Here is a 70295-nt window from a genome sequence, read left to right as displayed (position 1 = left end):
CAGCACTGCCGCCTGCAGAAGTGTCTGGCCCTCGGGATGTCCCGGGATGGTGAGGGCCCCCCCGCACTGTGCATCAACCACAACACAGGACACACAACCCAACACACAACACAGCCAGCCTGGGAACAACAATTTAGATCAATATCATTGTTTATTTTTCGATTCAGTTCAATAATTCTCTGAGAGGAATAGTCAACCATTTTAGATAAGAACGATAACAATAAATGTGTCGAGGTTTATTAGTGATTCACCTGTATTAAGTCGATGAGAGTAACGACGACTCTAAACAATAAAAGAAAGAAAGAATAAAGCCTAAGAATAACAATAGTTGAGCGCTGCTTGCATCCCTCAACTAACTAAACAAAAACTCCTACTGCATTAAAACTGCAGTGAAACACCACCACAAAGAATCAAACTAACCCTCTCTCTCTCTCTCTCTCTCTCTCCCCCCCCCCCCCCCCCGCAGCGGTGAAGTTCGGCCGCATGTCCAAGAAGCAGCGCGACAGTCTGTACGCCGAGGTGCAGAAGCACCAGGCGCGGCTGCAGGAGCAGCGGCAGCAGCAGACGGGCGAGGCGGAGGCCCTGGCCCGGGTCTACTCCTCCAGCCTCACCAACGGCCTCCCGACCCTCAACCACGAGATCGGCGGCACCTACGCCAACGGCCACGTCATCGAGCTGCCCAAGGGCGGCGGCGGCGGCGGCGGCGGCCACGGCAACGGGGTCAACGGCGGGGTCAACGGCCTCGGGGGCGGAGGCGGAGGCGGGCTCCTCCCGGGCGGGTATTATGGGATGGACTCGACCCAGCCGTCCCCCGACCAGTCAGGGCTGGACATGTCCGGGATGAAGCACATCAAGCAGGAGCCGGTGTACGACCTGACGCCCATGCCCAACCTGTTCAGCTACGGGGGCTACCAAGACACCCCCATGGGCCCGCACAACGTCAGCATGGGAGACCTGGGTAAGGGCACACACACGCCGAGCGCACACACACACACCTGGACACACGCACACCTACAGACATGCGCGCACACGCCTAGCACACACACACACACACACACAACTGAACACACCCACAGACGTGCACGCACGTGCACGCACAGGCCTAGCACACACACACCTGAGCACACGCACACACACAGACGTGCGCATAAACCCACACAAGCACAGATACATTCAGAACACTTTTCTGATTGATTGCACATGCACACGCATGCACCCATGCACGGCCATTAATGTAAGGGATAAATCTGACAGGAGATCAGACAGGCTTATGGTTCCCACAGATACATGGAGCAGTACAGTACAGTACGTTCACATTCTTACAGTACACAACTCACACACGCACTCCAGTAGAGTGCGCTCAGCTACACTGCAGCACAGGGCATTCAGCACACGGAAACCTTTACGGAGTACTTTCCAGAGTGCGCTTCAAACCAGCCCTGATTGGAAACCTCCCTCTGTTCCCTGTGTGAATAAACTTGTAACCGGCGAGTGTCTTGCGCTGTGCGTTCCAGACCGCATCGCCCAGAACATCATCAAGTCCCACCTGGAGACGTGTCAGTACACCGCAGAGGAGCTTCAGCAACTCGCCTGGCAGACGCACTCCTATGAAGACGTCAAGATGTACCAGAACAAGGTGAGGCGCGGGCCGCGCGCGTGTGTGTGTGTTTGTGTGCGTGCGCTTATGTGTGTAGATGGTAATAATGGTGTTTTTACGCCTTATGATTCCTGTCTGATTCATTAACTGTAATGATGGTGCATCACATCCACAAAGACAATTTGCCGGCATTGTTCTTTGGAGGTCCGCAACGAGAATTATTGCTAAATAAGTCACGTGTAATTAGCAGAGGGAGTTAATTACTTTTTTTATCGTGGAAAAGAGACTAAAGAGACTGTAACAACAAAACATTTGCAGCGATCTCGTTCAAATGCGTCAAGCAATGGCTGTCCACTTTTCATGACTATTTCAATGCGTTGGAATACTAAGAGCCTCGAGACTAAAGACTGACTTTAGTCTCGTACTTGGAGCGTCCGTCTCACCTGGCTGTTCCTCTCTCTGCAGACGCGGGATGTGCTGTGGCAGCAGTGTGCCATCCAGATCACCCATGCGATACAGTACGTGGTGGAGTTTGCCAAGCGGATCTCAGGGTTCATGGAGCTGTGCCAGAATGACCAGATTCTACTGCTCAAGTCAGGTGAGAGCACCAGCGCTGGACACAGCCCCCGGTCCTCAAGATCGGCCCAAAGCCTGGATCCCAAAGTCTTTCCCCCTACTAGGTAGATCCTAGCGATCAGGACCAACAACTTGACAATCTCTCTCTCTCTCTCTGTCTCTCCAGGTTGTCTGGAAGTTGTGTTGGTGAGGATGTGTCGTGCGTTCAACCCTCTGAACAACACTGTGCTGTTTGAGGGAAAGTATGGCGGCATGCAGATGTTCAAAGCACTAGGTAAGGCATCTTGTCTCGGTCATTCAAACCCTCAAACAAAGGTTGACATGGCAACACAAATAGCAAACCTGTGCACTGCATAATGTGATGCATCTTTAGGTTATTTTTCATCATCGAAGTATCTCATCAAAGCTCACATGACCAGAACATAGGATTTACTGGGCCTCTGATTAATGTTGCCTCCCTCTTTCTCTCTCCCTCCCTCTCTCTCTCCCTCCCTCCCTCTCTCTCTCTCTCTCTCCCTCTCTCTCTCTCCCTCTCTCCCTCTCTCCCTCTCTCCCTCTCTCCCTCTCTCTCTCTCTCTCTCTCTCTCTCTCTCCCTCTCTCCCTCTCTCCCCCTCTCTCTCTCTCTCCCTCTCTCTCCCTCTCTCTCTCTCTCTCCCTCTCTCTCTCTCTCTCCCTCTCTCTCTCTCTCCCTCTCTCTCTCTCTCTCTCCCTCTCTCTCTCTCCCTCTCTCTCTCTCTCCCTCTCTCTCTCCCTCTCTCCCTCTCTCTCCCTCTCTCTCTCTCTCTCTCCCTCTCTCCCCCTCTCTCTCTCTCTCCCTCTCTCCCTCTCTCTCCCTCTCTCTCTCCCTCTCTCCCTCTCTCCCCCTCTCTCTCTCTCTCCCCCTCTCTCTCTCTCTCTCTCTCTCCCTCTCTCTCTCTCTCTCCCTCCCTCTCCCTCTCCCCCTCTCTCTCTCCCTCAGGTTGCGATGACTTGGTGAGTGCCGTGTTTGACTTTGCCAAGAGCCTGTGTTCCCTGCAGCTGACAGAGGAGGAGATCGCCCTCTTCTCGGCGGCCGTGCTCATCTCCACAGGTCAGCGTGCGCGCCTCCTCGCGGGGGTGCACCCCTCCCACTGCTCCCCCCCCCCCCCCCGTAGCATGTGGAGACACACCTGATGCGTGAACAAAGTGAGCGGGATGTAAATGTATTTCCTTCGTCGTCGTCTCCAGACCGGCCGTGGCTGATGGAGCCGCGCAAGGTGCAGAAGCTTCAGGAGAAGATCTACTTTGCGCTGCAGCATATCATGCAGAAGAACCACATGGACGAGGACGCGCTGGCCAAGGTAGGCAGAGGGGGAGAGGAGCTCCTCGGAGCGGCCCTGTGTACAGAGGGCTTAGAACGGACGTAAGGGGCCGATGCTTCGATCCCTGATGTACAGGACGGACGATTATGTTTTTATATTTCTCGCTCCCTCTCATCTCTCTGAAGCTCTCTCACTCTCTCCCTCTCTCTCCGGTGCTCTATCTCTCTCTGGTGCTCACTCTCTCCCTCCCTCCCTCCCTCCCTCCATCCCTCCATCCCTCTTTCTAACGATGCTCTCTCTCCCTCCCTCTCTCTCTAACGTTGCTCTTTCCCTCCCTCTCTGGTTCTCTCCCTCCCTCTCTTTCGCCCTCCCTCTCTCTAACGATGCTCTCTCTCCCTCTCTCTCTCTGGGTCTCTCTCTCTCTCCCTCCCTCCCTCTAACGATGCTTTCTCGCTCTCTCTCTCTCCCTCTCTCTAACAATGCTCTCCCTCTCTCCCTCCCTCTCGCTAACGATGCTCTCCCTCCCACCCTATCGCTCTCCCTCCCTCTCTCTAACAATGCTCCCTCTCTCCATCTCTCTAACGATGCTCCCTCTCCCTTTCTCTGGTTCTCTCTCCCTCCCTCTCTCTAACGATGCTCTTCCTCCCTCCATCTCTCTCCCTCCCTCCCTCTCCCTCCCTCTCCCTCTCCCTCTCCCTCTCTCTAACGATGCTCCCTCTCTCCCTCTAACGATGCCCTCCCTCTCCCCTCCCTCTCCCTCCCTCTCTCTAACGATGCTCCCTCTCCCTCTCTCCCTCCCTCTCTCTAACGTTGCTCGCCCTCCCACCCTATCTCTCTCCCTCCCTCTCTCTAACGATGCTCTCCCTCTCCCTCCCTCTCTCTAACGATGCTCTCCCTCTCTCCCTCCCTCTCCCTCTCTCCCTCCCTCTCTCTAACGATGCTCTCCCTCTCCCTCTCTCCCTCCCTCTCTCTAACGATGCTCTCCCTCCCTCTCTCTAACGTTGCCCTCCCTCCCACCCTATCTCTCTCCCTCCCTCTCTCTACGGATGCTCCCCCTCCCTCTCTCCCTCCCTCTCTCTAACGTTGCCCTCCCTCTCCCCTCCCTCAGCTGATCAGCCGTATCCCCACGCTGTCGGCTCTCTGCACGCTCCACACCGAGGAGCTGCAGGCCTTCCAGCAGCTGCACCCCGAGACGGTTAACGTCCTGTTCCCGCCGCTGTACAAGGAGCTCTTCAACCCCGACCCCAACTCCGCCATGTCTCTGCCCAAGTGACTGCCCGGGGTCCTGCTCCCGCCCCCCCCGCCCGCGGAGTACCACCACGCCCCGGACCCGCCCGTCACCGCGGCAACGTTGTTGTCGTCGTCTTCGTCGTCGTCGTCGCGGCGATCGGATTCGGAAGCGCCCCCCGAGAACCGGGCGTGGCCGGAGAGGGGGGGCGCGGTCGGAGGCGGACCCTCGCGGCCGACCGCACCACTAGGAATGTCCAGCTCTCGCCCCTCCCTGTCCACCGCTACAGTCTGAAGAATGTGGATATATATATATGTATATGGGGCTCTGTGTGTATACATATATATATATAGGCACCAGCCCAGACGCAAACCCAGAGAGAGGGCCCTCCTCCTTCTGAACTGAACTGACTGACCAGAAATGTACAGACTGAAAAGAAAATAATCTTAGGGACCATTTTAAACCTTTTTGCAAAAAAAAATACAAATATGGGTAAGTTCGTTTTGTTTCAAACTTTGATTGAAAAGAAGAAAAAAAAAAACAATCATTTCTCTTCTTTTTTTTTCTTTCACTCGATGGCATTACAGTGCGGTCGGAGACAGACCGGGAGGGAAGGGATTTAGAGAGAAAGCTAATGTAGATATTCTCCTAGTGAAGGGCAGATCCAGTATTACTTATTGTTCTGTTTTTTAAAAAAATAGTTGTTATTTAAAAAGAAAACAGCTGTTCTTGGCTGGCTATACCTTGTCTATGTGTTTCTTTTCTTTTCTTTTTTTTTACTTTATTCAATAGTTTCATGTGTACAGAATTTGTAAAGTTGTGACGAGACTTGTCAGAGAATATTGGGGGATAAACCGGGGCTTGATACAGGTTTTGTTGATATTATGAAAGCCTTGTCTGGATTCTGTCGATATGTAAAGAGGGGACTGCAACCTTACACTTAGAATTTATAAAAATGTAAAGAAAACATATGAAGGATTTAAAGAAAAGAGAATAATGGCGACTACTTTTCAATGTGAAAATATATACATAAATATTCTATTTTGAGAAGAAGAAGAAGGAAAAAAAAAACAGAATCGGGCACATTTGCCGTCCTATCAATATTGTTGTTGTTTTTTCGTTTTTTATCTGGCTGCAATAATTCTCCGTCCAACCAAAAGCTGGACTCCTTTTGAACAATCAATCAGAAACATACAATCATGGAACAGTGGGACCTCATGGTAGACCTCTCTCCTCCTCCCCTCCTCTCCTTCACTACCAAGGGCCTAGAGACACCGAGTGGGGTAGACGGGACTGGAGGGGCGAGCGCTATCAGATCACCTAGACTATATGTAGAGAAGCCATCAAAACAAACTGCTGTTTGTGAGGGAGGTGTACACCTCCCTGCTGTGAAAGTGTGGCATAGGTCCCCCTTTCACGCTCTCGCAATCCCTCTTTTTGCACAAATCCAGTCCTGCGATGTGAATCACTCATGGGACTGAGTAGGCTACAAAGGACCCCCTTCCTGCATCCACCCCACCCCCACCCCACAGCAATAATGTTCACACTGCCTTTCTGATCGCACCCCTCATGCAACCTCCCTCCCCCCCCCCCCCCCTGTCTTTAGCACAGAACAGGGGAGCCAATTTTATATTGTAGAATGCACTAAACTAATTCCTAACTAGAAATCCTCCTATTGTTCCATTGAAGCATGGTTAATGTTCCAGGGACTAAGTAGCACTATGAAATTATCCCAACAATTCCCGCTAGATGTGAAGAAAAAAAAAAGGCTGGCTAGTCTTTATCAATCCTTATAACATTTAAAGTTGCAATATTTAATTACTATTTGTATAGAGGGCTCTGATAGACAATCACTTATTTATTTTGTTTAAAATTTTGTTTAGCTATTGGATATTTATTGGCATATGTAGATTGTCAATGCTTTTGATTTTCTTTTCTTTTTTTAAATAAATGTTTTGTTGATGAATATTTGGCCACTGTGTAAAATCGCATATGGGGTTGGTGGGCATTACTTGCATACAATGTGCTTTTAAATTCTAGACGTGATGGTTGCGTTCAATCTCTGGTTGCTTTCCACTCTCGTATGAGCGACTAGGCGACAACCTGTTGCAGTTCTGCATTTAGCCACTAGATGGTCCAAATGCGTTACTTTTTGAATGAACCCTTTGACCACCTCTATGCACAACTGACAAGAAATTATACAAAAAATATTTACACTTGCACAGTAATTAAAAACACAGACATTTAACTTAACAATATTTTCATAATAGCGAACCAGCGGTAACAAAAAACAGTATAACATTTTAAAATACATTTCGTTTTTTTAGAAATCACATATATCTAAACGTGAAACTGAAATCGTTACAATTGTAATTCTTTAAAGCATATAAGATATAATAAGTAATGAGTATTTTGAGAAACAATCTGTTTTATACACAACTTTATAATAAAGTCCATTGAACATCAGTCAAGCACTTTAAAACATTAAACAAAATTAACTAGTAGATTCATAGCACAACCCATGCTATGCTAACACTCACCATGTTAAATGACCTTCTGAAGTAGCAGTTAATTTCACAGTGGCCAAATCTTAGGCTGAGCGCGCTGAGCACTCTAGGTGAAACACGCAGGCACCCTGCAACCAGACGTAATTCGGGGGGCTATTATTAATGAATTAACCAATTAGTAGGCTTATGTTTCCTGTTTGTCCGTTCCGAGTTTTATCTAGAACACACCCCCATCACATGTCTCTCAAAAGCTGTGCCCCGCGATTACCTTCCTTGACCCTTGACCCCAACCCTGACCCCTCCCCCACCCAAGGACAGCGGCCGGTTGGTTGGTTTGGTTGAGACAATCACTTGCTTGCTAAGACTCGATGCGCGACGCAGCATCTCTCAGGGACCGTCTCTTTTTCTGACTTTAAAAGAGGATTATTTGAATATTTTTGTGAAAAAAAGATGTAATCACTATCGAAGCATTACTTTGGAAGATAAAAACACTGCATATGCTGCCAATGTATGCAAGCAATGGAATTCACCCCAGACAAGGCTTTGTGTGTGTGTGTGTGTGTGTGTGTGTGTGTGTGTGTGTGTGTGTGTGTGTGTGTGTGTGTGTGTTGGTATGCACCACTCTGCAGGGTATGTGTCTATTAGAAATAACTTTACCGTTCAAATTCACTGTCCAATTGAAACAAATATTACATACTACTATTCAAATACAGAACAATACAATTATTTCAGAGAACGATGTAAAGAAATGTTATGGTATATATTGCATAATAACTTGACCAGTCTATGCTGCTGCTTTTAATGGAGTTTGCAAATACACCAACGATTATCTGCTCAACGATAATCCAAAAGTAATTCCTATTGGACATTGAATTTCCTCTGCCACTGAGTACATGTGTATGTGTGTGTTCTGCCTGTTGCCCTCGTTAGACTGACTAAGCAGGGATGGGAGTATAATAATACAAGAAGGGGGAGGTTGGGAACTAAAAGTTGAAAAACCAACACTGTAAGTACAACATGGTAGCAATAAGACCTGGATGCATTGACTATTGTAATGTTTGCATTGTAAGATTATTTTTTATTTTATAACTATTTACTATTATTATTGTTCTTGTTACTACTTCTACTACTACTACTACTACTACATCTACTACTACTTATATTTTATTACTATTAGACTACTGCTGTTCTGTTCTTCTATTTTGCATGACGTCCCAAGGCGATGAAACCGTTTTTTATTTTGTGTTTCCTCTGCTCATCGTTTTGAGGGAGGGAGGGAAGGGAGAGCTTTGGAGTTGATACTCTTCAATACAGTCAATTCAAAAGTATGTTTTTTATCCATGATTGGTAAATCATTTTCCGCTCTTTTTTTTTTGTATTTTTAGGCAATCTGTTGACCTTTGAGTGTATAGCATTGAAAGTATCTTTCTTTTCCGCAAAAAAATAATTTAATGGTGTTCATCAAGCTCCAGCCCGTGGTGGGAACAAGTCTTTGTGAATCGGCCGTATTGGAGCGGAGGTCAATCCTGTCCCAGAGATGAGGGGGGGGGGGGTCTTTTCTGAATGTTCTAGAAAGGCCTGTTCCGTGTGAGAGGCTGAATGCATCTCAAGGCCTTTCCGTCGGGCCTGCGACGCGTCCCGTTATAGAAACACTCACGACAAGTGCTAGTGCTAATACAAGCCGATATTTTTTTTATTCATGGTAGAAGAAACTGCATTTCATACACTTGGGTCAAATCCACCTCATCCAAGCTTCTCTGGTCAATTTCCTGAGGAAATTATCCGTGTGAATGTGTATGTGTTTGGGGAAAAAAGATGGCAGAGTGGCAGAACCGGAAAAGGACCAACAAGAGACTATATGAAATGGTTCTTCCTCAACTAACACTTTGTGGACTTTATTTCATATACTGCATTGTACATGCGGGAATTTGAGAAGTGTTGCGTTTATAATTTATTGTATAGAATGTTTACGTCCCATGAAGAGAAAAAAAGAAAAAAGTAGCAATCTGGAACCAAAGCCAGCCTGGTTGTCATTGGTGACAGAACATCTTTTACACTGAATAAACTACATTTCTGATAATGAACAGACCAGACAAATAATGTCTCTTCAAAGTGCCATAGCTCGTGATAATGGGAAGGACTGGCAGAATGGACCATGTTTGCTTCACTGCGTGAGTTTACTTGATAACCAATCAGCGGAGAGCAACTCCAAGTCAAGCATGCATTTGATTACATTGAACAATTGTTTTAGTTTGTTTTTAGATTTTGCTTTTTCTTTCCTTGGGTGAGTAGGGACTTTGCATAGCTGATGAAACTCATCCCACAGGATCCACTGTAGCGACAGACATTTCCTTACATGTGCTAGACAATCTCTCGATGGAGAGAAACAGTGAGAGAGAAAATCTGTGCGAGTGCACGTGTGCCTATGTGTGTTTGTGTGTGTGAGAGTGTGTGTGTGTGCTTGTATGCAGGTACATATTTATAATTTCTCTCATTTTGTGGATCTGGTTTGCGTGAGGTGTGGTAGTGCCCTCGCCTTTCTGACATGTACATACAATGTGAAGGTCTGAAGTGATTTCTTTTGTTAAAATCCTATATTTTATCGCTTTTTGTAGACATTTTGTTGTGGGAAGAAAATAAAAATAAATTGTATGGGTTAATTTGCCTTTCGTGTCGTCAGTCTCATACTCGCCGATATTGAAGACAAGATTTTAACTTGCAAAAGAGCTATTTTATTATTACACATAGAACTAAACAAATCTCGATATATATATATGGATTATTGCAATATTCCATTCTCAAACATAAAATGTTAACAAATTATGCATATACTGTAGTGTTTTTTCTTTTCGTATATATATCTTTGAATACAAATATAAAAATTGAAAAATAATAATTGCACAATAACAACAACGGGGAACTTTCCAGTCCTGCTTTTACATCCAACTCCATGAAAACATTGGCTGCGAACCACCATCCAAATCGGCCTCCGTTGCCCCCGAAGACCTTTTGCACTTCCCAGGTCAGAGGTCACCATCCTCCCATCCGTTCCCCCGCGCGTCCGAGCCCCTCCTTAACGCTGCGCCCCACAGAAACACCACCGTCAGGGTGAGGAGAGAAACACATCGCCACGACAACAGCAGCATCAGCACCGACAACAGTCATTAACACAAGAAACGGAATAGAGACGGGCCCGAGAGGCGGTCCTGCCGGTCCCCGAAGAACGGCTTCGGTTTGATTTGAGCGGGAAAAAAAAAAATCTTGGAGAGGACACAAGGAGAGAGCGAGCGAGGGAGGGAAACACAAAGCTACCTTTGAAACATCAAAACAAGCAAGCCACTATGTTTGCGCTTGCGGTGTGTGTGTCTCGCCTAAGCTTGTTTGTGTTTCCCCCCCCCCTCTCCCCTATCCCCCCCCCAGATCCTCCAGACGCCGGTGTCACGTCTACACCCGAGAAGTTAATTAATAGCTAATCAAAGCTAATGCCTCCGCGGCGCATCGCCAGCACAAAGACATGATTAATACGTAATCAAACGAGCGTGGCGGCGGCGGCTCAGCGCGCGACGCCAGGGCCCGCCCCCCCGGTGCCGCTGCTGTTGTCATAGAAATAAAGCGGAGTGCGGCTGATTGGTAATTAGCGGGCGGATGGCGCTGCGCCGCCTTTCATTTGATGTTGTCGGGGATTTATCTGGGAGCCAACCGGAGCCCTCCTGAGTGACGATACCGAGGCGACATAGGAAAGCTTGCACGTTCACACACACACACGCGCACGTGCACACGCACACTAACGCAGGCACATGCACGTGCATGCACGCACACACACATAATAAATATAGTTATACATGCAAATAGTGTACATATACACAAGTACATGCATACTTATAGACACATGCACACAAACACATGCACATATATATACAACCAGACATATATATACACACATGCACACATATACACACATACAGATACACACACACACGTTGAAACACTAACTATTCATACGAGCAAACAAATAAAAACATTATTGCATATTGGAATAGAACCACGCATGCAAATAAACTTCAAATTGTGACGCATTTTAACAATGTGCCACCACTAGCCAGCGGAAAAGTACTCTGCTACTCCTTACCTGTTTAATGAATCTATCAATTGAATCTATCAAATAATATATCATTATAACCATATACTAACGTATCATAACAATATGTTAAACGTTCATGCCCTCAAACACAACACACTTCAAACAACGAGCCTTAGCCTGCGGCAAAGTGCGCTTCAAGTGTGTTTCAACCGATTGCGTGTGCGTTCTCTCACCTGATAGGCCCAGCCGGTGACAGCTGACGTTGCACGCGTGCTTCAGGAGGAACCGGTTGATGGCGGCGTCTCCCAGGTTGTCGGGCCCAAACATCATCTCGCCGTCTGTGGCGCCGAATCTGAGGAAACAAGTCCCCATTGTCACGGTAACCCTTAAGACGCGATGCTCCTGTCGGTGAAGCATACGAAGGGTTGGGGGGGAACGCACCTCTGCTCCTCAGCCCTCACCACCGACGGGTCGGTGAGGTTCTCTCCCACTCCTGTGAAGAAACAAAAAGACACACAGAGATACATTAATATTACTTCTGCAGCTGATTTTGATTTAGTAAGGCTTAAAAATAACGCACACACACACACTTACATCACTGATGCAGTTGTTTCTGATAGATGTAGGCCCACACACGCACACACACACACACACACGCACACACACACACACACAGGTCATTAAGACATCTTGCTCAATGATCTCCCCCCATAGGCAGGTAGAGAACATTGCGGATGAAACCCAGAAAGCTCGATGAACACTACACACCATCCCACCATCCGGGCCTCCTTCACGATACCCAAGGTGTGGAAACAAGCCAAAGTCACATGCGTTTGTGACAATGCATTCGATACGAAAAAGGCACAACACAGACCCACCCCCACCTTGTATATCGAGCACGAGTAGCTCCTTGCGGGAGTACTCGTAGGTCCAGTGGGAGAAGGCCAGCAGCGTCTCCTCCAGCGAGCTGCAGGGGGCGATCTCGTCGCCGGTGTTGTTGTTGTACTTCTTGAAGTTCCCGGGCATGTACCCCTCGATGGTCATCCACTGGCCGGTGGAGTGCCACAGGACCAGGGACAGGTCCAGGAACCTGAGGCAGAGCGAGATATGGTCATGGGCACACACTAAGATACCCATAACACATCGGAAAGAACAACACACAGAGACTCACGCACACTCACGGAAACACACACACAAAAAAACATAAAATCAGAAAAACACACACACACACACACAGACACAACTAATCAGAAACACACACACACACACACATACACACTCACACACACCACAAATCAGAATCACAAACAACAAATCAGAAAAACACACACACACCGAATCACAAACACAAACACAACAAATCAGAAACACAAACACGACAACTAAGAAACACACACACACACACCTGTACATCAGAAAAAGCCCATGCCAACAGACCTTGGGGAGTGCTGCATGTCCTCGGGTTTGACCTTGTTGAAGACCTCCATCATTTTCTGGGCGGCGGCCTGCTGCTGAATCTCCTTTAGGGAGGGGGAGGGGGAGGGGGGGAGAGGAGGGGGGATAGGTTAGCAAGATGGCCGACACTCAAAACAAACAATAATATATGAGCAAATATACCAACAGACAGACACTATTATAAGCATGAAAAAGACAGATCGGCAGACAGACAGACTGAGAGGCAGACAAGACACACTAAGGGACATGACAAAGACAGATAGACAAACTGACCGAGAGGAAGACAAGACACACTTATAAGCACGAACAGGCAGCTGGATGGACAGACAGGACACAGAGAAGGAGACAAGATAGACAGACGGGCAGACACGGAGGCAGACAAGGCACGCCCATAGCCACTGCAAACGGGCGCCGGCGTCCCCGGCGGGTGGGGGGTGGCGCTCGTACCCTGAGACACAGCTGCAGCGGCGTGCTGCCGTGGAAGTGCCTCTGCCAGACGCGGACCACCTCGGGCCTGAAGGCCTTCACCACGTACACCGCCCCGAGGCGCAGCGCGTCCCGCTCCGCCCAGGTACACAGCACCCGGGTTCCCAGGCAGAGCCCCCCGTCCAGGGAGCCCTCCTCGCTGTAGAGGGTCTGCAGCGTGGCCGACAGCCCCTGGGACGACCAGCAGAAGGTGGGCGAGGAGGAGGAGGAGGAGGAGGAGGAGGAGGAGGAGGAGGGGGAGGGGGAGGGGGGGCCCGACGAGGTCACCTCCTCCAGGGTGTAGACGCTCACCTCCTCGCCCCCTGTAGAGCGGGGGGGACGGAGGGAATAGAGCGCATTTAGTCGCTACGCATGAAGATTAGATTTGATTTTAATGGAAGGAGCTGTTTTTCTGATACGCAATATGTTACTGCTATTGTATCTACTCAATAGTTCAAATACATTCACCAGTAAAAATGAATTGAGGGTCCCATACCTTCTTAAGTGTAATAATTGTTTATCAATTGATTTTTATTAATTATTATTGACGAATCGGAACAGTTATGTGGTGTTACCAGCGAATATGCTTTCTACGAAGGTGTTATTTAAAAGAACATGTATGATGGTATCTGATAATGACTAGTGAAGTACTGTTGGCTGTGGACAGCGGGGGGGGGGGGGCGACAGTGCAGAGACCCTACCCATGAGGGGGGCCGGGGTGAAAGGGATGTTGTGGGCCAGCCTCATCAGGTTGTTCCTCTCCATCGCTGTCGCCGCAAACACAACGCGGTCAGAAGAAGGTCATGCAGTGAGTGCTCGGGTGCCATATCGTTCATTCTTATCCAATTATTATTATATTATATTATCCTTATCCTAGTATATGTGTAAACACACTTTTGCAATATATCTCAGAGCAAGCAGTATGTGTGTGTGTGTGTGTGTGTGTGTGTGTGTGTGTGTGTGTGTGTACCTGAGTAGTGAGGATACAAATCTTCAGTTGATTGTAGTAAGGAGTTCTTTGCTGCAATGGAAAAAATATATAAATCAATAAATCCAATTTGAATCTATACAGAATCACGAGAAAATATTGCATATAAGAGTTCCTTTCGCAATACCTTCAGGCAGGATTCCACTAGTTAAACTGCAAATAAGAGAACAGTTGTTTGGTTATTATTATCATCTCAGCAACATACCCATGAACCGACGCTGACTATATATGATCACAAATCTCCATCGAATGGACAGACTTACGAAGGCCGCTGGCTCACTGATTGGGCGAAGCTGTTCCAAACGGAGGAACTGGGACTCGCCCGGTCCTGTTGAGGAAACAGGGACATCATCAGGCAACACGTCCTGACTGGGACCAACATGGGTCAAAGCATCCACCGAATGGCATCCATATATCTGGATCTGACGGGTCTCAGCGGGATCACTCTTACCGGAGGCAGAAAAGCTTGTTTCTGGAGGAATTCCACGGGCTCACAATCTGCAACGTGTTTTGATAAAGTGCGATCAGGGGGAAAGACAGAAAACGTTTGTGTATAAATATGGTCTGTTTCATTTGTTTATCTATCTGAGCCATCTACTGTAGGCCAAGATTCAAACTAGGACCATCACATTGTGCTTCTGCCTGGCATGGTCCTTTCTTGGTCATCATACCGTATCTGCGTGGTCAGCACTATCTCGCTGAAGAAACATGTCTTTTGAATTCCTATTCCGAAACTACTTTACGCACTAGAACAGGAAATGGCCCTGTGTTTGGCGCCGTCCCTCTGACCACTGGGTCGAAGGGTCAGCGGGGTCATGTGAACCTACTGAGCTGAGTGAGGCTGGCTGTGGCCGACCAACATCGCCCCTTGAGCTTCTTGCTCCTCCTCCTATGCAGGTCAGACATATTCTGCCGAGGGGAAGAGGAGTGAAAATTGAGCGTCAGTTCAAATCACTGTGTTACACTGGGCCAAATGCAATGCCATTGTACGAAATGTTGTATTCACTGATTTCACAGCTAATTCCTGCTGCTGAGCTGTAAACACAGGAATTTCGAAGAAAAGACACAATTAAAAAAGTTGCGTCATGTCTTATCTTATCTAGATAACAGAGGTGGGTCACAGTCACCTCCTGGATTTTGACGGTCTTCTTGTTCAAGGCTCTAGCTCTGCTGCCCCAGCGGAGCCCCAGGTCGGAGGATTTGGACCATTCTGGGGGGACAGAATAAAGGCGTTCACATGGAAACTCCTGCCACTTAGAGTGATGGCCAATGGAAATCCTTCACTCGCTTCTAATGACATTATCAAGAGCTATCGAGGCGTGAATTACGCATCAGAAAACAACGTTCTGCGTAATCCGTTGCAAATTTACAATTAATCGATTTCACCCAAATAATGTACGAATATTTCACAGGTACACTGTATTTTCCCTTTTGGCTACGGAGCAGATTACCGTGCACTAATGTGGCCGACGTTGACGCAGATCTCGTTAGAAGTTCGTAGTTCTCGTTCGAATGTTTGCTCGCATTACGGCGACTGTGAATAAAGGGATGACACCTCGGGACTTTGAGGAAGTACAAAGTGCACGACATCGAGAGAGGAGGCGGGGAATCAGACCAGCTCAGCACAGCTCTGTCTCTCCAATAAAGAGTTTATTAGTCTGACGAGATACTCAGTAGGTGAAGTCGAAACATCCCTCTGATATGAGGGATAACATATCACAGATAACATCTAACCCTAACCCTTACCCAAACCTTAACCCTAACCCAAATCCCTTCAATTTATATGCAAATGAAACACTCAATATAGAATATCTCCCTCTCCCCCTAACCCTAACCTTAACCCTAATGCAAATCCTTTCAATAAACATGCAAATGAAACACTTAATATAGAATATCTCCCTCTCCCCCTAACCCTAACCCTTTCAATTAATATGCAAATGAAACACTCAATATAGAATATCTCCCTCTCCCCCTTACCCTAACCCCATACCCTAACCCTTACCCTAACCCTTACCCTAACACTAACACTAACCCTAACCCTCACCCTGACCCTCAGCCTGACCCTCACCCTTACCCTAACCCTTACTCTTACCCTAACCCTAACCCTTACCCTAACCCTAACCCTTACCCTAACCCTAACCCTAACCCTTACCCTAACCCTCACCCTTACCCTTACCCTAACCCTTACCCTAACCCTAACCCTCAGCCTCACCCTCACCCTAACTCTCAGCCTCACCCTAACCCTAACCCTAACCCTGACCCTCCATGGAGGTTCACCCCATAGCCCAGACAGTACAGACAGATACGGCCGTGTCTCCGGGGCCTCACAAGCCCATCACAGAATACCTTCGCTGCGGCTGCCCTTCAGCGAGGCCCGGACGTGTCGGGCCCTCCCCCCCGGGGAAGTGTTCCCGCTCCGGGGTCTGGCCAGGAGGGGGAAGGAGCCCCTCAGCGGGCTCAGGGGGGCCCCGGCGAAGGCCAGGCTCTCCACGCTGGAGGACAGCGAGGCGTAGTGGCCGTAGGTCCGCTCCCTGGCCACGCCCACCCAGCGCGAGGGCTTGCTGCGCATGGTCGCCCAGCGGCTGGAGAGCAGCGGCCGGCGCCGCGGCCGGTCCCAACCGGAGGCGGAGTCCGGCGAGCTCTTGGTGAGGGAGGGGGGGCCGCCGGGGTCGGTCTTCTCCGGCCGGAGCCCGTCCTTATGATCCCTCATGTCCTCCTCCTCCTCTTCCTCCTCCTCCATGGCGGTGGGTCCCTGGCCGGGATAGGGGGCGGGGTCCTGGCTCCATGACCGGTGGTCCGGCCCTCCGTCTCCCCCAGACGCGGCGGGGGCGTGGGGCAGCGAGCCGCCGGCCGTCGGCTCCTGGGGGCCGACGGGCGGCGGCCGCTCACACAGACCGCCGCCGATGGCCCCCGTAGGGGAGGAGCCGCGGGGCAAGAACCCATCGCCCCCCGGTAGCGGCCGCCCGGCAGTGGGCGGAGATTCCTGCGATTCCTGGACCGAGGATTTACGTCGGGAGAAATAGTAAAAATTTAAAACATAAAAATAGCAAACAAAAGCATGACAAGTGAACGACAACAACTATGGCCTACAATTAAGCATCGTTTGCAAATGTATAAGGATTCAGTTCAGATACACAAACACAGTACACAGTATACTGCACAGCTGTACTTTGCAATGTGTTGCATTCAATGTGTGCCTTCGCAAACAGTACACATACAGTAGGTGCACTCCGCCATGCTTGACAGCAAATCTAAAGCACGATTGTGGTGTTGCATACAAGAGGCAGCGGCACGTGTGCCGATTCCCCAAGGAAATCATAATCCAGAACCCGTATTCCCACAGCATCGATCAACGAGGAACCACCCGGGACGGACCGACCTTCCCGGACGTCTTCTCCGTGTGTCCCGGACTCCGGTGCCGGCTCCTCCAGTCGGCCGCGTGGCTCTCGGGGGCCGGGGGCAGGGCCAGACGGCTGGCGCCCCGCAGCAGGGAGGGCGGGGTGCTGACGCACGCCCCCCGTCGCTGCGGGGCGCTGGGGGGCGCCTGCGGGCGGAAGGGAGCCAGGCGGGCGTCCCGGTGCTGCAGGCTGTCGCAGGCCGAGAACAGGTTGAGGGTGTCCACGGCCAGCGCCGACAGGTCCTGGAGCTGGCCGAGCTGGCCGTCCAGGGCCGACAGGCTGTCCTGGATGGAGTGGACCCGCTCCGAGACCTCGCCCACCGCCGCCGACATGTCGGCCGTCCTGAGGGCGCGTCGGTCGTTAGGCGTGCTCAGGGTGCCGTGGTTGGGTATTTTGGTGGGGTTTTTTTTTTTTTTTTTTGGGGGGGGGGGGGACACTTGGTTTCTTAAAGAGTTGATGAACGAATTGTTATGGATTGGTGAAATGAGAAAGAAAAGGATGGTTGAACTCCATTGTAACTTAATATTTGTTTAAGAGGTTTTAACACGTTTAATACGTTTAAAGCTCCAGTGTGTGCAAGCAGCCACCAGCGGTGAGGTAGCAACCAACTGAACAGATTTTTGGGGATAATACACTATTAAAAAAACATAATTTTATTATATTGATGAATTTAGCTATGTTTTTATATTATATTTTATATTAATCAATTCATGCCAATCCTTTCTCCTAGATGATATTCTTTTTCACCCACTATACCTTAATTACTAAAATTACAAAATACAAAAGAAGAAAAATGGGAAAATACAGAAATCAGAAATTACAACCTCTCCGCCGTGTTTTTAATCCGTGTGATCTGGTTGTTGTGGAGACCTTGGCTCTTCTGGTGGTAGTACTCATGGACACATTTCTCCTCAAACTCGTGGAGTCTCTTGCGGTCCTCTTGGCAGAGGTAAAGCTCTGGTCAGGGGAAGAGATAAGGTCCAGGCAGAAACACTGGTTACCTGACATTTGAAGCTATGTTTTTGTTGGTAATTACACGGATTTTGCCTACCAATATAGTCCCTAAATACACCGAAAAATTTATGTTGAAAAGATGTCAACAATAGACATGTAAAATATGTTGGAAAAAGACAGAATTAGAGCTAAAATATGTAAAAAAGAAAAAAAAATGAAAATAGCCATCTCAAATCAAATCAGCAGGCACGTGTAATATAATATAACCATAACGCAACCCAAACACACAGAATCACAGTGAATACTCACTGAGCCCTGAGCCTCTTCCCTTGGTGGCACCCCTCAGCCACCTGCAGAGGGTGCTGACACACAGGGCCAGGTGACTCAGAAGGATAAAGGGAGGAGGGAGGAACGGCCTGTCCTGATAGGCCATGATGTAACGGTAGCGGTTGTACTTCCACAGTATATTGGACGAGGAGGCCATGTCAAAGTACACGTTGCTGTTCGGAAGGAAAATTAAAACATTTGTTCAGGATTAATCCAATGGTCTTTCACAGATTCCACAAAACTTTAAGAGGAATGAAAAATGAATTTGAGGATCAGTGAGACATTCTTGAGCTTGGATGAAGACTCGATTTTTAATGCAGAGAGAGAGAGTACAGAGAGAGACACAGACAGACAGACAGACAGACAGACAGACAGACAGACAGACAGACAGACAGACAGAGAGAGAGAGAGAGAGACACAGACAGACAGACAGACAGACAGACAGACAGAGAGAGAGAGAGAGAGAGACACAGACAGACAGACAGACAGACAGACAGACAGACAGACAGACAGAGGGAGAGAGAGAGAGAGAGAGAGACACAGACAGACAGACAGACAGACAGACAGAGGGTGAGTCTTACTTGAAGAAGGCGATGAGGATGTTGACCATGATGATGTACTGGAAGAAGAGATAGACGGCCTGGAGGAAGGGGGTGACGAAGGCGGCGGGGGGACACACGTTGTCGTTGCTCTCACACACTGGTCCATGCAGAACACATAGACAAACAAATAAACATAAAATATAATCTTTGTACATTATTGACTGAAACAGGGTTGACCAATTGACGGCAGACGGACTGCATTTGTGTAACGCTTTTCTAACCAGTGGCCACTCAAAGGGCTTTACAACATGGCCCAACATTCACCCATTCACGCACACTCACACACCGACGGCGGAGTCGACCACGCAGGGCCATAGCCAGCTCGTCTGGGGCACCTAGTGTGAGGTGTCTTAGTCAGGGACACCCCGACACTCGCTAGGAGGACCTTCCGGTTACCAGCCAACCCGCTCTACCCCCTGAGCCACATGCCATGATAAATACGTATTTAATTGTTCTTCAATTAAATTCCCTTCTGGCGAACGGAGGAACCCCCTGAAGCCCGACTCACCGTCTATCTCTCCGGCGTAAACCTCTCCGAACATCATCCAGTAGGGCTGGAAGACGGCGTCCATGGCTAGCCTCCAGGACGGGCCCTCGTTGGGGGACAGGATGGCCTTGCGGGCCACGCCGAAGCTCAGCAGCACGATCGCCATCATCACCACGATGGATAACATGTTACTGGTCTGGGAGAGGTGAAACTACAAAGGTTAACAATACAACTAGTAACAGTATATAATATCATAATATCAGCCGATATTATCGGCTGATATTTGCTTTTTGTACGTGTATTGACATCGGCCAATTTTTTTCACCGATTTTTATTTATTTGTTTCTTTAGACATATTATTTCCCGGCATGATTTACAGACAGTTCAACAAATGTTCCTCTTTTAAATTGAGACTTGTAGCATTTTTTATCATCATTGTGTAATTTTTATGATTGACGGAAATTGACGGAGCAAAAGCAGTATCGGCTCCAAATATCGGTTCAAGAAAATCGGTATCAGCGTATCGGTCATCGGCTGATAAAAAAAATCGGTATCGGCCCTAATGAATCCACATAGGTAGATGCCTAATTACAACCAAACATCCATGTACTGCTCCGGTTTTATATACAGACATATTGTGGCGAGCAGAATGGGATGGATGAGATGGGAGCCCAGGTTTAAGCAATTAAGTAGTTCTGCACCACAATACACCGCATGACTACGGACTGCCTTTATTATAACACCCGCCTCATACATGGAAAATGGCGCACTAAACAACAACAACCCCGATGATAGATGAACCCCCAGAATCCCTTGCGCATCTGAACCAGCATTTAGCAGACTCTTTTATCCAAAGCGATTTACATCGGTTAATACACCTTTGGTCGCCACAATATTATTCTCCATGATTACTTGGAGTTTTGTTGTTTTCAAGTTGTGCCTCCTTTTTTTTTTAATTGTCCTACTGTCCTGTACTCTGCCAAACTAACTTCCTCTCTTTAATAAAATAACTTGTTTCTCACCTTGCCGAAGAGTAATTCCTACTTTGTAGTTAGAGAGAGCAGGTGCTTGCATGAGATTGAGATGAAAAAATATCAAAAGAAATCCACAGTCACGATGGAGATCAACAGCGAGTTCAGAGGACGTGCAGGAGCACGAGGGGGTAGCACGAGGTTAGGCCGTCTTTCTCATGGTGGCCTTCGGGTAGTGTGCAGACAGACACTGGGGAACGAGGCCTTTATCTTTCGGTTACACTAACCTGCCCCATGTCTTAATAATCAGGCTCCACTAAAGGTGCTGCATCGCCATCAGCGTCACGTCAACCTGTGACCCTACGAGCTTTTACAATACAGGCCATTTTAGATTTCGTCTGGACTGGAGGGCCTTCCCTTCCTCATGATGCCCGCGTATCCCAGCCGAATGACCCATGTGACGGAACGCTCGCTAGACACGACGCTGGCGCCCCCTAGTGGAGCAGAGGGGTACGACTATAACCACTTGAGTAAAACAACAAAAAGTATTAATTTTGTCTTAGTGCTTGACCCTTGGTTCTATGAACATCCTTACTGTACCGACAGCGATATATTTTTGTTTCTCTTTCTTCTGACAAATGTACTTAGTTCAAGTCGCTTTTGCTAAAAGCATAAATGTATAAAAATGTAAATATGAATGTATAAAACCAATCCAAAGCGCCCCAACGGACCATCTTGGTGATCATGGTGAGGTAGGGCCCGGCGTGCTGGTTGACGGCCAGCAGGTCCAGCACCCTGACGAACCAGAAGATGATGTCCAGGCAGTAGCTGATGCGGCCCGCCACCCGCAGGGTGCCCGTCTGCCAGCGCAGAATCAGCCCCGCCACGAAGAGCAGGATGGCAATAAAGTCGGACACGTTCCAGTACTCGGAGAACCAGATCTTCAGCTTCTGGCTCAGCTTCCTGGGCTCCGACATCAGCACCTGGGGGGCGAGAGCAGGTGATTGGGGCGCCCGGCGCTACTTCCTGCTGCTGTGTTATGGTGGATGTGTGAGCTCCTACTCATAGTCATCCTACAGACAACTAAAGCCATTCTTCTGTTTTTCTCTCTCTTTTTCTCTCAGTCTCTCTTTTTCTCTCTTTTTCTGCCTTTCTCTCTATTCTTCTCTCTCTCTCTCGCTCTCTCTCTCTCGCTCTCTCTCTCTCTCTCTCTACTTTTCTCTGTGTCTCTATTTTTCTGTCTTTCCCCCCCCTCTCTCTCTCTCTCTCTCTCTCTCTCTCTCTCGCTCTCTCGCTCTCTCTCACCTCTCTAATCTTCTCCACGGCGGTGGACAGGATGTAGGCGATGACCAGCCACTCCTGAATGCTGGGGCGGTCGCCCATCTTCACCAGGATGGTGATTGAGAACAGCAAGAGGAAGATCAGGTAGGCGATCTGCAGGCGGGAGGAGGAGGGACAGAGTGATGGGGGAGATACGTACGTAGAGTGCATCAGGCTGGTCAAGAGCAAGATCACACCAAACTAGTGCATTGTTGAATATCTCCATGCCATAGTGATTACATCTAGTCTCATGAGATCACCAATCATCGTCAAATGTATTAAATCGTTTCTAATTAGATCACCAATCATCATCAAATGTATTTAATCATGAATAATGACATCACCAATCATCAAATTCATTAAGTCATGAGATTACCAATCATCAAATTCATTAGATTGTGAATCATGAGAATACCCATCATCATCAAATTCATCAAATCATGAATCAGGAGATTACAAATCATCATCAAATTCGTTAAATCATGAATCATGAGATTACCAATCATCATCAAATTCATTAAATCATGAGATTACTGATCATCATGAAATTCATCAAATCATGTCTCATTAGATTACCAATCATCAAATCATCAATCATCATTCAACTAATGAGATCAATCATTGTGAGGTCACCCATAACCAGTCCCAAAACGCTGACAAGGAGGTTGATGAGCATGTGCACAACAATATGTTTATATATATAATGTATATCTATATATATATCTATATATACCCAGTGACAGTAATATGAGCGGGGGCTTGTCCACCTACGGTGTGCAACCAGAACTTGACCACGGGAGCGGTGTAGCACTCGTAGAACCTCCGGATCCAGAAGACGCAGAAGTTGGTGAGGGTGGAGCACGTCTGCGACATGCAGCCCAGGCACGACTGAGTGCACGACTGGCCACTCTCCACGTCCTGCAGGAGACACACACACACACACAAGCGCACGCGCGCACACACACAAACACACACGCATGCACAGGCACGAACGCACGCATGCACACACACACACACACGCGCCCACACACACACAAACGCACGCAGGCACACACGCGCGCACGAACGCCCGCAAGCGCATACACACACGCAACGGCACACACACACACACACACACAAATGACATCATAAAATCGAACACCTGAAATCCCACATACACAAAAATTAGATCATAGAATGAAACACCAGGTCACACACACACACACACACACACACACACACACACACACACACACACAGACACACACAAACTAGAATAGAATAGCATAAACAAACCTAGATGATCATAGAATAGAACAGAATACAGTAGCCAGACACATACAATACTAACAGTAACACACAGCACAATAATACACACAAACACGATCAAACACAATACAATTCGGAGATAATAAACACAGACGATAAAAGATGGACGAACAGACTGCGGGTCTACCACGAGTCCCCCCCCCCGGCCCCCTCGCTGTTTTACCTGGCTCTCCCTCTGGGGGTCGGGGGGCCCCCCGGGGCCCCTGCCGAACAGAGAGGGCTCCTGGGGGACGTGGCACATCTCCGCCTGGCTCTTGAACTCCAGCAGGTTGATGGCAGGGGGGAGCACCAGGCTGAGGAGGATCTGGAGGAGGGCCACAGCACGGGGAGGCTTACTCCTGCTGCCCCCCTCTTACTCCTGCTGCCCCCCTCTTACTCCTGCTGCCCCCCTCTTACTCCTGCTGCCCCCCTCTCACTCCTGCTGCCCCCCTCTTACTCCTGCTGCCCCCCTCTTACTCCTTTTGCCCCCCTCTCTCTTGGGCTCGGTGAGTTTGGACACCTTTGAGCGATCCATGGGCACGGTTTGAAAGCATCTCCACCCACACTAGGGGAGTCCCCCTGGATGGCGCCAACACCAGGCCGTGTATCACGAATTTACGGCACACTTGACAATGACCCAGGGGAAACCCCACCACTCGGAGGAGCCCAGGAAGGTCACCTATGTGGAGTGGGGCCGCCACCTAGGTGTGGTGTAGTAACAGAACATGGCCGCAAACTGTTTATGTGTTTTTATCCTTACAGGATGGAATGTCTCAATTTGAATTTAAAATGTTTTCTGTGTGTCTTACTCTGTCGATTGTGTTGTGGTTTCCTGCCTGGCTGCATTTACCTTTAGGGCATTCGGCAGACGCCTTTATCAAAAGCGCCTTACGACTTAGTTAATACACACATTCACTCACCGACGGCGGAGCGCACCATGCGAAGTGACAGCCAGCTCGTCAGGAGCAGTGAGGGTGAGGTACCTTGCTCAAAGACACCTCGACCCTCAGCTACGAGGAGGGGCCGGGAATCGAACTAGCAAGTCCACGAGCTCTACCTCCGTGAGCTAAGCCGACCCCTGTAAACTAGCATAACCGGCTGCATTCAAATAAAGGCCCCCTGCAGCACAATAAATGCGAATCGAACCGAGCTCGGGCCTTAACCCGCTCAACAGGAGTCCCTTTCCAAGCGCCTCTTGTACCTTTAAGGAGGAGTTCTTCCTCATGTTGAGGGAGCCGGTCCAGAGGTCCGTGAGCAGCGTCTGGGTGCAGGTGTGCGCGACGAAGGGCCGGTGGCAGGACGACACGGCCATCTGCAGGCAGGTGAAGTGGCTCCAGGCCTCCATCTCCGAGGTCAGCAGCTTCATGGCCATCTGCTCGTTCTGCCGGAAGGCGCAGTCCAGCATGTCCACCGACAGCTGCCCGAACTCGCTGACCGACGGGGACAGGGGGACGGGACGTGAACCACATCCGATGGTTATCAACGTAACCGATACGTGGTGAGCATGGATCACTTGACAAACAGGCCTACTCGTGTTACTCCCCTCAATAATGACCTGCCTCTGTCTTTCGCTGAATCATGAAACGGTAAATCAGAAAGAAAAATCAAGTTGTTGTGCATACGCACACAGTATTCAAAGCAACTCACCATGTTTACATCAGGTTTGGATTCAGAGGCACTATGTAAATTGGTTCAAGCCATACATTTTCAACGAGTGCCAGTTTCAATGAGTCAACCATGTCCCCTTTTCAAGGGGGCAGACAAAGTTCAAACAAGCAACAGCTAAACCATTATTCTGACGTGATTTGCTCAGTTTCTATTCATGTTCAGTAACATACTGCCGTGACACACTGTGCATTATCTCTCTCCCCCCCCCCTTACAGAGAGCAGGACCTCCTATCTGTAGACAGTGTTGGGAAAGTTCACTTTCTACGTGAACTAGTTCAAAGTTCAGTTCACAAATTTTAAAATGAACTAGTTCAGTTAAACGTTCATAATTTAAAAATTTGAACTAAGTTCACAGTTCCAAAAAATGAACTAGTTCATAGTTCTTTTTTTCAATATGTTGCTGTGAGCTATTTTTCCGGCATTTTGAACATTGAGCCCCCTTTGAGGTTTGTCTAGGATGAAATAGAGTGGTTGAATCAAGTATCGTAGCTTAATACAGTTTCTATCGTGTTTTATTGCACATTTAGCGCATTTTGTAAATCCCATTGATTTCTGTTGGAAGACTCAATGCTCGTTGGCCGGAAACGGAAAGGGGGGGTGTTCACGTTTGGTTGTAGTCTTTTCTCTCGGTTCTAGCCCTACTGATGATTTGAAGAACCGAGCGAAAAGACTACAATCGAACGTGAACAGCCCCCCTTTCCATTTCCGGCCAAAAGGCAATGATTCTATGAGGTATTCTAGTCCGCTGAGCTATGAGCCAGAGAGCTAACGTTACGGATTGTACATATTTATAATTCGAAATTCGTCTCAGCCTTTATACCACAGATACTCTAGGGTCTATAGCATATAACCGTGTTGTCTGATTACAGTTTAATTCATTTTCCACAATTTAACAGCTCTTAGTTTTGAAGAATAATCACCGCGCCATTCGTTTCAATGGGAATCGCGCCGGTCTGTACTTTCAAAATAAAGTGTACATATTTATAATTTGAAATTCGTCCCAGCCTTCATACGACAGATACTATAGGGTCTATAGCATATAACCGCGTTTTCTGATTACAGTTTAATGTAACAGTAAGCTGGCAACACCGCAACTGCAAATTAACCTCACAGGGATTACCATGGCAACCGGTCAAACAACACGGCGATCTGCGTGCCCCCTTACAGAGAGCAGGACCTCCTATCTGTAGAGACCCCCCCTTGACTGATTGATTGATTTTAATTGACCATTTTGATATATAAAATATGAAAAGCACTCTGTGTCATACATTAAAATACATAAACAGTCAGGGATGACACAATAAAGCTTATTTCCATTGCGGTCCCTTACAGCGAGCAGGCCTTCAGCTGGTCCGCCAGGGTCTCGTGCACGTTGCTCTGGCGCGCCTCTGAGGCCATGGAGCGGTACATCTTACACGCCACCGTGGCTCGGGCCAGCGCCTCCTCGCCGTGCTGCCACAGGAACAGCGCCATCTGCTGGCGCCGCTGCAGCACCGCCCACACAAACAGGTCGTTGAAGTTGAAGTGCACGAGGAGCGTGACGTCAGCGGCCGCGGTCGCCGATGCCGTCGCCTCTTGGTTGCCGAGATACGGGTCTGTCCCCTGAGTGTGTGTGTGTGTGTGGGGGGGGGGGGGGGGGGGGGGGTAAATACAGCCAAGCCACACAGAGTTAACACTTTAGACGTGTAGAAGGGTGTTAGATAGTAAACATTAGAATGGCTTGATCAATAAAAGTAGTAAAAAGTATAAAACATTTCCATTGCGTAACAATAGCTCCTTTTAAAGGAGTATTAGAACTAAATATAGACAGCTGCATTCCAAAAAGTGGGCAACGGAAACACAGCCAAGCCACACAGAGTTAACCCTTTAGACGTGTAGACGGGTGTTAGATAGTAGACATTAGAATGGCTTGATCAATAAAAGTAGTAAAAAGTATAAAACATTTCCATTGCGTAACAATAGCTCCTTTTAAAGGAGTATTAGAACTAAATATAGACAGCTGCATTCCAAAAAGTGAGCAACGGAAACACAGCCAAGCCACACAGAGTTAACCCTTTAGACGTGTAGACGGGTGTTAGATAGTAGACATTAGAATGGCTTGATCAATAAAAGTAGTAAAAAGTATAAAACATTTCCATTGCGTAACAATAGCTCCTTTTAAAGGAGTATTAGAACTAAATATAGACAGCTGCATTCCAAAAAGTGGGCAACGGAAATCAACCAAGCGAGCAGCAAAGTGTGACTCAACAGATTCGTCTGTGTGTCGGCCTCCCCGCCCACCTTGGACTTGTACGGCTGAGCGGTTCTGAAGAAGTGAGGCCGTTGTGGAACTCTGGTGGGGTTGGATGTCAGCACTTGCCTCGGTTTGGACAGGAAGCGAGCGCTACCCCGGGCTTTCTCCTGCGTCAACACAGGCGGAGCGGTCAGGTGAAGTGAGATAGGCATCCAAGATAGACCCACACTGTTTATAAAACAATGTGGGTCTAGACGGTACGTACATGCCGTTTGGTCATTTAGCAGATCGCTTTATCCAAAGCGGTTCACAGTGATTGTTTTGTTAGTGAGGAGCTTCAAGGTAACAGCATCTTGCTCTAGAACGTTGTGAACATTGGGATTCCAACCTTGTACCTTTCCGCTTACGGTCAAACCCTTAGACCAGTGGTTCTCAAACTTGTTCTATTAGTTTACCCCCTTTAAGATATTTTTCCAGCTAAGTACCCCCTTCACAGGCACAAAACCTTTTTGGGAGAAAAAAAAAAGGTTCTCCTTTATCTTTGTTTTCAGATTTACATTTTAACCACTTGTCAAATTCATTGATTTTTATTGTCTAGCTTTTAGAATTGAAACTTGTTCAGGGTGAAAAAAAGTACCCGCTGTAGTACTCCCAAGTACCCCAAGGGGTACACAGACCCCACTTTGAGAACCACTGTCCTAGACTATACTGCCCCCCCATATGTACATCCTCATCGAATCATCTTAATGGCGTTGTTAACGGAGTGTTGCTTTCCTTCTCACTTTGTTCTGGATCTTCAGGAGGTTGTAGGCTGCTTTGAAGCTCTTGCGTGTGTAGCTGCTCCGGTACGCTCCTCCGATCAGGTACTCTATCACCAGGCCCATGTCGACCAGAGTGAGACGGTAGCCTCTTGGCATCGAGCTCTGACCACACACACACACACACACACACACGACACACATGCAAATGGGGACCGCTGGTTTGGGTAACCTTCCTGCTGCTTTCATGGGAATTCATCGGTCGTTAAAGGGGACATATTGTACCACCAGGTGTGAGTGTGATTAGCCATTACAAGCTGTTTTGAAAATGTGCAGCTTCTGACATCACAGGTGGGCGTGTCCACCTAGATCTAATCACAATCAAACCTGGTGGTATAACATGTCCCCTTTAAGATTGCATCGTAAGGTTCACGTGACGGAGATGGAGGTGGATCTATGTGTGGTCGGTTACGTTAAACTAGCGGGATCTGGAGTGGAGTCAAAACTAATGAGGGCCACTCACTTGTTTCACATCTGCGACGAGGTGATGGAGAAAACAGTCGGACGAGGCCTGTGGCTGAAAGAAACATTTACATTTGTACTTTACTTCATATTTGCACTAAATAAGAAATTTAGTTTAATATGAATATCTAAGGGCTGATTCTCTTTTTGAGGGACTTCTTATCCATAGGTTAGGGTGGCACGTAAAGAGTCTCAAAGCAGTGGACCAAAAGAAAAATTAACACAACTATAGAGGAGAAGAAAAGATGAATTGCCCAAGAAATCCTTTCTTTGGAAAAGGCTTTGTGGTGGACGTTCTTTGAACTGTATCAACAACGTAAATCTGCGCCCCCAAGGCTCAAAGTGTGAAATGGTTACTAACTAGATAATAACTCAGAGCTTACATAGTCTTAGTGTCTTGAGAAAATCATGTATTATGGAAATTACCATTAAAGTTGACTATTATTATTATGGTTCAGAGTGAAGTCCAGCCATAGTTTCTAAATGTGAGTCAAGCTCTATGCCTCTGGGGGCCTTGAAATGAACAATTGGCATTTCCTCTGTTTACACGGCGATGAGGGAGAGCCAAGTTGAGACAAAGAGAGTGTCCAGGGAGACACACTGAAACACTGGGCAGGGGAAACAATCAGGGTGAACAACTGACCAGCTGAACTTCTTTTCAACCATTTACCCACTTGGTTCCCCTTATCTGATTCCTAGTAGTGGAGTCCAATGGTTAAGGACGCTAGCTAGCCAAAAGCGACTTAGAGTTGATATATTACAACCTTTAAGTCGCAATTCCCTCCATTCATGAAAATAAGGTCTTATCTGATTATTTGAATGGCAGAAGACTTCACAATATTGCCCTACTCTGGACAGCGCTGGTCATCCTCTTTGTGTGGACGTGCTGTTGTTTTACAAATCTCCATGGAGGGCATTGTGGCTAAGATGTCGCAACATCCTCTGAGTAAAGCTGTTTACAGTAAAATGACCTGTGGCAGGCCCAAGGAATGACAGAGATAAGCTGGGAGGCAGTTGAAGAAAAACAGCGACGGAAAGAAAAAAAAAGCTAGCAAGCAGTTTCTTGTGTATTGAGTACCGTGTTGAAGAGTTCTTCGAGGCGCTCCACGGTGAGGAACCGGCTCATGGTCATGCCGTTGTCGATGAGCAGCTGGACAAATGCCACACGGTCCATGACAAGGGCGTCCAGCATGGCCTGCTCCAGGGAGTCTCTCTGGGCACCAAAGAGGGTCGGGTTAGAGTGGACTCTCTCTGGGCACCACAGAGGGTCGGGTTAGAGTGGACTCTCTCTGGGCACCACAGAGGGTCGGGTTAGAGTGGACTGGAGTAGCACAATCATAGCAATAGCCTCATAGCATCATAGCCTCAGTTATGTTTTAGGATTCATCTTATATTTATCCCTATCTGCCTAAGTCATCTATTTTCTCTTAGGCAGATAGGGATTATGGAATGTAAAAAGCACTCTGATTGGCTTATGATATAGCCAATGAGGTGCAGTGAGGTGAGAGTAGAGTTGGGTTAGATATCACAATTTGGCCAAAATATGACTTTGGCAATAATGCATAGAGGCTAACGATATGAAATCTATGGATAATAATTTAGAAGCACAATGCTATTGTAGTCTGGAGGGGAGAATCCGGTCGCCCTTACCTGCCAGTACTGCCCATACACAAGAATCTTGTCCTTAGCAATGTCCGGTCTGTCCCATGCTAGCGCCATGCCCAGCTGCTCTGCAGGACTGGCGTTGGTGCCTGTTGATCATAGGGATAGAGAGCACAGCCGAAATGGGGATTTTTACCATGCTGTATTCGCTATAGATGGGTCACTTAAAGCTGGGGTAGGCAATTTATTTTAAAAGCATTTTTGGTCATATTTGTTGAAATTCTCTTTGCATCCAAACAGGAAACAATAAATCAGCTTTTTGCAATAATATCAAAACGAAGATGTACAATAGAAATACCCTTGAGTATAGAAGTCAAAATGGCTGAATCTGTCGTCTGTTGGTCTTTGGATTCTGAGTCGAAGATGGTGATCTGTGCATTCAGTCGATCCAAGATGGATGAACCAAAAGTTTATCATTTCAGGGAGTAGCAAACATTCCATTTGTAAAACACACCCATTCCTCTACTAACCGACAGCCTGTAATCCATGCAATTCAGAAGCAGATAAAAGATGTCAGAGGCTTCTTTACTGTCCACTCCAAACTCTTTTCCAATCTTATCCAGGAAGTCTTCCTGAAGGTCAGCATCCAGCTGTCTATCAACATACATGACATAGAGTATGTAGAGCTGTATTTCGCAGGCCAGATCTTCAATGCAAGCCAGATAAGTTAAAACAAACATCCCATACGAATACCTATCCATAGCAGTCTGCTTGTGCAAGAAGGCAAGCAGGTCTGCGGCTTTGCCCGATCCCTCGAACACAAACACTGGCACGGGAGGATTGCTGCTGACGTAGTCCAACACTGTGGTGACCACGGCAGGACCTCCTTCAACCACCACACACACCACAGGCACTCCCAGGTTCATGCCTATGAGATGGTGGGGGGTACAGAGATAAACTGGTAAATCTGATGAGATGTCACACTAGTAAACCTGCTTTTCAAGCCTGAGTGTACACACACAAAAACCCACACAACACACAGATTAAAATTACTTTTATGATCCTGAGGGATGTTGTTTTGGTTGTGAGCACTTAATTACAGACACTAAAGTACACTCAGCCAATAGAAATATAGAAACACAAAAAAAACATCAATGGACAAGAAACACATAGGAAGCAACTCACGAGGGTGTATCCTCTGCTGTTGAATGTGCTTCTCCAGGCGCCTTCTAAAGCCATGCTGGCACCCATACTTGCCTATGGTGCCATCGTCCACCAGCAGGAAGTGGGAGTGAAAGTTGTTCAGACAGTCCCTCTTGCTCAGAGGGTTTCCCAGAGACTGGTAGGGCCGGTACACCTAACAACCGGACAAGAGGGACCGCATGAAGGGCAAGAACGAATGACAGTAGAAGGTGCTAGAGATTTACACTGAAGCGGTCAGTATAGGCCTACTACAGAATGAAATGATATGTTATGTCGGCTGGCCGAGATGAAATAAAAGTCCTTTCTAGACATATTTGTTTTGGACTCAATGCGTTTGGGTCACCGAACTTGCCGTTAGTTAAGACAAATGGAGTCGTTGTAGAGAAAAGGGAAATTGGGTCAAAATTAAACTTAGCCGCCTTGATTTTCTGAATAATCATACACAACATTGCGTTGCCATCATCGATTGCTGCAAGTAAAAAAATCGTTGAGGTGCAACAAGTAAAAGAATGGCGAGGCATGCCGAACCTCTTCCCCGAATGAAGTGTGATGAGCGCTATAGTCGAACCAGATAGAGCGATGGGTTTCAAACTCACATCCCTGCCGATGAGGTCATTGTTGTTGTTGTTGATCATCCCCCACGGGGTCACCCCCACTGTGTTCCTCTTCCTGAGGTTGTGGCTCCCAAACTTCTTCTGGGCCTCGCCCACGTACTTGGAGACGCCTGGACCATGCCGTTGAACGAGGACTTTGTTATTAACACAATCGTAGCATGCGTAAGGATTTTGTGTGACATTAACTCCACATGCGCACCAGTTCCTACGGATGGCCTTAGTACCAAATGAGAGTCAAGACAATGAATGCTTTAAAAATCATGAAGACCATCTGCGGAAAAAAAACCCGGAAGAACAACAATTATCGATTAGTTTCGTCCGTTCCCGACTCGTACCGGTGTTGATTCCGTCGGTGAGGATCCAGGCCCCGGTACTGAGGGCGGCCGTGAGCAGGCCCTTGCCAAAGGCCTGGCTGACCTTGGGGGTTAGGATGAGGTTCTCGGAGCCCCCTTGGACAGAGATCAGCAGCTTGGGTCGGTCCATCTGCCACTCGCTCAGCATCAGCTGGAGAACGTCGTCGGCTCTGGAGTCCACTGACACACGGACGTACTGGAGAGGAAAGGACCAGTATACGTTTATAATGGTTTTTGTACAGCGCATGTTACGAGCCTGTTGGTTCCTTGTTCTCGCTCTCCGAGAAAACTAGGACTTCGGATGACTGATTGGTAACATGGGTTGAGAGTTATTACACATTATATAATACATAATATACAATTATATATTTTACATCCTAGTTAGTTGTAGTTATAACAGTTATGACCAAGCACTGGGACTTACAAAAAGGTATAACTCGACTTGACAGGTGTTTTGAAGAACTTTTAATTACATTAACGGCGATAGCTGTAAGGTAATCGGAATCAACCATGCCAACAGACTCTAATTTCACTGCCTGGCTGCCCAATAAATGAAAACATACAGATAATTCATATAACAAACTAGCTCTCCTGCAGTAACGTGAAGACCTATAAAGGCAGGCCCGCCGCTCCCTATACGCAGAGTACGCAGAGTGCGTAGGGCACCAAGTACCTGGGGGGGGGGCACCAAAAATTATGGTTTGTAAAAAAATAAAAAAATAAAAATTATTACATTATTGAATTAAAAAAATATATAAATTAGTTATGAAGAGGCCCACCGTTGTTTTTTCTTAATTGCATAACCTATCACTCAATTTCGGCAATTATATGTTTTTACCTAATATATGTTTTTACCCCCCCCCCCCTCCGCTCGCGTAGGGCACCGAAATGGCCAGCAGCGGCCCTGTATAAAGGTTACAAACTAGTTGGCAGGAAAATGTTTATGCTCTGCTTGGCAACAGTCGATTCCAAGTCCAGCAACTGTTTGTGATAGCAGTGCCGAATAAATTAATAATTTAACAAACAAATCAAAATCTGTTTCTGATTATTACTGTTACATAATTGTAGAACTGCTATGTATAAGCTATAACACATTCCCTCACATGTGCTATTGCCTTATTCAATGACAATTCAACAAAGATATCTAATAAACTAAATAATCATGAGTTGGAGCCGTAATAGATGACGTAAAAAACGCCCATAAGAAATGTTGTTCGCAAGACAATAGGCCCCGTCCACAGACTCCACACGGAGCCGATTTTTTGGTGAAACCGCGTAAGTCTTGTGCGTTTCGGCCGACCGTCCAGACGGAGCCGGCGAATCCGGTGCTCGAAACCGCACATTTCTGAAACCACCCTCGGAGGTGGTTTCAAATCTATCCTTTCGTTAGGAGGATTCGTGTGGACGCCTGAAACGAACGCATTAAATAAAGCCCCTTGATAAATTGAATGACTAACTGTACATTAAAAAGTATTTCTGCTCAATTTTAAAGGTTGAATCTCCTCGTGACTGAATGTTTGTATACAGCGCGCAGGCTGTGTGCATGCAGGCTTGATGCGCTCCACTTTTTTCCGTGGAGGACCAGCGCCTTGATTATACGGGCGAAAACGGGCGAAAACGAGCCTTGAGCACGGTACAGGTGTGAGACGGGACTTGGGCACGGTACAGATGGCCTAGTGTGAGTGCACCCTTAGTTTTTATACTAACAGCTCCCCTGTTTGGCACGGCGCATTCTGAATGATAGTTCAATATGTTCACTCCTTTGAAGGGTCTGGACTTATTTCATATCCCACCTTTGCGCGACAGACCCGAGCGGCACTATCCTGGAAGTCTATGGTGCCATAGGAATCGGTGGGGCTGGCTATGGTGTGGCACTCTGTGGACCAGTGCTCCTCCACCTCCGGCCCAGGAGATACTCGGGGGCAGGAATACCGCCAGGAATGTTCTCCTATCAGGCGCCCGCAGCAGCATCTGAGCAGTGCAGAGGAAGAGTCTAGGACTATAGTCCAAGGATCTGTTGATAAAGGACTTGCCAAAAAGTGTGGCGCTGAAATGTTGGCCATACAAGACCAACATTTTACAATCAGACAATATCTTATGTTTACTAATATACTGTACGTGTATTAATAATAGGCTCTATAGAGGCAAAATATAATAACCGATATATAAACTAGGAACATAAAATATCATAGCCTACCTGATCAGGTTTTGACAAACGTGGCATACTGGAACACATCTGTAATACACAGGAATCAGTATTTTAAACCTCTTTTTTAGACTTTCTCTGAGACTGGTTGTGTTAAACTAAGAGTCCGTTTACCGGTGTGGCTCCCGCGTGGAAGGAATAAAATGCACACAGTCTCTTTTGGAGAAGCTTTCTTCGATCCACGATCTCCGTGTCTAAAAATAAAGAAAAAGTGAACTTGTTTAAAAGTTTGGAGAGCATTAAATTACCTCGCCGCCCGAATCTAAAGCCAAGCTTTTACAATATAGTTGAGGGGACCTTTCCAGTGAAGCCCATTGCGTCGTTGAACATAATTAAGTCACATTTCCTCGTTCAGCCACCAGCAACAGCGCAATATCCAAGCATCCGTCTCTGCCTTGCGCTCTCTGATTCTTGCAACATTGGAAATGGTACAGCGATGGGAAGATAGTAAACCTGCCATCGATCCTTCTTTCGTTCTGCCCACTCAATGCATCAGCTCCGGGATTTTCCCCAGATAAGAATACCCCGAAACATAGGCCTGACTGGTTGCAACATTAGTAAAAGGAAAAACCACTTCCTTAGCACTTCCTGAGATATGCATGGCTTTTTAAGCCTGTGTGCGTGTGTGTGTGTGTGTGTGTGTGTGTGTGTGTGTGTGTGTGTGTGTGTGTGTGTGTGTGTGTGTGTGTGTGTGTGTGTGTGTGTGTGTGAGAGCCCAGTGTTCACATGGGCACGTCTGTGTGTCAACCCCAAACAACAACACGCAGGCATGAGCTTTGCAATAGGCATGGCTGAAAGGCTTCACGTTCCCATTAACATTTAGGGCGTTTAGTAGACGCTTTGATCCAAGTCGACTTAAACACCTGTAAACTAAGCAAATATGTTCATTAATAGATGATGTGGTGGAATAATGGTGTTAAGTGAATACGTATATCAGGTGTTTTCAATAGTTTTGGACCCCCAGTTAAATTTAAAGTCTTATATATTCCGTGACCCCCAGCAGATACAGAATAATAACAGGCTAAAATTAATCAATAAAAAAATAATCTGCGTTACACGCTACTTTTATTTTAAAAGCCACATGCGTCTTCTTCGGGTCCCTGGCCCTGGGGGCGTGGTCCTTCGACCGTGGGCCCCGGGGAAGTCGTCTGCGACCGGTGTTACCCAGTCCAGCTTCGTTTTTCAGGAGCCTGGACCTGAGGACCCCAGTGCGGCCCCGTCATGGGTCGTTCCCCATCCAAGGGCCTCCTGTGGTCGTTGTCCAGGACCCTGTCACCCAGACGCTCCGTGATGGGATCACATAGGACTGCACTGGGGCTGTGGTCCTGGGAACCAACCCGAGACTAAGCTGAATTTACAAAGGGATTTAACCATTTAACAGTTTAGAATTACATGATTTACGACCTAAATTGCTATTAACAACCTCGAGTTTAATAACTAACCAACATGGTGGCCTAATATCTTATCAATGAGCCTGGCTACAAGACCCTATTCTAAAGGTCAAGAAAATTCTTTCAAACAGCCTTGACAAGTTAATAACCCACCTTAAAACACAAATGACATTTTCCGTTGTGGAATGAGAACCGCATGTGTTTGACCTACCATTTAGTGAGTAATTATTAACTTATAATTGCTACAAGTATAAACATTGGATTGCCTTCCCGTGCCCTAATAGACAGAACCAAAGGCTGTCGGGTTAAGGCCTAAAGTAGTAAACAAGAACTACGTTGTAAGCTATACTGTGGAAAGTAAAATGTGGTGGAATGTGATTCATAGTCATACACATACCTCATGGTATAATAGTAACATTAAGTCTATACATAATAAACTGTACTAGAATTTCTTTACTTTAATAAAATGTTATTTGTTTTAATGTCTTTTTGCCATTTGTGTTGACATTACACCACTTTCGTCTATTAGCCCAAACCCAAAAATTCTTGTCACCAAATCTCAAATTATTTTTATATCTTTTGATAGGGTTCCATAATGCATAATATTGCATGCCCTGATTAATCATGGTTCCCCTGCTGAATAATTATACATACACCAGATCTCTTATTACTCTTATTAAAGCAGATGCATGTCGATATAACTTCTCCATCTTCTACGCTTGATTCAATAAGTAAAATAATGTTTTCTTATCAGGGTTGTATGTGGTTAAAACACATCTTTTGTGTGCTACCGTTTTCTCGGCCATGTCTCTCGCGTTAAAGAGATGTTAAATCCGAATGACACCAACCTGCTAAGACAACTAAACACATAGTTGAGGATAAAAACGTTTATTGTAAAAACTTTATACAAATGTCCTGACAGTGTTCTACAAAGAGCAGTACCATGACCAGTAACACAACATAAGGAATGAAACACGACCGGTTAAGAAACAATGGAAGTCTATCACATCTCTGTGCAATTCAAGTGTTTGCATTATTCGCTTATATCGTAAATGGGTAGGGTGGGCAAGAAGACGTTTTCAGATCTGAAATACATGTTCAAAATACAGCCAAACTATATTCATGATGCAAGAGCAATAGGAAATTGGAGATCACATCAAAACAGCAAAAGATTGACGAGAACAAATAACCAAAGTTGATTGGCTTGGAGTGCAAGCATTTTTATGTATTTCAATTCTAGTGGGTGCATTATATTTCCGCATCGCTCTGTATGTCTGACTGTGTCGGTTGTTTGTAACTTATATCTGGTATTATGTTAATACTGTAAATGATGTTCGACTTGTGTCTAGACTGAAAGAGAGGTAGGCCTACATGAAGAACCAAAGTAAAATTCTGGAATATTTCCAAAATCAAAACAACAATATGCAGCCTCCTCAGAAGCAACCTCAACACATGGAATGTTGTCAATGACTTTTTAGCAGAAACAGAAGTGAAGTCAGTTTATCACATTGTTATGGACTAGTGTATCGACGGTTTTGTGTTGACTATATTCATGATTCCATGCCATCTTTCGCAGTCACATTTTTCCTGGACTCTGATTTGGAGTCTTCATCCTCCAGGAGCGATAAATCTAATGCAGGCAACGGAATTCTCCAGAACTGGAAATAGTTAAAACTGATGTCTTCGCTGTCGTCGTTATTTACCTAATTGATGGCAAAAAAGATTTGATAAGATACATGATCAAAGTATCACAGCTAATGCACTCAAATACTATTACCACCACTCCGACTCTTTGGTGACACCTAGTGGATTATTTATGCTATTGCACCGGCCTCGGTGCACAATGGTTTTACGCCGTTGTTCTAAACAACGAACCGCAAGTTACATGTGTGAACTTACTTTAGCAACTTTTATAACGGTCTTCTGAGGCACATCCTCATCATCCCGAGCACGTTTCTTGGCAATTTTCCGCGTGGGAGACGTCGGCCGATTTTGGAGGCTACTAGAACTGTCGGCCATTGCACTGTTTAATGCGTGATTGCCTGGATCATCCGTTGCAGGTTTGCGATTAAGAACCAATTCCTGCACGTCTGCCTCTTCAGGGGAATAGGGTCTCTTTCTGCAGCGGCTTCCCAGGAGAGCTTGCAGCGATGGCGGATCAACTGGCCCAGATGTAGCGCTGCCTTTCAGTTGCATGTCTAGACTACAAAGTGAACCATAACACGTCTTAGAAGGAACTCCGCCAAACAATGCGTCTTCTGCGCGCCTTTTAGTCATGAAGGCTGTGTTCGGTGAATCACAAATCGAGGCTATCTCAAAGTATTGTGCTACTGTTATCTTGCCGCCACCGATGTCGCATGTATGTTACCAATAAGGAAACGAGTAACGTCTCAATGACCAATGGGAGGGCTGAGATCTGCTAGCCCCGCCCACATGGCAGCTCCACGCGGGCCTTTATATACTCTAACGTCGGTAACTCGCAATGCATCTTATTGTCAAATGAAACAACGATCACCTGTTAACCCACATAAACCTTGCCAGGTGAACAATCTGAACGGGTTATCCTGAACACAAATTCAAGAAACGAAAGAGAATCTATATGCGGTTTGCATCATTTTTTTTTATGTTTATTGCAAAGTCATAGTAGAAAATACAATTAGTACTGATAATGGTGTCCAATCATACAAAAGTTTAAAACAACTCCGTATCCCTATGACAGGGCTGTGGTGATATTTCTCTGGATTCAGTGAAAAAATAAATACCTTAATACGTAAATGAGATGCACAAGTCACAATCAGTCCAAATACATCAACACAAATGCGCACAAAAATAATTCAACATCGGATTAAAAATTGAAGTGAAGCCAAAAGTCCAGGAGATTTCCACTGGCAAATTTGTGATTTTTTTAAAAACTCACCAAGTTAATGCAACTGCTCAGTCCAAAAATCAGTCGTATTAAGTCTTTTTACATGTCATTGAAAGACAACTCAAGGATATCTGGGCTGGAGTAGGGAGCAGGACTTATGATGAATGTTTAGTCAAACGAAAGGCAAACAAAACAGGTTTTCCCCTCCGGAAGAAAGGAGTTTGGCAGGTGATGTGTCAATTTGTCCCTCTTTTGAGGTACTGTGTGGATAAAAAATCAAACTGAATGAAAATCACATGATGGTGTCCATACTCCCATGATCGTTTTGTTTTAGCGATCCTCAAATACATTTATTTGACCCCAATGCTGCTTTAAGTCGGCAGCTCTGGCGGTGGCGGTCATGTTTGTGAGTGTGTGCGATCGTTGTGTATGTGTGTGTGCGGTCGTTGTGTGTGTGTGCGGTCGTTGTGGGTGTGTGCGGTCGTTGTTTGTGTGTGCGGTCGTTGTGTGTGTGTGCAGTCATTGTGTGTGTGTGTGTGTGTGTGTGTGCAGTTGTTGCCTGTGTGTGTGTGTGTGTGGCCGTGTCACGTCAGCCCGCCCTCGCGCCGCGGGGACTTAGCACACGGCGGCGCGATGCATGCTTCATCGTCTTCCTCGCGGTCGCCGTTGGCGTCGTACTCGCGGCCGCCGTTGGCGTCTTCCTCGCGGCCGCCGTTGGCGTCGTCCTCGCGGCCGCCGTTGGCGTCTTCCTCGCGGCCGCCGTTGGCGTCTTCCTCGCGGCCGCCGTTGGCATACACCTGGGCCGGCTTGCGCGCCACAAAGAAGACGCAGTCGTAGACGTATCTCAGCATGGAGCGGTCGTTCTCCGTGTATGTCGTCTTCACAGACTCCCTCTCCACCTGACAGGAGGGAAAACCATTTATATAAAACACTCTCTGATGGTGAACTTGATTGCAAATGATAAAATTGCAAATTATTATATGGATTTTTAAAATAATATTGGATAATAAAAAGGACAAGAAAGCAATATTGATGTTAAATTGTTGATGGTTCTTTATAAAAGGGTCATTAGAATTCAAAGAGAGATCAAAGAATCCCAAGTTAATGAAGCTGTAATCACCTCTAGCTGGAAGCCATACTTAACGATAGCCGCCCTGATGTCCTCGTAGCTCAGTTCGATGGACAGCTCGTTGGCCATGTTCTCAAAGTGGTACAGCAATGGCCCTGTTAAAACACAGAAAACAAGCAGGAATGATTTACACAATCAATCGGACAGACTGTAGCACATGGCTCCCTTTAGAAGTCTGGATTGGTCGACCTGGAATAGTACTCTTAGAACGTGCTGAGGTTTACAGGCCTGTAGCTTCTCATGGAGGGACTCACCTAAGTTGATCCAGACCCCTCCAGGCTTGAGAACCTTCCATATGGTCTCCAAATAGTCCAGCACATTGTGAGCGGTGTCTATAAAAAAGCAGGTTGCCACACAATCCCAAGAATCTGAGGGGCAAATAGAGAGAGTCAGAAGCTTAAACTCTTGATGCAAAGGTAAACACACCGTTCTAATACGCTCAATGCTTTTTTTTTATTGCACTGAGTGGCACATAGCATAAGATGTGTGTGGGACTCGACCACATTCGCCCTTCATTTCTCACCAGGTTCTGTGTACACCTCGCAGAAATCCCCTGCTACCATGGAGAAGTCTGAGGTAATGGGTAGGCTCTGGGGGTCAATGTCAGGGAAGCTGACGGATCGAGTCTGGTCAGATGACCTCTTGTTGTTGCTAAACTGGTGGATCCAGGGGTAAAGGGTAAGAGAGTTCACCTTCTCGCACCTGAAGTGAGCGTCCCACAGGTAAGAGGGCGGGGGTGGATGGCAGTGGCAGTAAGAAGATCACAAGCAAAGTCGTTCTAAGCAAATGATATGTCGAACAGATGTTCAGTTAGGACATAGAAAAAAGACATGGTTCTCAATGGAGCTAAAATGTACAAAACAAAACAATCAGCATGGCAATAAATGGCATTGTGCTTTAAGAAATTGTAGAAGTAAGAGTTGTTAGCAGTAGGGCCACTGGCAACATAACCAGAACATGGCCATTATTTAGAATGAATCCAAATCTTTAAGAGAAAAAAAGGTGCTCCATAGATAGTTATACAAGGTATTAATTCTTTTTTTCTAATGAAACAGGTTCTGTGTTGAAAGTAACATACATTTTGCATGAAAAATAAGTGTGAATGCTAGCTGATAACAACAAATGGCATTTTTCCACCAGACTATAGTGGCCCAGCTCTACACGGCTCGACAGTTTACCTCCAGGGGGCAGACCAGCGCTGCTTGGATTTGCATTCCCATTACAACCGGGCTTCCCGCTTTACAGGGAGGACGTGCTTGTCTTGAGTCATGACATCATATTACATATATATTTTAGCCTAATGTAATATCTGATTGATTATTTTATTAGACAATGCATATATTTGTGCTGTTTCAGACTTGCGATATCCGCGATGGAGTTCATTTTGATGGTCAAAATTGACACTTTTTTAAGAGCACAGTTAATTGTTATTATAGGTCCTAGAGCTAACAGCAGCCAGAGCTGCATCACCCCGGCATGCTCGGTGGCGGGCCATGCTCACTTTGCCCCCCTGAGATAGGTCATCTCGCGAGTGGACCATCGCGGTTAAACTGGTAGTGGAAACGCAAATCAGCGCTGCACGGCAGCACTAGGTACGGCCAAAAGTTCTGATGGAAAAACGCCACAAAAGGGGTCTTTTGTAACTAGAAAATACATAAATATACTCTAGAATATATGTCATAAACTGTACTGTATATTTCACAGAGTATGTTGTAAGTATAACCTGAGTGTAAACTCGTACCTATTCAGCACATAGTTTGAGGAGAACAACATAAAGAAGCTCCACTCATTTCCCTGGCACATGTAGCCCAGACGGGCTATCTCCCAGGCCAGACGGCCGAGCCCGGCGCCGGGAACCAGCACACTTAGCTTGGACACATCACTGACACACAGAGAACACAGAGGAAAAGGATTGGGTTACTGTCATCCCCCGTGGCAAGCATTGGGACAGTATTTCATCATTCATTTAGAGGAATGACCTTTTCTAATCAAAATGATAGGCACTCACAGGTTTACTTCGGAGGGCATTGGTCTTACAACAATTAACCCTGACAGTAAATTGAACGTGAAATAGCTTATCGTTTTAGATATTGAAGCATTCACAACACTGTCATTTTATATGAAACATTGGTTTGACTTTGCACAGTGAAAATATGAAGAATAATTGTTCAGGATGTGCGCGACTCTCTCACTATTGGTCACTGGGGAAAAGGCTCTGGATCTCCTTGATGATTGGCAGGTAGCAGGTGTCCCTCTCTGCCTGGCCCACTTCACTCCAGTCCCGAACAAACTGCTTGATGGTGGACTTAAGCTTATCCATATCAAAGATAGAGGCTGGACGCAGTTTTTTCAACTCCTCCTGGAGAATAAAGAGAGGGCGATATAAGGTCCCAAAACGTTTACATCTGTTGAGCTCCCAGAGCTCTTCAGGAGACTTTCGATCAACATACCATTAGCTGAATAATGTTTACAGAGTCTACTTTTAATATGGATTACAGATTACGGGTGCCTTCATATGCTTAAAATAGATCCAGAGGGAAAGCCCAACCTAGACTACAAATACTGTACAATTGTCTGCTCTTCCAGTCTGAAATTCCACCCTACCTCCTCACCGTACTCCATGTTCTCAAACATATCGATACAGTTGTGGACTATTGCATGGAGGACCTCCTGGTTGTGTTCCACACACTGGCTGATGTGCGTCAGGTTGGGAAGGACACTCGGCAGTAGGGACTGATGGTGCTGGGTTAAGCTCCGATACTGACGCTGAGCACGTTTCACCTGCTCGTGGACATGGATGCTGACACAAATGAACAAAAACAGCGCAAGGTATATGATTGACACATGAATTTTCTTCTCATGTAGGCTAGCAATGTTTACTATAGGTATTCCTTCTCTCCTATCTTCTCTCCTATAAGGGGGATCTACACTAGCTGGACAACAACTACATCACTAGGATAAAAAATAACTTCAAGGAACGTCATTTGGCCAAGTATATGCAGACACGTTTTGCATGGAAATATGGCAAATCGTTTAATGCAAATTTTGCTTTGTGATCACTAGTCATTTCTATAGAAAAGCGGTTTCTTAGATTGTACTGTGGTTAGCTATCCACAAGCGAATAAGAGGACGTAACGAACTTAGTGGCAATTCGCATTAAGGGCCCCATACATGAAAGGTCGAAATGTTATCTGATTGTATTTAATGGCGATAGACTGCCAATATTTTACCTCTACGGGCACCTTGGATAACCCTCTTTCTACTGGCATACTTTAGGTTTGAGACACTTTCTGTCAAGAAGTCTGTGAAGCATTAAAGGTTTTAGTCTTCTGAAGATATCGGACCGAAAGGAGGAGCCTCGTGATGCTGAAAGTACTCATGGTGGCCTGGGGCCAACATCAATTACCAGAGAATTGAGGGGGATACCTAACATTTATTACCAGAGGTCTGAGGCGGCTAGCCTCTATTACCAGAGGTTTGAGGCGGCTAGCCTCTATTACCAAAGGTTTGAGGCGGCAAGCCCCTATTTCAAGAGGTCTGAGGAGGGTAGCCTCTATTTCCAGAGGTCTGAGGAGGCTAGCCTCTAGTACCAGAGGTCTGAGGAGGCTAGCCTCTAGTACCAGAGGTCTGAGGCAGCTAGCCTCTAGTACCAGAGGTCTGAGGCGGCTAGCTTGCGTTGTGCTTCATGCGCTTTACTGTCCAGGCCTATTCCTACCTGTAGTATCTGAACGCATCGATTACTCTCCAGAAGTGCTGCCTCTCTAGCTTTCGTTCTTCCTCCGGAGAATATTTGATTCTTTCTTTGTTATAATTAGGTTCATCCTGGTCTCCCTCCGCTACTTCGTCCCTTGTTATTTCGGCCATGTTTGAAGAACACAGAACTATCCAATCGATAGACGAACATCATGCTTTGAAATGTTTCATCCAGGAAAAAGCAATCGAGCGATGCACCTTTTTAATGCTTTATTATCATCGGTTCTCATTCATTGCACACTTCCATCTCACATTCATGGTAAGCGTACAGCTTTCAAGTGACCTTTCTACAATTTAAAATGTGCGCTTCCGTGTATGTTTGTGACTGACTCAAGGTTACAATTAAAATGAACAGCACTTGGTTCAAACCAGGTGCTGAATAAACATGTTGTTGACAAAAACCTAATAGCTTCCAGATCAATACATTTCAATTGTAAAAACGTAATGCATTTCTTTATTTAGGGGAAAATTTCTATTAACAAGAAGGAAACCATGCATGCTTTTATTTTTACACACACGCACAAACACAAACACACGTACACAGACACACACACAAATATGGGTTGAAGGGGAGATGGGGCACTGTATAGGAGAGGTGGAAAGTTAGAATAATATGTTCAGAATGTAATGTTACATTTGAGATCATCTATTTCAATACTTCATATATGTAAGCCTATGTGTTATTGTATATTCCCTAAATATAGTCAATTTGTTTAATTTGACTGTCCTATCAAGTATTGTAAAGAGCAAGACTACACTTTGAGGTCTTTGAATAATGATTGGTAAATCCCTTCCAGCCTATTTAGGAGTTTGACCTGCCCCAACTAGAGCGAGGGATGTTCCCTTTCGAGAGTTCAGTAAAGAAAGTGAACTTTGGAATGTTGACTCTCGTTTTAATACTTACACAGGACTCCATATACTCATGTGTAATGAATGTTGCCTTATTGATGGACTGCATTGTTCCAAGAATGACTATGTTTACTCTGAATGATTAATTATCAATAATATAGAAAGTTAGCCTGAAAACTTGTCTCATTCATTTTCAGATCCAAGGCTGAAGTTCTTGGTTTAGTGTTATAATTTCCCCTTAGTTTTCCATGTTTGCCCCCATTATTTTTTAATTATTATTTTGAAGATGTATTGTGTTGTTTGACATGCATAACTTAATTAATAGTTATTATCTTGTCATTTGAATGTCTAATATATATCTAGTATTGTTTGTTTTACCCTCAAATCAATTATAAAAATGGCCCTGGAAATGGGACACTTACTGCCCTCCTCAGGGGCATTTTAATTTCTAAAGTTACTTTGCCACGTTCTCTGAGTTGGTGCTCAACTGTGCGTCGCAAGACTCATGATATCAACTAGAAAGGGAACATGCTATGATATATAATCCATCCCTCCTTATATTTGTTTTACCACACAAACACTCACACACAGTCAAACAAGTCACATATATCTTATTAATTTTAGAGTAATTATTTATCTTAGATGTTTGGGTTAACAATCTTTCCCATGAAGAAGATATTTCCATTGTTGGAGTCCGTGATGAGGACAATGAAAGGACGGTTGAACTTCAGGACAGGAATTTTGTGTACAGATCTGTAGTTCAGCTCTATCCCGGTGGCGGCTGCAGCGGAGGCCCCCGCCTCGTCCACGTCCAGCGTGGCTTGGTGCACCACCTTCAGAGGAACAGAGCAGCAGAGTGAGGGACAGAGCATCAGAGGGAGGCACAGTGAAAAACATGGACACTGGTTCACATGTCACAGTAAAAGTCAAGGCCTTCTATCGTCACCTTAGAGACCTCCAACCTGAAGTCTGAGATGCCGCTGAGATTTGCTGAAATACCGCTAAACATTTCCTGCATTCCCATTTCAGACAAAACGTTATTCAGGGAGTGAGACATCTTGATTGAGAACTTGGGAATGGATATATTGGTTTGTCTGGAGAAAACAGGGATATATAGTTACTTTCAAAGTCTGATCTCAAAAAATGCATTAATGGAAATCATGATTGTGAACAACTACAACAAATTGCTGTTGGGTTAATTGAGGTCCATTCACGATGGCCTGTGCTCTCCATTCTAACCCCTGCAGATATCGATTAGAAGCAATGTCGTTTCACATACTTCTGTCGCATCCACTTGAGCCATTTGTTGACGTGTTTCTGGCCGATGACTTCCTCCAGCTCAGCCAGGCCTTTATCAGGCAGGACCAGCAGCATGGAGCTCGACCCGTTGTACTGCAGCTGCAGGACTGACGTGGAACTCTCCTTGTCATAGTAAGTGTTGACTGACTCCTCCATATTCATCATCTGTACTGGAACCTGTCGGAAAACATTGATTCATATGGTTAATGTTTAATAATTGTCATTGGAGAGTGTTGTGTAAACATAAATCATAATTCAAACTATGTAAAAATGGGATATCCAACATTGATCACAGCTATGGGACGATTGCGACTAGAACAGTGTGCTGGAACCTGAGTCTGTTCGTCAACATTGAAAACGTCCTCCTTGGTGTCCATGGGGTCAAACGGTAACTCCCATGTACCTACATCACGTACATGGGTGGGAACAGACACAATCAGTTGACCACATCAATGAGACAGACGCATAGACCCTACCACTCAATTAAAACTTGCTTACCTTTGAAGTACATGTAGCTGACTAGATACATGAGTGTAGCAGGGTCCAGGTCTTCAACCAGCTTCTCAATCTTCCCGTTGGTCTTCTCCGCCACATACTTATTAATGGTGCTCACACTCTCTGCGGTGTTGCTGAGGTCGACAGTGAAGACGTCTGCAAGGTACTCCTGCTTCACCACCTCCATGTACTTGGCCCGCGGGCGGAAGGTTTCCTCCACAAACAGGGCCGTTCCTGCACGAAGGTCCTCTTGAGAGGTCCCATTAAACCCAGTGAGGAGTGTTTGGAAGGCCTTGTCTACATCAACCTGGGTCAATAAAGAGCTGTTGAAGCCCAGACCAGTAAAAATCTGCTGGTGTGTGTCCCCACGAGCCCCGACAGACAACGCAGCCAATGCAAGGGTAACACTTATTGGGGAGAAGAAAATGTTTTTGCCCTGCAAGTCTTTCTGAGCAGCTAATTTTTTGTACAACCGCATGGCAAAGTCTGTGTTGGCTGAAGACACCAGTTCGAGGGTACTAGTGCTGTGATCAGACTCGTTGTGGTGGTGGTGGTCATGACCATCTTCATGGGATTGATCGCCAAGATGATGACCTCTGCCCAAGCAGACCACAGCAAACAGGATCCAGATGCTCAAAGCAGCACGTATCATGGTGAACTTGGTGGAAAGATGATGGAAAGTTTGAAACCTTTGAGAGTAAACATAGACCCCTCGTGCATTTACTAAATCGTTTGTTAGTTTCAAAAGCTAAAAGGTTATAATTAAATGTGTTCAGAATCTTAAGTCACATTTGAGATCACATTTATGATGCCAAATAGTTGCATTTTGTTAGGGTTAGGCAGACAATGATCAGAAGGAGGTGCACACATGACCTAGATGTTAAAAAGTAATAAAAAACCATTATTGCCATTTTCATTATTAAATTGAATACACATTTGAGTCTTTAAATGGTGATTGGAGGATGGAAGATCACTCACCTTCCCGTTTTAGAAGCCTGTATGACTAGGCTACTACCCCAGCCACAGAGAGAGATGTTCCTTTTTAAGGAATGATCAGAGACATTGAACTTTTAAATGTTTGTTCACTGTGTTCTATTTACAGATGACTCCATATTTGCTCTGGGCCCCGTTTCTCATCGCACGAGCATCGTACAGTTTTCACACCGTTTCCCGAAAGCATCGTTGCGTAACGAACGTCGTGAAAACCCTCGTAGCTAACGAGGGCTCCATGGGTACTCGTAGGGTGCTAAGACCATCGTTACTATAGCCCTTAGTGGAGTCTCCAGCTGGACATTCCGTGGTATTGGATGGGTTTTATTAAAGGGGACATGTTATGAAAACAACACTTTTCCTGGGATTTGGGGTGTTGTTTTGGGTCTCTGTTGCTCCAACACGCATACAAACTTTAAAAAAAGTCTGTACATGATTTTTTGAGTGAGATATGCATTTCTGAAAGTACCCCGCCTACAGTTACCAAACGAGTATTACCTCCCACTTCCCTACTCCCCTCCAATCAGAGCATAGCTAAGATTTTGTGGACCAGCGGACGAGCAGCTCCGGCAGTGGGAACTCGGCGGCAGCCCTGCTCAGCTAAGCTCCGGGAGTACAATCCCTTTCTTTTCTCTTCCTCCGGAGGAGAAGACATGGAGGAGAAAGGGATTGTACTCCCGGAGCTGAGCTGCCGGAGAAGCCCTCCGGCTGCTCCGGCGGGTGTACTCCGGGAGCTGAACTGCCGCCGAAGCTGGCAGGTCCGGCTGGGGTAGGTCTCGGCGGCATTCCGGCAGCTCCGGTGCGGGGAGCTCGGCGGCAAGTCCGACAGCTCAGCTCCTGGAGTACAATCCCTTTCTCCTCCATGTCGTGGTTCATGGACTTCAGAGAGCCAAGGCCAAAGTTCCTTTCCCCCAATTCCTCTCAACCATGGCTGACATATCCCCCACTACGAGTCTTTACTTGTTGTGGAAGTGCCAGAGATGTCACAGTCTTTGTGATTCATAATATCATCCAAGGCGCACATAGCTTTTGGCCGTGATATTAGATATATTATATAAATACACATTATTATTATATCATATTATATGACAGACCTCCAGGAGTCCGCAAATGGCAACAATCCCTTCTCCTCCATGCTGTGGTTCAGACAGCTCATTAGTCAATGAGCAGCAGCTCATTTGCATTAAAGCTACAGACACCAGAAACAGCGCATTCTGAAGGGACTGAAACAGAGGGGAATAGCGGTAGGTGACATTTTTTTTCCTAAAAGCTATTTCCAGCAAACAGCTTCAAAAACATGTTTTCTAGAACTCAAATACTATGTTTACTTGTTGGGAAAACACCGTAATATTGTAATGACCACAGGCGAGGTAGTGAGCGAAGTAAGTCCATAGGAGCTTTATTAGATTCCTCAATAGGACAGACAGGCGCAGCTCAACCGGAACACTCAACAACCGGAACACCCACCCAGAAGGAAACCCTCGGGACCCCCCTCTCAGAAGGCCCGCCCCTTCCTCCCAAACCCTGTGACGCTACAATATGTCTCCTTTAAAACACATCCAATACCACTGAATGTCCAGCTGGCAATTTCGCAATAGGCTACCACAAAAACAGTGGTTACTGCCGATATATTACTCGTAGACCGGGCTACTGTTAGATTTAAAAAGCAAAGACAGAGACATGTTAGAAGTCAACAACATAATTTGTAGCAGCAATTTAAAATTCCAAAAATACATGCGCAGCCGAAATGTACCGTTCAAACGGCATATAATAGGCATAGGCTACAAGGCATATGATAAAATCAAATAATTCCATTGCTCTTGGGTGGGAGGTCGCTTTCGAGCTGCACTTGCTGTCTCCCTCTGATTTTATTTCAACCGTCGTGGTTAAAATGTCCTAATATTGATCAATGGCGTTTGTTGTTGCGATTGTCTAGACAGTTATGAACATCCCAGACCATAGTTAATCGCGTTTGTACCCTACACTCAGACGTGAACTCATTATTGCATGCGGGTGTCTTCATTCATAAAAAATAATTCGGGAGTATGTAAATTATTCTAAAGAATTCTGGACTCCAAGCGCAGCACCGCCTTCTCCAGTGAACCAAGAAAGCCCGCGCCGTAAAGAACGGGGGATTTGACCCCCTCGGTATTACACAGGAAACTTGAGATAAGACGGTGAAATCACCGGGCGTGCCAAGCCGCGACCGAACCGGCTCGGCAGTGTAAAAAGGCCTATACATCATCCTGCCCAACAATATGGGCAGGATCTAGACCAAGCTTTCCTAATCGGGTGAGCAAAAGCCGTGTGTCAATGCCCAGCCTCTGCGTTCGAATGATAATGCATGAATGGAACGCTGCATTTTTTATGTTTACACCAAAGATTTTAGACTAGAGAGTGCCGCCAATCAATGAAACCTTATGCGGAATCAGATAACGTCTGCTCTCTTTGCTGCGCAATGTTTCAGAAATCAGCACATTAAGATAAATTTAGTTGTCACACAAGCTATTTTAGATTTTTGTAATATGGAATTATTTCAGGGGGGGAAATGCCGTGAAAAGATATACGCACAGTGCGTTCAGGATAAGGACTGATAAAGCATATGGCGGCCTAGGCCTAATCAATTGTTTTGATATTTCTAGCATTTATATTATAGTCTATTATTTTCGTAGGATACTCAGTTATAGTTATAGTTAGTAATAGTTACAAGCCAAACTTCATTAGAGCAGTGCACGCGCGTTCATTTTAAGAGGAGTTTCGGGAAACACTCGAAAGAAATTTACAAAGGTTCGCAAGATCCTTCGTGAGAATGATCGTACGAGCGTGGATCCATCGTTATCTGGAAACGGGGCCCTGTTTAATGATTGCTGCCTTGTTGCCTTCTTGTATTGCTCCAGGAAGAAGTCTGTTTGAATATATGTGGTCTGTTTGAATCCTGTGTTCTCCAACCCACAGTGCTCTCTCGTGCTCTCATGCCGCCTTCAAAACAACTCGGAGGTTCAGGAGCTCTTACGTGTCTTTACCATGGACCTATTACAGAAGGTCTTTACGTAAACCTTCCCTTCTTCCGAAATAAGAGTGTTATTTTAAGTCTAAAGAGGAAACGCCCCTCAGAAGTTCGTAGGTTATGACATAAACCCGAAAGAATGGATCGTTTGTGAGACTAGACTTCATAACAATAAGTATGGATGCCCGCAGGGACCTCTTTGCGCTTCTTTGCTGAATCAGTTATTAGAACTGCTTGCGATGGTTGAACATGAGCGAGTATTTATCAGGTGATGTTTATAATTGTAAGTAATGTATCGTAATGCAAATGTTATAATGGGTGTTAAGTTCGCCTCTTAGTAATTGCTGCAAGTTCACTTTAGTCTATCAATGAAATGGGCAGCCATTGTTGTGACGTGATCTCGGAGGACTCGGGTTGCTTTACTTCCGCACGAATCTCTGGGACGAGTTGGGTCGGAGTTTTCGCTCGGAGTTTAGTGTGAAAGTAATGGTGTGTTCCTGAATCCTCGGACGCCAGCCTTCCGAGTCGGAAGTCGGAAATTCCCCAGCTTTCTTGCGGCATTTCTCGGAGACACGCCCCCTTTTTGTCTTCATCTCTTGGAATTCTGAGAGTAGACTGAGAGCAGTGATTACGCTCTCCACAAAAATGGCGGCGCCCGTGAAGAGATTTATTTTCTTTGTATTTGTACCACGTTGGTCATTTTAATGTCGATTTTAAATGCTCTTACACACTTGATTACATTGGTACTTTATTCCGGTCACCAATTTATGCATTGCACGGTCTTGCTGTGCTTGCAATACAATGTAAAGTTGTGTTGTTTGTTTTCGGGCTGGTTTGCTAAAGAGGCTAATGTAGCTAACAATAAACAATGACTAGCCAATTTCATGACAATGAAAAAGACAAACGGAAACGCTATAAATCCTCCGAGACCGGTAATGACGTCAAAAATGCAACTCTCAGTTGACTCTTAAGAAAAACTAACCAAACACAATCAGTCCGTCTGTTTTACAGACAGATTATCGACCGGTCGCTCAGGGGAACTCTATCACTATGTGAACAAAACACAGCTGGACTAAACATGTTTGTATTGATGAGGGCCAAACAGTTGACCGTCTAGTCGTATAAGCTGCCTCAGGAAGCCTCGGTTTGGGACCACCCCCCTGTGGTTTTTAACAGCACATATTGCTTCCACCAGGGTCAGCCTCTGCTTCAAAATGAGGTAGGCCAGGACCAGGGTGGCGGAGCGGCTGACTCCGACCTGGCAGTGGACGAGGACCCTCCCTACGACAAACAAGAGGGGAGGTCAATTACTCTATATTTACGCAAACATTTCACAGAACACGTCAATACATAAATGGCAATCTTTGCATACTCACCTCCTCTATCGAGAGCGCCGTCTATGAAGCATGCTGATCTCTGGAAGTTAGGGCTCAGGTCAAAGTTGCAGGAGTGGCGGGCCTCAATGCCCATATATGTAATACTCGTACCCTTGTATAAATCAGCCCCAGCCTGTCGACGACACTGGGCCGCGTTCAGGACTAGGGTAATGCGCTGCAGAGATAGATCAGCCAGGTTTTCTGCACTATGCCTGGTCCAAACAAAACAATGGAAGACTCACATTGATCTGCCAACTAAAACATGATGCTGGTAAAACAAAGTTTAATGAGCAGTATTGGGTTACTTGACATAATCTAATCCCACTCACTTAAGAGTTTAGAGCTATTTATCATTGAATTATGCAAAGGCAGTTGTGAGAAAGAGGTATTGAACCCCAAACTCACATGCTGAACGGGACGCACCCAAGGAGTGAACTTTTTGAAAGCAGGAGGAGGCTCAGGGAGTTTAAGGAAAATGCTGTCGGTTTATTTAAACTTCCAAAATCGTGAAAAAAGGCAAACAAAAGAATACAGCCTCTCCTTAAGCTGTTGCATCTCAAATGCCCGCCCCAATTTACACCATGTCTCCCCATTAAATAGGCCCACCAATCAGAGGCTGATTGGGAGAGCCTACTGGGATAGGTGAGAAATCAATACCACCATGATCAATCAAACGCCACAGAACAATAGCCCAAACACTATATATTCATTAAACGATGCATATAAATATATATACACACACAAACAACACAGTCTTTGATAAATAAATCACACCAACAATAAAAACGACACTCAGAAGCACAAACGCTCCCTTACCACCCCCGCCATTAGCAAACCAAATGAACTGTCCCGGAACAGAAAATAAAGCCCTGGTTCCCATGCGGCACGCGTTCCTCATGGACCAGTTTGCCGGACGGACAGGAAGAAGGGTAGTTGAATTGTGAGCGTTGTGTTGTGACAGACAAATTAATGTATGGTTAACTGTGAATTATGTATTATGTAAATAAATGAAGTGGATTAAACTGTGGTGTGTGGTTGTTTGTAGTGTGGTGCTATGTATGTATGCACAGGTAAACAGGGCTAAATGGTAGGATCTGGGGAAATGCGACCCTCGCTTTTCACAGAAGGTCAGATATGTGAGGAATCCTCGGTGGATGACAAGAGTTTGTTCAGTGAATACCTAATAGTTTTCTAGGAACGTGCCCGGTTGATCTAGAGCAGTGGTTCTCAAACTTTTTATACAGCATACCACCACAGAAAATATTTGTCGAATATTTTCACCATTATGTACCACCATGTAGCTCCCAAGTAGTACACACGAGGCCAGAGTTCTTTGTTAGAAAACAGGTTTTTTATTTTCCAGGTCGAACCAACCCCTGAGAACTCGTCCACTGCTAACTACTTAAGGAGGGAATCTTCTTGTATGCTTCTTCCTTGTCCTTTATAGTTTTTCTTGTTCTTTAAGTGCCTTTAGCGTTTAACTAACTTCTAGCTTATAAAAAGTGCTGCTTCTTTCGCGCTGCTTGGCAAGGTACGTCGCTAAAAGGTGTGGTGTAGGAAACATATGCCAGTGGCAATTAGATCCGCCCCAATGCCATTATAAACAGTAGGAACAAAAAACGAGGTTAACAAATTAAACAAACTGCCAATGTGCGGCAGTTACCCTCCCACCAATCACCTGTGATTACTTAAACGTCTTAAGGACATATACTTCATATAAAACATTGAATAAAGGTGCTATCTAACTTTGGGTCACTAATAAACAGAGTGAGTTTAATACCCTGAGGTCTTCAGTCTGCTTCCGACAGCGTGACTGTCTTATGAATGGGTGACTGGCTTCTCTCCTTTCCTCTAGACTGCTGGCTTCACAGGACTTCGGCTTGAGACCTTTGACTTCCTTCGCACTGCGCTTGAGCCTGGCAATAGCTTTCACCACTCTTAACCAGTCTGAGAACTTGTGTAGGCAATCTAAAAGCGACCTCACCTCCTTTGCCTGAGTATCATGAACCTGGGCCTTCTTGAGCTCTGGGTCACTAATTGAGATATCTCCCACCTTTACATCTCCACTTGGTAGCTCTTTCTGCCACAGAAAGCCTGGGCCTGTTAACCAGTTAGAGGCTACAACCTGTTCTGCCGTGAGACCTCGTGAGGCGTGATCTGCTGGGTTCTCTTCAGTAGTCACGTACCTCCACTGCGCTGACTCTGTGCTTGGCTTGATGCGTTCTACGCGGTTTGCTATGAACACATGAAATCTTCTGGCTTCATTACTGATGTATCCAAGTACAACCATTGAATCAGTCCAAAATACTTCTAGTAGGCATTCTACTTCAAACTCTTGAGCAGGTCACTGGTGCGGACAGCTACCACTGCTGCTGACAGCTCTCGTCTTGGTATGGTCGTGACTTTAGAAGGGGTGACTCTCAGTGTTGGGAAAGTTCACTTTCTACGTGAACTAGTTCAAAGTTCAGTTCACAAATTTTAAAATGAACTAGTTCAGTTAAACGTTCATAATTTAAAAATTTGAACTAAGTTCACAGTTCCAAAAAATGAACTAGTTCATAGTTCTTTTTTTCAATATGTTGCTGTGAGCTATTCGTTTTTTCCGGCATTTTGAACATTGAGCCCCCTTTGAGCTTTGTCTAGGATGAAATAGAGTGGTTGAATCAAGTATCGTAGCTTAATACAGTTTCTATCGTGTTTTATTGCACATTTAGCGCATTTTGTAAATCCCATTGATTTCTGTTGGAAGACTCAATGCTCGTTTGCCTGAAACGGAAAGGGGGGGTGTTCACGTTTGGTTGTAGTCTTTTCTCTCGGTTCTAGCCCTACTGATGAGATGGAGAACCGAGCGAAAAGACTACAATCAAACGTGAACAGCCCCCCTTTCCATTTCCGGCCAAAAAGCAATGATTCTATGAGGTATTCTAGTCCGCTGAGCTATGAGCCAGAGAGCTAACGTTATGGATTGTACATATTTATAATTCGAAATTCGTCTCAGCCTTTATACCACAGATACTCTAGGGTCTATAGCATATAACCGTGTTGTCTGATTACAGTTTAATTCATTTTCCACAATTTAACAGCTCTTAGTTTAGAAGAATTATCACCGCGCCATTCGTTTCAATGGGAATCGCGCCGGTCTGTACTTTCAAAATAAAGTGTACATATTTATAATTTGAAATTCGTCCCAGCCTTCATACGACAGATACTATAGGGTCTATAGCATATAACCGCGTTTTCTGATTACAGTTTAATGTAACAGTAAACTGGCAACACCGCAACTGCAAATTAACCTCACAGGGATTACCATGGCAACCGGTCAAACAACACGGCGATCCACGTGCGCATCCGCCGTGTTGATAAACAAATAACCCCCATATTGAACGAAGTTAAACCAAGTGAGCGTGCCGTTCACAGACACCAGAATGAACGAGTTCACAGTAACGTTCATCAGGCAGTAATACAGTACGTTCAGTTCACGTTCGCCCAAAATATGAACGAGTTCATGAACTATCGTTCAATGAACGCGTTCAGGCACAACACTGGTGACTTTCCCATGACTAAGGTACAGTGGACTTGACCTGATGTATTAACCGCTCTGAGATATGAGCAGTCTCCGTAGCCTGACACACTGGCGTCAGAAAAATGGTGAAGCTCATAGTGCTGGACGTTGAAGCTTGGTGGAGCGTAGCATCTCTGGATCTTCACACCAGCCAGGTTTTTTTTTTCTTGAGCCAATATTCCCACAAGGGTCGAAGGTCATAAGGCAAGAAGTCATCCCAACTGAGCTTGTCACGACACATCTACTGCAGTATCTGCTTTCCAACCAGGATGAAGGGTGCCATGAACCCAAGCGGGTCATATACTGAGGCAACCGTGGACAAGACTCCTTTTCGGGTAAATGGATTTTCTTCGACAAGCACCCTGAACTGGAACTGGTCAGAAGACATGCACCACTGAACAACGAGTGCTCTATCCACGTGTTGCTCTCCGAGTGCCATGTCCAAGTCCTTGGCAGCTTTAGCACATTCCTCTTTAGGGATTATGGCTAGGACTTCCTTGCTGGTAGAGATGAACTTATGTAGCCAGAGTTTGCCTGTACGTGTTCTTAGTTCTCTTGCCTCTTTCACTAGTTGGATCGCTTGCCTTTCAGATGTTACACTTGCCAACCCATCATCAACATAGAAATTCCTCTGGATGAAGCGGATGGTGTCTTCACTGAAGCATCCTCATCCTTCAGCGGCGAGGTGTTTGAGTCCAAAGTTGGCGCAGCCAGGTGAGGTAGCTGCACCGAACAAGTGGACTTTCATCCGGTAGGTGGAGGGTTCTGCTTCGAGATTTTCCGAAACGTAGGTAATCTTGATCTTCTGCCTTCACGTGAACTGGTGAAACATGTGCTCAATATCGCACATGATTGCTACAGGCCCTCGACGAAACCGACAGAGGACTCCGACCAAGGTGTTTGTCAACTCTGGGCCTGTCAGGAGATGATCATTAAGGCATGTCTCTTTAAATCTTGCGGAGCAGTCAAATTTTCCCAGGCTTTTGTGGATGATACACCCCGTGGTGGGGAATGTACCATGCTGGGGCTTTGCTGATGTCTTCTTGTGGGACCTTTTCTGCATCTCCACGGGTTATGGTCTCGTCCATGAAGGTCTTGTAGTCTTGGTAGTACTGCTCGTTTCTCTTTAGCTTCCTTTCTAGGTATCTGAGACGGTAGATAGCGCATATCTTGTTATCTGGTAAGTTGGGTCTGTCTTTCTTGAATGGCAGTGGCATTTCATACCGACCATCCTCCTTGAGCCTGATGCCCTTTTACATCCATGACAGGAATCTGAGGTCTTCTTGAGATATGTTGCCGTCCTGTGAAGCTCTTTCTACAAAGTCAGATTCCAGCACCTTGAGAACAGCTGCAGGCGAGACAACTTCCTGGATCTGTGTTCTACAGACGTAGCGCACTTCGCTTGTGAGGTTTGAAAAGGATGGATTACCTGGTATCACTTGCTTCACGATGACCTGGTGACTCACTCAAATCGCATCTCCATAGTGGAGACATAGGTTGCTGTAGCCAACTACACTCCAGCCCAAGTCTGTTCTCAGTGCAAAGGGCTGATTTTCTTCACCAGAAACCACTTGTCTTGGGACAAGTGCTTGAGGACAGTTATAGCCAATTAGCAAGCCTATGTCACAGCTTTGGTGCAGAGCTATCTCATCTGCAATGTGTTCGAGATGTGGCCATGCTTTCGCCGTCTCCGGTCTGGGAATATGATCTCTGTTTGCCGGTATGAATTCTCTTGTATAGGTCACTGGCAGGGGAATAATCTTGTCCAAATACATTCCTCTTACTTGCAGACCAGTCAGTTTCCTGCAGGACACAACAGTGTTTCTTGAAGCCATTGTTGAGAGCTTTAGCTGAACTGGTTCGTTCTTCGCATGTAGAGCCTTTGCAGTGTCGTCCAAGAGAAAGGTTGTGTCACTCTGTGTATCCAGAAGTGCATACACAAGAACTTCACGATCAGGCTCACTTGTGGCTGACACCCACACTGGGAGGATGTTGGACGTATGAGTGTCTTTGACATGCTGAAGGACTCTATTGGATGTTGCTTCAAGTGAGGTTCTTGCTGCCCTATCCTGTGACCTTTCAATCTTGCATCCATTTGACATGTCCCTTGCTGCATCAGGCATTGTTGACATCCTTCCTTCCTTGGTGCGATTATCATGGAGGCAAGTCGGGTGTTTTTTCTCACACATTTTGCAGATCATTTTGTTTTTGCAGTCCTTTGAGCGCTGGCCAGACTTCAGACAGCCAAAGCACAACCCCTTTTATCGCACAAACTTGACTCGGTCAGAGACAGTTCCATCCATGAATTTATAACACTTGTGAAGACTGTGCCCTGTCCTTTCACAGAACCCACAGCTTGTGGCAAGCCTTTTCGCCTGAATTTGTCGCCAATACCTTTGCTCCAGGACCACGGTTCCTTGGATCCTTGCTCTTCTCACTTTCAACTGGTTTTAGAGCATGGAGGGATGATATCGGGTTGCAGGCGATTTTTGCTTCACGTGTAACGAACTTGACAAACTAACCTTCCTATTCCATCTTGAGCTCAGCCAGTCTGGAAGTTTAGCAAGCCTTTTCTGATTCTCGTTGCAGTCATTGAGTATCTCAAGACCCTCAATCTGAGACATGGCGGCTTCACAGCTGTGGAGGAAGTCAGCAAGTTCTCGGAGTTCTGAGCTTCCTTTGGAGCTTATCTTGGGCCTTGATTCAAGCTTGCCTCTGAAAGCTTTGGCGATGAGGAATGGATTGCCATAGCTCTCTTCTAAGATGGTCCATGCTGCATGATAGGCAGACTCTGTGCCTAGAAGGAAATTACTCTCTATGGCCCTTTTTGCAACTCCACCTACATACCTTCGCAGGTAATATATCTTCTCTTCACCCGGTATGTTTTTCCGGTCAATCAGCGTATTAAATTAAACCTTCCAGTCGTTGAATCTGAGTAGATCGTTGTTGAATGTTGATCGTTCCGGTATAGGAAGATGACTCACGCTGATGGACAGGTTACATTCCTGTTTGACCTCTTTCTTCTCCTCCTTCAAGGGGACATGTTGATGGAGCAGCGCTTTCACTTCTTCATCTGAGCATTCATTCTGCTCATATACTTGCTGTCGTGCCTTGGCAGCCTTTAGCTTCTTTAAAGTATCCATTCCCTCTATTTGCCTGCGCTTGGCCTCTAGAACCCTCTTCCTCTCTGATTCTTCGACTTCGAGAACCCTCTTCCTCTCTGATTCTTCAGCTTCGAGAAACCCTCTTCCTCTCTGATGCTTCAGCTTCGAGAACCCTTTTCCTCTCTGATTCTTCAGCTTCGAGAACCCTCTTCCTCTCTGATTCTTCAGCTTCAAGTTTTTCCAGTTCTTCGATATGTCGTTCCTTTTCGAGCAGAACTTGAAATTCGGCTTCATTGGCAGCAGCTTCAGCAGCGCCGTAATGCCTGTGTGAAGAAGACTGACTTGAACGTCTGGACGTTTTTGAGCTGCTTTGAGAGCATCGAGCAGAACTTCGAGGACTTGGTGCGGTGAGATTTAATGCTCATCTTATCTGAGGCTGTAGACTTGCTCACAGATCCTGTCTCTTTAGTACGTTGTTCTTCATCCACTTGACATTCACCCTTTTCAGTTTTTAGATAAAATCTTGCAGTTTTGATTATCGTCTTTGTTACTGCTTCACAGGTGCCTACTCTGCGACGTGTGGCATGGTCTGGAATGTCGATGTGTCTTAGCTCTTCATAAACATCACTAAGATTCGAAGATTTGAAGCATTGCGGACCTTAGTGATGTGTTCATGCAGCAGGTCGTTTGAGCATTGACCACTCAGCGTACCTTTGGCGTCATTAATGATTCCAGTTCTCGTAGCTTCCAGTTCTCGTAGCTCACCCTGAAACAATGTGCAACCTTTCTTACTCGCTCATCGTGCAGTTCTTGGCCCCTTTCTGTCAATTTACGAACTATTTGGCCTCTTTGTGGCTCTTGTGAGGAAGTGGGGATATCAGCTTCAATGCCTTTGGTCGTTTGTGGTTGTGCTTCTATGCAGTGCTGCTTCATGTCATCATCACTGACACCTTCTTCGTCACTCTCAGGGGCTAGCTCAAACTCTGACATATTACTTGGGTTACTTTAGTTTGCTTTGAATTCAATATTATCGTTAGCTTAGTAATTAACTCAGCAGTAAAGTTAAGTTCAGGATAGCTTACAATATTTTTGAGGTATTTGTTTACAGCTGTATTTAACTTAAATCACTGAGTGAAAAATAAACAAATAAAGATATTACCTCTTGCAAAGGTAAGCTACAGATACATTTAACACTTGCTAAGCAACAGCAATACGCTTTTAAATTCACAGTAATACAGTTGTCTCTTAATTTAGTTTTATTGATTTAACAGAATTTTTACAGTGTAACCATCAATATACACAATCTCAATATCAACAAAATGTGAGTATCAATGCACTTCAATTAAATTAAATAAGAAAGGGTGACTAAATATCAACTTGTTATATGAAAATGAAAATAAAGTTTCAGTCTCTTGTGCACTTAGTCCTTTGGTTTAAATAAACTGTTATGAAAAATGCCCAAATTATCTCAGTCTCTTGTGCAAAACACTTTAGTGCACACAAGTTGCAGCAAAGTTCAAGCTAAGGGCACCTTAACCGTACTGTGGGGTTGCTCTTGTGTTGCTGCGTTGACGTTGGTAGAAGATACAGAAGAAGATCCTAACCCTCACCTGCTCGTGGACATGGATGCTGACACAAATGAGCATAAACAGCATTGGGAACAGCGCAAGGTATATGATTGACACATGAATTGTCATCTCATGTGATCCTGGCAGCGCTGTTTTGTGTGTACTGGAGCTTCTGGGTGCTCTTGCCAGAGATCCCGATGAGGAGTCCATTGCAGTAATCCAAGCTGGAGGAGACGATCCTCTCTGCATCTGCCTGGGTGAGTGTAGGCCGGAGTTTGGCAATGTTTTTGAGGTGGTAGAATGCGGTCTTGCGGAGGTGATTGATGTGGGTGGGTTCAGTTGCTGGTCCATTTTAACACCCAGGTTGGTGACAGATGTGGAAGGGGAAATGTTTTGGCCAGAGAAAGTGATATTGGTGATGTGGGAGGAGCGGAGCTGATGTGGTGTGCCGATGAGGATGGCTTCTGTTTTAGAGCTGTTTAATTGAAGAAAGTTGAGCTTTCTTCAATCTCCTCCTGGCAGGTGGTCAGTGTGGATGTTGGCAGGGGGCAAGAAGAAGTGGGGGTGTTTCTGAGGTACATCTTTGTGTCATCAGCATAGCAATGGTAAGATAACCCATGCCTGCTGATGACGCTGCCCTGGGGGAGCATGTAGATGGAGAAAAGGGTGGGGCCCAACACCGAGCCCTGGGGGACACCGCAGGTGACACTGTGGGTGTGTGATTTTGCTTTGCCCAGGGCGACGTGCTCGGTTCTGCCGGTGAGGTAAGAGGTGAACCAGTTGTGTGTATTTCCTTTGAGTCCGATGGTGTATTGCAGGCAGTGGAGGAGGATATTGTGGTCGACTGTGTCAAAAGCAGCTGTTAAATCCAAGAGAATGAGGGGAACCCCTGTCTGCTGCCATCAGGAGGTCGTTGGTGACCCTGACCAAAGCAGTTTCTGTACTATGGCCAGGTTGGAAACCAGACTGAAATTTCTCTAACAGATTATTTTGTATGAGCTGATCCTGAAGTTGTGCTGCAGCTGTTTTCTCCAGAGCCTTTGACTGGAACGGAAGATTGGAGATGGGTCTGTAGTTGGAGAGAACTTCTGGATCCAGGGTGGGTTTTTTCAATAGAGGTCTGATGTCAGCAGTTTTTAATGCAGGTGGGATATGGCCAGCCAGGAGGGAGTGGTTTATGATCTTGGTGATGAGTGGAGAGACGGCAGAGATGTTGGTCTTCAGCAGGGCTGAAGGGAAGGGGTCCAGTGCACAGGTGGACGGCTTCAATTTTCTGATGACGGCCTCCACCTCTTCCTGTGTGACGTTGGAGAAGGAGCTGACGGGCTGAACAGTCTCAGACAGTGGGTCGACAGTTTGTTGGGGTGAGACAGCAGTGGGGGTGAGGTGTGAGCGGATGTTATTAACCTTTTGTCTGAAAAAGGTAATGTGCATGTTGCACCTCTCCTCGGTGGCCTCAGAGTGGCAGGGTGAAGGGGGTTTGAGAAGGTGGTTAATTGTTGAAAATAGTTGTTTGGAGTTACCGGGACTGTTATTTATGATGGTGGAACAGAACCTGGCCCGTGCATCCCTCAGAGCTTCTGCATATACCCTCTTGTGCTCTCTGTATGTCTGTTTGTCAGTCCAGAGGCCTTGATCCGCCGCTCAAGGACATGCCCAGCCGCCTTCATCTTTCGCAGCTCAATGGTGTACCAGGGTGCTGAGTGCAAAAAGGAGACTGACCTGGTTGCTAAGGGGGCGTGGAGGTCCAGGGGACTGCTCAGGGACTGGTTGTACAAATCTGTAACAGAGTCAGTAACAGAGAGGCATCAGAGCCAGAGGAGAGAAGTTGGAGATCCAGGGCCAGGGCATCCGTGTCGATATTTTTCATGTTTCTGAAGTGGATCTGTCGCTTTGGTTTGGTGTGGGGGGAAGGGAAGGCCAGCTCCATTGACACAACCTTGTGGTCTGAAACACCAAGATCGTAGACCTGTAGGTTGCTGATGGGAGCGGAGTTTGAGATGACCAGGTCGAGTGTGTGTACCCCGACATGTGTGGGGACATCGACATGTTGTTGTAGGTTGAGGGAGTCCAGTAGCTGAAGAAAATCAGCAGCGGAATGACATGAGGGGGTGTCGACATGAATATTTAAATCTCCCAGAATTATGGTGTTTGCAGATGTAGTACAGAGTGTTGTGAGGAGATCAGACATTTCCGGCATGAAAGCAGAGTTGGGTTTTGGGGGCCGGCACAATCATGGGATGAGGGGGTTTACATTTGAATGCAAGACACTCGCAGGAGGAAGTTTTAGGTAGTGGGATGGGGAACAACTCCAGGTCCTGTCGCTGGATGACAGCTAGGCCACCACCGCGGCCAGAGCTGTGGGCTGCCTCCAAGTAACTGCACCCGGGGGGCCAGGCTTCATTAAGGGCAGAGTAAACCTCTGGCTGGTGCCAGGTTTCTGTCGGACACTTGAAATTAAGTCCTTTAGCTAGGGTTAGGGTTAGGGTAGCAATGTTTACTATAGGTATTCCTTTGTCTTCTCTCCTACAAGGGAGATCTAAGCTAGCTGGACAACACCTACATCACTAGGATAAAAATAACTTCAGGGAACATCATTTGGCCAAGTATAGACGCGTTTTGCATGGAAATATAGCAAATCGTTTAATGCAAATTTCGCTTTGTGATCACTAGTCAATTCTATATAAAAGCATTTTCATTGATTCTACAAGCGACTAAGAGGACGTCACGACCTTAGTGACAATTCGCATTGCCCCATTCATGAAAAAACGAAATGTTATCTGATTGTTTTTAATGGCGATAGACATTAAATAGCCACCTTGGGTAACCCTCTTTGTACTAGCATACTTTAGGTTTTAGACACTTTCTGTCATGTAGTCGGTGAAGCGTTACAGGTTTCAGTCTTCTGAAGATATCGGACCGAAAGGAGGAGCCTCGTGATGCTGAAGGTCTTGTGGCCTGGGGCCATCATCAATTACCAGAGGTTTGATGGCGCTACCTAACATTTATTACCAGAGGTCTGAGGCAGCTAGCCTCTATTACCAGAGGTCTGAGGAGGCTAGCCTCTTTTACCAGAGGTCTGAGGCAGCTGGCCTCTATTTCCAGAGGTCTGATGAGGCTAGCCTCTATTACCAGAGGTCTGAGGAGGCTAGCCTCTATTACCAGAGGTCTGAGGCAGCTGGCCTCTATTTCCAGAGGTCTGATGAGGCTAGCCTCTATTACCAGAGGTCTGAGGAGGCTAGCCTCTATTACCAGAGGTCTGATGAGGCTAGCCTCTATTACCAGAGGTCTGAGGAGGCTAGCCTCTATTTCCAGAGGTCTGAGGAGGCTAGCCTCTATTTCCAGAGGTCTGAGGCGGCTAGCTTGCGTTGTGCTTCATGCGCTTTACTGTCCAGGGCTATTCCTACCTGTAGTATCTGACCGCATCGATTACTCTCCAGAAGTGCTGCCTCTCTGTTTTCGTTCTTCCTCCGGGGAATATTTGATTCTTTCTTTGTTATAATTAGGTTCCTCCTGGTCTCCCTCCGCTACTTCGTCCCTTGTTATTTCGGCCATGTTTGAAGGCCACACAGAACTATCCAATCGATAGACGAACATCATGCTTTGAAATGTTTCATCCAGGAAAAAGCAATCGAGCGATGCACCTTTTTAATGCTTTATTATCATTGGTTCTCATTCAATGCACACTTCCATCTCACATTCACGGTAAGCGTACAGCTTTCAAGTGACCTTTCTACAATTTAAAATTTGCGCTTCCATGTGTGTTTGTGACTGACTCAAGGTTTGTAACTCAAGGTTACAATTAAAATGAACAGCACTTGGTTCAAACCAGGTGCTGAATAAATAAACATGTTATTGATTCCAGATCAAGCACAAACACTGACACACACACACTCACACACACACACAGACACACACAAAGATGGGTTGAAGGGTAGATTGGGCACTCTACAGGAGCGGTGGAAAGTTAGAATAATATGTTCAGAATATAATGTTACATTGAGATCATGTATTTCAATACGTCAAATATGTAAGCCAATGTGTTTTTGTATATTCACTAAATATAGTGTCAATTTGTTTAATTTGAATGTCCTTGTAAAGAACAAGACTAGACTTTAAGGTCTTTGAATGGTGATTGGTTAATCCCTTCCAGCCCCCTATTTAGGAGTTTGACCTGCCCCAACTAGAGCGAGGGATGTTCCCTTTTGAGAGTTAAGCAGAGAAAATGAACTTTGAAGTGTTTCACTCGTTCTAATATTTACACAGCACTCTACATACTCTTGTGTAATGAATGTTGCCTTAGTGATACACTGTATTGTGCCTGTGTTTCCTCGAATTGGTCAATTATCAATAATCTAGAAATATAGCCTGAAAACTTGTCAAACTCATGCTCAGAGCCAAGGCTGTTTAGTTCTTGGTTTATTGTTTTAATTTCCCCTTTGTTTTCCATTTTTGCCCCCATTATTTTTAAGTTGGTGCTCAACTGTACGTCGCAAGACTCATGATATCAACTAGAAAGGGAACATGCTATGATATATAATCCATCCCTCTTTATTTTTATTTTACCACACAAACACTCACACACAGTCAAACAAGTCACATATATCTCATTAATTTTAGAGTTATTATTTATCTTCAGATGTTTGGGTTAACAATCTTTCCCATGAAGAGGATGTTTCCATTGTTGGAGTCCGTGATGAGGACAATGAAAGGACGGTTGAACTTCAGGACAGGGATTTTGCGGTAGGAGAGGAGGGTGATCCCTACCCCGGTGGCGGCTGCAGCGGAGGCCCCCGCCTCGTCCACGTCCAGCGTGGCTTGGTGCACCACCTTCAGAGGAACAGAGCAGCAGAGTGAGGGACAGAGCATCAGAGGGAGGCACAGTGAAAAACATGGACACTGGTTCACATGTCACAGTAAAAGTCAAGGCTTTCTATCCTCACCTCAGAGACACTCAGCCTCAGGTCTGAGATGCCGCTGAGATCTGCTGCAGAGCCAAACATGTCCTGCATTCCCATGTCACTCAAAACGTTCTTCAGGGAGTGAGACATCTTGATGGAGAACTTGGGAACGAATATATCGGTTCGTCTGGAGAAAACAGGGATATATAGTTACTTTCAAAGTCTGATCTCAAAAAATGCATTAATGGAAATCATGATTGTGAACAACTACAGTACAACAAATTGCTGTTGGGTTAATTGAGGTCCATTCACGATGGCCTGTGCTCTCCATTCTAACTCCTGCAGATATCGATTAGAAGCGATGTCGTTTCACATACTTCTGTCGCATCCACTTGAGCCATTTGTTGACGTGGTTCTGGCCGATGACTTCCTCCAACTCAGCCAGGCCTTTATCAGGCAGGACCAGCAGCATGGAGCTCGACCCGTTGTACTGCAGCTGCAGGACTGACGTGGAACTCTCCTTGTCATAGTAAGTGTTGACTGACTCCTCCATATTCATCATCTGTACTGGAACCTGTCGGAAAACATTGATTCATATGGTTAATGTTTAATAATTGTCATTGGAGAGTGTTGTGTAAACATAAATCATAATTCAAACTATGTAAAAATGGGATATCCAACATTGATCACAGCTATGGGACAATTGCGACTAGAACAGTGTGCTGGAACCTGAGTCTGTTCGTCAACATTGAAAACGTCCTCCTTGGTGTCCATGGGGTCAAACGGTAACTCCCATGTACCTACATCACGTACATGGGTGGGAACAGACACAATCAGTTGACCACATCAATGAGACAGACGCATAGACCCAACCACTCAATTAAAACGTGCTTACCTTTGAAGTACATGTAGCTGACTAGATACATGAGTGTAGCAGGGTCCAGGTCTTCAACCAGCTTCTCAATCTTCCCGTTGGTCTTCTCCGCCACATACTTATTAATGGTGCTCACACTCTCTGCGGTGTTGCTGAGGTCGACAGTGAAGACGTCTGCAAGGTACTCCTGCTTCACCACCTCCATGTACTTGGCCCGCGGGCGGAAGGTTTCCTCCACAAACAGGGCCGTTCCTGCACTCAGGTCCTCTTGAGAGGTCCCATTAAACCCAGTGAGGAGTGTTTGGAAGGCCTTGTCTACATCAACCTGGGTCAATAAAGAGCTGTTGAAGCCCAGACCAGTAAAAATCTGCTGGTATGTGTCCCCACGAGCCCCGACAGACAACGCGGCCAAGGCAAGGGTAACACTTATTGGGGAGAAGAAAATGTTTTTGCCCTGCAAGTCTTTCTGAGCAGCTAATTTTTTGTACAACCGGGTGGCAAAGTCTGTATTGGCTGAAGACACCAGTTCGAGGGTACTAGTGCTGTGATCAGACTCGTTGTGGTGGTGGTGGTCATGACCATCTTCATGGGATTGATCGCCAAGATGATGACCTCTGCCCAAGCAGACCACAGCAGACAGGATCCAGATGCTCACAGCAGCACGTATCATGGTGAACTTGGTGGAAAGATGATGGAAAATTTGAAACCTTTGAGAGTAAACATAGACCCCTCGTGCATTTACTAAATCGTTTGTTAGTTTCAAAAGCTAAAAGGTTATAATTAAATGTGTTCAGAATCTTAAGTCACATTTTGAGATCATATTTATGATGCCAAATAGTTGCATTTCGTTAGGGTTAGGCAGACAAGGATCAGAAGGAGGTGCACACAGGACCTAGATAATAAAAGTAATAACCAACCTTTTCATTATTAAATTGAATACACATTTGAGTCTTTAAATGGTGATTGGAGGATGGAAGATCACTCACCTTCCCGGTTTAGAAGCCTGTATGACTACTACTCCAGCCAGAGATGTTCCTTTTTGAGGATTGATCAGAGAAATTGAACTTTGAAATGTTTGTTCACTCTGTTCTATTTACAGATGACTCCATATTTGCCCTGTTTAATGATTGCTGCCTTGTTGCCTTCTTGTATTGGTCCAGGAAGAAGTCTGTTTGAATCTATGTGGTCCGTTAGAATCCTGTGTATTCTCCAACCCACAGTGCTCTCGCTCGCTCTCACTAGACCATTTTGCAGCATTTAAAAGTACTTACAATTATTAAATGATTCCTGAGAACCACATTCTCTCTAATCTCTGTCGAGCAAATCTTGGGAGACGTATATTTCTTCACAGCTCAAACATTGTAATGAGCAGTAAGGAGTTATTATGGGGAGGAATACCCCCAACCTGCACCACACCACTGTTAGATCACACAACATATAGACACTCAGTCACTAGTCTGTGTAGCTGCAACCTTTAATTATGTTTATATTGTGATTTTACACATCACATTCTGCAGTTTGTTGGTTTGAAAAAGGGAATAACGTCCACCCTTATGCTCTCATGTCCCTATATTAGATGGAAAATGATAATGTGTCAATATTGTATGGATTAAAATTATAGATCAACAACGTGCAGATATCCGCTGCTCCAGGAAGAACCCCGAAGATCGACCACAGTTGATGTTTGCAATTACAAACTAATACAAAAAAATAACCATTGCTATACTTTTGTGTTGCCCTTGACCCTGCATAAGTCAATACTAATGTTTGACATGAACAATGTCTGTTTTATAGACAGATTATCGACCGGCCGCTCAGGGGAACCTCGCCCCTGCATGGTGTCCCACCAGCATTTGAACAAAACACAGCTGGACTAAACATGTTTGTATTGATGAGGGCCAAACAGTTGACCGTCTAGTCGTATAAGCTGCCTCAGGAAGCCTCGGTTTGGGACCACCCCCCTGTGGTTTTTAACAGCACATATTGCTTCCACCAGGGTCAGCCTCTGCTTCAACATGAGGTAGGCCAGGACCAGGGTGGCGGAGCGGCTGACTCCGACCTGGCAGTGGACCAGGACCCTCCCTACGACAAACAAGAGGGGAGGTCCATTACTCATTACTTTTATTTACACAAACATTTCCCAGAAGACGTCAATACGTGAATGGCAACCTTTGCGTACTCACCTCCACTACCGAGAGCTCCGTCTATGAAGCATGCTGCTCTCTGGAAGTTAGGGCTCAGGTCAAAGTTGCAGGAGTCCCGGGCCTCAATGCCCATATATGTAATACTCGTACCCTTGTATAAATCAGCCCCAGTGTGTCGACGACACTGGGCCGCGTTCAGGACGTGGGTAATGCGCTGCAGAGATAGATCAGCCAGGTTTTCTGCACTATGCCTGGTCCAAACAAACAAAACAATGGAAGACTCACATTGATCTGCCAACTAAAATATGATGCTGGTGAAACAAAGTTAAATGAGCAGTATCAGTGTTACTTGACCAAATCGAATCCCACTCACTTAAAAGTTGAGAGCTATTTATCATTGAATTATGCAAAGGAAGGTTAGATATGTGAGGAATCCTCGTGGATGACAAGAGTTTGTTTAGTGAATACCAAATAGTTTTCTAGGAACGCGCCCGGTGGATCTAGTGTTACTTAGTCTGACACCAGATATGATTAGGATTTATGAGCCTTTCCTTTTTCACATTTGAACTCATCGGGGTGATATCATAAGACTTTGTGTGTCCTTTACAATTCCACAATTTGAATAAAGGTACTTACTGGTCTCCAATGTAAAGTTTCGGCCATACTTCATCTGCATGGCTGCAGATGGCTTTGCCAGTAAATAAAAGTCTTTCCAGTTCACCCACTGCCAATCCAGGAGAACTCAGGTCAATTTCCACTTTCCGAGCAGGAAATGTGTCATTCCAGGACGCAGGAAGTCTTGATGTGTATGACATTGTGTATAATCAACGGCGGTCCACACGATTCGATTAGAAAGAAATAATAAAACGGAAGCGCCAAACTAAAGGGTTTAACTGGTTGTACTGGGGGGGTTCAGGCAGCGATGATTTGGATCTGCTTAGGCATGGGTGTCGAAAGTTGCTAGGGTGAGGCTCCCTCACAAAGAGTATGAAGAGCATGCTATGCTTTACACATCCAAATAGCCAGCTATTTAAAGATCTGACGGGAGCTGGCAGCGGTGTTCATAAATTTCGCAACACACACCGCCACCCACAGAAACACCCAGAGTTTGCACACAACACGATTTGAAGTAAATGTCATACTAGAAACTGCGAAGAAAGAATATATGGATGTGAAAGTAAACACAACGGGTTAAAAATATCCTGACATTTAATTATTAAGTCTTAGTAGCGACAATTAACTTATCAGTCAGGCAAAAATTCTTATCTTTTATAATGGAAACATGCATTTAATCTGCAACATTGATGCAAGGTCCTGCTCTCGTAATCAAGATTATTTTTTACATGTCTTATATTACAAATATTTGTCAAGTTATGAACAGGGTGGTTCCATTTTAACACAGAAAAAAACAATATCTTTTTGTACATGCAAGGTTTGAGATCTTATCATAGAAAAAAAAGTTCATCCCCCAGATATGGCACTCTTTTTGCAAATCAATACAACAAGCATGATTTAAAAACAAAAAGCACAACAGAATTCGGGCCGAGAAGGGCTTTCGCTGCATTACCAGCGTTGAACAATGAACAGAGCAAACAGGATACATATAATCTAGATAACGTGCCCCAAGTTAACCTTACATATTGTTTGTTTTAACAAACAATATGTATATGTATAACACAAGTATTGAGGTCTACGTCCCGTAGACCTCAATACTTGTGTTTTTCAAAAGCCCCAGAAAATAAGATAATTATAAACCTTTCAAGCTTTTTTCTTACTGGATTATCAACACTACCTGCTACAGCTAAAGAAAACAGCAAAACCATCACAGAGTGCACTTGGCCACCTTTGTCCTAAAATGCAGTAATGGGGACAGTTATCTTCAGAGGGCTTTCATTAACCCTCCATTACCTTGGGCCAAATGTCAGATCCGAGACCTCACAGCCGTCCTTTCAACAGTGTTTTTATATTACTACAGTGCATGCAGGACCGAGTACAATTAAAAATAGCAAGAAAAGTATTGGGTACATTTCTTTGGTGAGAAGGAACACCAGAAGTGAAAGTGAATATGGGGAAGGGAAGAACCAGTGTGAGATCCAAAGCAGCATGGAAGGTTTGTGATGTATGAAAATAAACCTTGATTATGACTTTGACAATGGCGGAATAATACTATGTGGCACAACACAAATCATGAAAAATGACAACAATATGTTGTTCTGCCAGCATTAGCGTTGCATTGCAGAGAGGAACGCAGAGTTCAACGGATGATGATGGTTTAAGAGTTACACACCAGCATTCTCCCGATGA

The 70295-nt window shown here is 45.8% G+C and overlaps 8 protein-coding genes across 8 annotated transcripts in view; 1 reads left to right on the top strand and 7 right to left on the bottom strand.

Moving 5' to 3' along the window:
• rorb (RAR-related orphan receptor B) overlaps nucleotides 1-4727 on the top strand; it is a gene marked incomplete at both ends in the record, with an annotated part of 6197 nt that extends 1470 nt beyond the window's left edge. The window contains 8 exons of the mRNA XM_079750670.1: nucleotides 1-49; nucleotides 467-958; nucleotides 1515-1636; nucleotides 2063-2195; nucleotides 2340-2447; nucleotides 3133-3243; nucleotides 3381-3493; nucleotides 4563-4727. The exon at nucleotides 1-49 is cut by the window's left edge and continues 93 nt beyond it. Coding sequence (XP_079606796.1) covers nucleotides 1-49; nucleotides 467-958; nucleotides 1515-1636; nucleotides 2063-2195; nucleotides 2340-2447; nucleotides 3133-3243; nucleotides 3381-3493; nucleotides 4563-4727 — 1293 coding nt within the window. The remainder of the gene's footprint in view (nucleotides 50-466; nucleotides 959-1514; nucleotides 1637-2062; nucleotides 2196-2339; nucleotides 2448-3132; nucleotides 3244-3380; nucleotides 3494-4562) is intronic.
• A 5223-nt stretch (nucleotides 4728-9950) lies between these two features.
• On the bottom strand, nucleotides 9951-35146 carry trpm6 (transient receptor potential cation channel, subfamily M, member 6). The gene is made up of 40 exons (XM_079750600.1): nucleotides 34981-35146; nucleotides 34798-34877; nucleotides 34675-34713; nucleotides 34271-34448; nucleotides 32460-32673; nucleotides 32107-32234; nucleotides 31493-31664; nucleotides 31061-31235; nucleotides 30838-30961; nucleotides 30666-30738; nucleotides 30356-30456; nucleotides 29784-29918; nucleotides 28707-28760; nucleotides 28208-28348; nucleotides 27473-27592; nucleotides 26523-26794; nucleotides 24726-24954; nucleotides 23709-23849; nucleotides 23009-23155; nucleotides 22223-22351; nucleotides 21649-21900; nucleotides 19968-20142; nucleotides 19439-19556; nucleotides 18840-19030; nucleotides 18401-18533; nucleotides 17558-17918; nucleotides 16525-17170; nucleotides 15306-15388; nucleotides 15006-15087; nucleotides 14630-14676; nucleotides 14442-14506; nucleotides 14306-14331; nucleotides 14161-14211; nucleotides 13892-13957; nucleotides 13173-13513; nucleotides 12708-12790; nucleotides 12155-12360; nucleotides 11712-11763; nucleotides 11504-11622; nucleotides 9951-10268 (listed from the first exon to the last, which is right to left on the bottom strand). Exons 1-40 carry the CDS (start codon nucleotides 35011-35013, stop codon nucleotides 10213-10215), a joined length of 5838 nt encoding a protein of 1945 aa, XP_079606726.1. The 5' UTR covers nucleotides 35014-35146; the 3' UTR covers nucleotides 9951-10212.
• Nucleotides 35147-36946: 1800 nt separating this feature from the next.
• LOC307074204 (uncharacterized protein) lies at nucleotides 36947-38425 on the bottom strand. Its single transcript, XM_079734230.1, has 2 exons — nucleotides 37974-38425; nucleotides 36947-37777 (listed from the first exon to the last, which is right to left on the bottom strand). The coding sequence occupies exons 1-2, from the start codon at nucleotides 38349-38351 to the stop codon at nucleotides 37625-37627; spliced, it is 531 nt and encodes a 176-aa protein (XP_079590356.1). The 5' UTR covers nucleotides 38352-38425; the 3' UTR covers nucleotides 36947-37624.
• Nucleotides 38426-38705: 280 nt separating this feature from the next.
• On the bottom strand, nucleotides 38706-43933 carry carnmt1 (carnosine N-methyltransferase 1; the record flags this gene model as incomplete). Its single annotated transcript, XM_079739428.1, has 8 exons — nucleotides 38706-39839; nucleotides 40061-40164; nucleotides 40324-40437; nucleotides 40593-40771; nucleotides 41811-41951; nucleotides 42262-42428; nucleotides 42674-42869; nucleotides 43785-43933. 8 exons carry the CDS (start codon nucleotides 43931-43933, stop codon nucleotides 39525-39527), a joined length of 1365 nt encoding a protein of 454 aa, XP_079595554.1. The 3' UTR covers nucleotides 38706-39524.
• A 1376-nt stretch (nucleotides 43934-45309) lies between these two features.
• On the bottom strand, nucleotides 45310-47120 carry LOC307078857 (serine protease inhibitor A3M-like; the record flags this gene model as incomplete). The annotated part of the gene is made up of 5 exons (XM_079740861.1): nucleotides 46469-47120; nucleotides 46303-46373; nucleotides 45951-46147; nucleotides 45618-45765; nucleotides 45310-45504 (listed from the first exon to the last, which is right to left on the bottom strand). The coding sequence occupies exons 1-5, from the start codon at nucleotides 47115-47117 to the stop codon at nucleotides 45310-45312; spliced, it is 1260 nt and encodes a 419-aa protein (XP_079596987.1). The 5' UTR covers nucleotides 47118-47120.
• Nucleotides 47121-64707: 17587 nt separating this feature from the next.
• LOC307074861 (serine protease inhibitor A3M-like) lies at nucleotides 64708-66520 on the bottom strand (the record flags this gene model as incomplete). The annotated part of the gene is made up of 5 exons (XM_079735250.1): nucleotides 65869-66520; nucleotides 65703-65773; nucleotides 65351-65547; nucleotides 65016-65160; nucleotides 64708-64902 (listed from the first exon to the last, which is right to left on the bottom strand). The coding sequence occupies exons 1-5, from the start codon at nucleotides 66515-66517 to the stop codon at nucleotides 64708-64710; spliced, it is 1257 nt and encodes a 418-aa protein (XP_079591376.1). The 5' UTR covers nucleotides 66518-66520.
• Nucleotides 66521-67720: 1200 nt separating this feature from the next.
• On the bottom strand, nucleotides 67721-68806 carry LOC307091071 (dual specificity protein phosphatase 26-like; the record flags this gene model as incomplete). The annotated part of the gene is made up of 3 exons (XM_079757928.1): nucleotides 67721-67929; nucleotides 68031-68242; nucleotides 68628-68806. 3 exons carry the CDS (start codon nucleotides 68804-68806, stop codon nucleotides 67721-67723), a joined length of 600 nt encoding a protein of 199 aa, XP_079614054.1.
• A 420-nt stretch (nucleotides 68807-69226) lies between these two features.
• The window catches only part of bag4 (BCL2 associated athanogene 4), a 5481-nt gene continuing 4412 nt past the window's right edge, over nucleotides 69227-70295 (bottom strand). Inside the window, exon 5 of the mRNA XM_079738527.1 lies at nucleotides 69227-70295. This exon is cut by the window's right edge and continues 826 nt beyond it. The gene's annotated coding sequence lies outside the window, so the exon portion shown is untranslated.

The sequence above is a fragment of the Pollachius pollachius genome, assembly GCF_949987615.1.
Source record: "Pollachius pollachius genome assembly, chromosome: 1".
Lineage (NCBI taxonomy): Eukaryota > Metazoa > Chordata > Actinopteri > Gadiformes > Gadidae > Pollachius > Pollachius pollachius.
The sequence above is the reverse complement of the archived record's forward strand: the minus strand, read 5'-3'. Positions and strand labels throughout refer to the sequence as shown.

Excerpts from the sequence above, each read along its gene's own strand:
- trpm6 (XM_079750600.1), bottom strand. The coding sequence starts at position 35,013 with ATGTTCAACGACGCAATGGGCTTCACTGGAAAG. Across the intron at positions 15,389-16,524 it reads GAAGGGCAGCCGCAGCGAAG|AATGGTCCAAATCCTCCGAC; the intron begins GTATTCTGTGAT and ends CTGTCCCCCCAG. Across the intron at positions 13,514-13,891 it reads CACCCCGGCCCCCCTCATGG|GGGGCGAGGAGGTGAGCGTC; the intron begins GTAGGGTCTCTG and ends CCCGCTCTACAG.
- LOC307074204 (XM_079734230.1), bottom strand. The coding sequence starts at position 38,351 with ATGACTAAAAGGCGCGCAGAAGACGCATTGTTTGGCGGAGTTCCTTCT. Across the intron at positions 37,778-37,973 it reads CCGTTATAAAAGTTGCTAAA|GTAAATAACGACGACAGCGA; the intron begins GTAAGTTCACAC and ends GCCATCAATTAG.